The sequence below is a fragment of the Malania oleifera genome, chromosome 4, assembly GCF_029873635.1.
Source record: "Malania oleifera isolate guangnan ecotype guangnan chromosome 4, ASM2987363v1, whole genome shotgun sequence".
Taxonomy (NCBI): domain Eukaryota; kingdom Viridiplantae; phylum Streptophyta; class Magnoliopsida; order Santalales; family Ximeniaceae; genus Malania; species Malania oleifera.
The window spans coordinates 64401230-64473318 of record NC_080420.1 but is presented as its reverse complement, the minus strand read 5'-3'; the positions used below and the strand labels follow the sequence as shown (position 1 = coordinate 64473318).

Sequence of the window (72089 nt, the reverse complement as noted above, 5' to 3'; positions counted from 1 at the left end):
GCACCAAAGTCCCTCTAGAAGAACTAGGACCAACGTCTTATAGGACCTAAAATAGAGTTTGTAAGATTGGGATGAGACACTTCTCACTAAGGTGGAAGATATTACAGTAGCACGTGACTACATAAGTTTATTCCAGTTAAAAACAGTTGCATAATATTAAATACACAGTACAGTACTATCAGAGATATATAAACATAGTACAACATCATTACAAGCGAGAGTCCCAGAGGTTAGGGTAGGGTACACGCTCATACGTTGTATGGTTCCCTCCACACGGTACTCAGCCCTGTGACTTTACCCATTTCAGTTTTTAAATCATGTATATGAAAATTTAGGACAATGACAAGCTTTGAAACTTCCATAAATATGCCTAATTACCCCGTGGCACAGGTTGTGCACTGATAACTCTGATAGGGCCTTGTTCGTGCAAGCACTGTCAAGTATCATATATATAGTCTGATTGCCCCCACCTAGTCTATTATTTCACCAGTGGCCCCTTTCACTCCTGCAAGTCGACTATCTCAATACCCACACTGATTCACATGCGTGGCTGCACTGTACCTAACTAGCAACGAAACCACGGCTTTGGCTATTTAAAGCCTCTGATAAACTGAGTATCTTTCAACTCCTTCAAAGTATCTTTTAATTCCTTTGGAGTATCTGTCAACTCCTTTGGAGTATCTTTCAACTCTTTTAGTAAAAAGTTGTTGTCCCAATCAATCATATATATAATTTACAGCAAAACGTAGAAACCAATACAGTTCCAGTACTTTTCACAACTGTAGTCATGCAATCTTTCATGCATTTTTCTTTTCTATCAGACAGTGGTGTTAACCAGCACAAATGCTCTAAGTTCAATCCATTTTTACATAATAAGCTTGGTGGTTAACTGACACCTGTTTTCCACATTTCCAGATAATAGAATGGAATTCTAGTTTTCATGGTCCATTCACAAATATAACAGTTATGTATGTTCCAGTTCATATCACATGTCACGTTCATTTCATCAAAAACCGCTTTAATCAGTGTATAATTTGAAAAATAACATTTGGACCGCAAATACGGGTATCAAGCAATTCCTACCTTAGTTTTATAGCAGTTGAAGTAGTTTTAGAAAATTTGGAGTTCATATACCAAAACCCTTATTTTTGCCAAAAACTGTAAAACCGTAAAATCATAAGAAACAACATTTATACCCAGTAAAATTTTGCACATAAGCAGTCAAAATGTGCAGTAAGACATAATCTAGCCTTCTAGTGGTTTAGTTTTCTAAAAATACTGATGTAAACAAATCCACTTGCCTTAATCCCGAAAATCGAAACACGAACGGATCAATCCAAAACAATGACTCGGGATCCCCAAAACCTAAAAACCGAAGAACATTACTTCACTATAATCACGACTACTACATATATATCGAATCAGAAAAAGAATCAGATGCTTACCTTGATTTTAGGAAAAATTCGAAAAATCCTCATATTGAAAATCTGATCCGCTATAACTGTAGAGATTCTCCACTTAATCTATGTAGCAATGTCGGATTGTTCATTCCAGCAACAGATGGCACAAAATCCTAGAGAAAGAGAGAGTTGGTTTGAGTTCTAGAGAGAGAGAAAGAGAGAGAAAATAGGATAACTTAGTAAATAAGAAAAGGATATTCTCTTTATAACTAAGTTGACTCGGCCAACCTCGTCAACGAGTCGGAGTTTTCGTCGATGAGCCAAAGAAGGTTGCTCATGGCCGTGAAGGTGACCTTGTTGACAAGCCTAGGATTTCAAAATCCCTGAAAATCCCTCGGTATCTCCTCATCGACAAGCCTCGGAGTCTCACCACTGAGCCACAGTAGAGACTTCATCGAAGAGAAATGGAGTCTCATCGACGATCTCTATTATTTTATCCTTTTTAATTTCCCTTCTCTTTTCTTTATTTATTTTTCGGATTTTGGTCCCTACAATCTCCCCTCCTTATAAGAATTTCGTCCCCGAAATTCACCAACCAATGCCAAACTCACTCTACCTTATGCCAGAGATATATAGAAGAGTCGGCAATTACCCATAAACCAGCTCTGGCCTGAATTTATTACCTCCCATCACTTATGGAGGAAGAATACCATGGTTACAACATAAAGCTTCAGAAGCTTACAATATACATACAAAACTCTCCTAAAGGTCATATCTACTTACCAAACACACTAACATACATACATTCACTTACCTGACTAACTTATCCATCTCTGAACAATTGAGGATACTTCAACGTATCTCAGTTTCTAACTCCCATGAAGCTTCTTCCATTGCATGGTTCCGCCACAATGCCATCACTAGCAGTATTCCCTTAGTTTATAACTATTGAACCTTTCGATCTAACACTTGCACCAGTACCTCCTCATATGATAAAGCATCACTAATCTCTAGAGGTTTCTAACCCAGCACGTGTGATGGAAATGACACGTACTTCCTCAGCACTGATACATGGAACACGTCATGGACTCTGCATAGTGCTGGGGGTAAGGCCACCTAACAAGCTACCGAACCTATCCTTTCAAGGATCTCGAAAGGCCCGATATACCGAGGACTTAACTTCCCTTTCTTTCTGAACCTCATCACCCATTTCATCGAAGCGATTTTTAGAAACACCATATCTCCTACCTCAAATTCTAGCTCTCGTCGACGAGTATCAGCATAACTCTTCTGCTGACTCTGAGCTGCCTTGATTCTCTCTCCTATCAGCTCGACCTTTGTAGAGGTTTGCTGAATCAATTTAGGACCCAATATCTACCGCTCACCTACCTAATCCTAGTACAACAGAGATCGACACCTACAACCATACAAATCCTCGTAAGGAGTCATCTCTATGCTGGCCTGGTAACTATCGTACAATCTCCTACACATATAGCTTTGCTAGCTTATTGAAGGAATAGTTGACTCTGATAGGAATGAAATGTGCAGTCTTCATCAACTAATCAACTACAACCTATATAGCATTCTGCCCGTGCACCGTCATAAAACCCATCAAGATGTGCTCCCACTTCCACTTGGGGATGTCAAGTGGCTGAGGTGGTTCTATTAGCTTCTCATGTTTTTCCTTGACCTGTTGACATGTTAGACACTCCTGTACGAAATGGGCGATCTCTCTTTTCATGTTGGACCACTAGAAAGATTCTTTCACATTTCAATACATCTTCGTACTACCAGGATGTACGGTGTAGAGTGAACGGTGTGCCTCCTCAAGAATGACTCATTTAATTCTGACGTCATTCAGTACACATACTCTATTATGGAATCTCAAAATCTCATTGCCAGAGATACTGAAATCTGATTTTAACCCACTCTGGACTCCTTTCACAACCTCAACAAGCTCTGGATCCTCCTTCTGTACTGCTCGGATCCTTTCTTGTAAGGTTGGTTGTACCACCAAGTTAGCAAGAATAGCCTGATGATTTCCTTCCACTACCTCTAAGCACAACCTTTCCAGGTCCATGTAGATCTGATGCTGAACTCCCACTGCTGAGACTGATGCATCAACTGACTTCCAACTTAGAGCATCAGCTACCATATTTGCCTTCCTTGGGTGATAACTAATAGTACAGTTGTAGTCCTTTATCAAATCAAGCCATCTACAATGTTTCATGTTCAACTCTTTCTAGGTAAAAATGTACTTAAGACTTTTATGATCAGTAAAGATCTCGTACCTTTCACCATACAGGTATTGCCTCTAGATTTTCAATGCAGACACTACCGCTGCTAAATCCATATCATGTGTCAGGTAGTTTTTCTTGTACTCTTTGAGTTGACGAGAAGCGTAAGCAACCACCCTTCCCTGCTACATTAGAACATAGTCAGGACCCTTCTTAGAGGTGTCACTGCAGATAACAAATCCATCATCCCCAAATGGAATAGTCAGAACTGGAGCAGTAACCAGTCGCCATTTCAGCTCCTAGAAACTCAGCTCGCACTCATCAGTCCAATCATATCTCATGTTCTTCCTCGTGAGTCGTGTCAATGGACCTGCTAAACAAGAGAAGCCCTCTATGAATCGTCTGTAGTAACCTGTAATATCCAAAAAACTTATGATCTCCTGAACATTCTTCGGTCTTGCCCAGTCGACTACTACCTTTATCTTACTTGGATCCGCTGATACTCCTTCTTTAGACACTACGTGCCCTAGAAATGCAACCTGTTCCTGCCAGAACTCACACTTCTTCGATTTAGAAAATAACTTCTTCTCCCTAAGCATTTGTAGTACCAGTTTCAGATGAACTTCATGCTCTGCAGCACTCCTAGAATATATGAGGATGCCATCAATAAATACCACGACGATTCGGTCTAAGTATTTGTGAAAGACCCTCTTCATCAGATCCATAAATATTGCAGGTGCGTTCGTCAGCCGAATGGCATAACCCTAAATTTGTAATGGTTGTACCGAGTTTGGAAAGCTGTTTTTGGAACATCCTCAGTCTTCACCTTAAATTAATGATACCCAGATCATAGATCAATCTTAGAGAAAATCTGTGTGCCTTGTAATTGGTCAAACAGATCATCGATCCTAGGTAACGGGTATTTGTTCTTTATCATTACCTTTTTTAGTTCTCTGTAGTCAATGCATATTCTCATCAACCCATCCTTCTTCTTCACAAATAGCATAGGTTCTCCCAAAGAAGAAACACTCGGTCAAATGTACCCCTTATTTAGCAACTCCTGAAACTATTCTTTTAACTTTCTCAATTCAGTTGGAGTCATACGATACAGAGCTTTCTATATCAGCACCGTACCTAGAGCTAACTCTATAATGAATTCAACTTTATGATCTAGAGGTAATCCTCGTAAGTCCTTTAGAAACAAGTCAGGGAACTCGCGCACAACATTAATCGTCTCCAGTTTACATTCCTCTGTCGGTGTGTCTTTCACAAACGCCAAATACCCTTGGCATCCCTCCCAGAGCAATCTACCAGCCTGAAAAGCTAAAAGGATCCACGGTGCAAAATGCACACACGACCCTATAAACTTGAATTCTTGCTCCTCTGGAGGTCTAAACATCACTTCTTTCCTGTGGCAGTCGATACTGGCATAACTGGAAAACAACCAGTCCATCCCTAAGATGATATCGAAGCCATACACGTCAAATATTATAAGGTCAATTGGTAATATCCTTCCCTAGATCACTATTGGGAAGTCACGAACTACTTTGCTACTTACAATTTCTAATCCCGATGGCGTAGCCACAACCAATTCATAATCCAACTGTCGCATCTCTAGTCCACATAATTTAACAAATCGCCGAGAGATAAAGGAATGCATTGCTCCCAAGTCAAATAATATAACAGCTTTATGGGAAAGCATGTAAATATTACTTGTTACCGCATCTCCAGCGTTTTCTACATCACCTGGAGTCAAAGAGTACACCACCTCTGTAAGGCTGTCGTGGAGCTCCACCATACCTCGGCAGATTATAGTCCCTCACTTGATGTCCATCTTACCACATCATTAACAAGCCCCTATAGCCTTCCAACACAACCTTGCGTGAAGTTTCCCACACGTAAAACAAATAGAAGCAGATGTGGTACTCTTAGAAACACCACTACAATTCTTCTTGTTCCAGTTGCCCTGCTTTGCCCCTCTATAAGAACTGAAAGGTGTAGGTCTCTTCTGCGAGATTTGAACCCCAACATCCTCCTGCAGACTCTCCTCTACTACTGTGGCTTTATCAACTAGAGTGACAAAGTCCTGCATCAGACAGATCACAATCTACTTACGAAGAATTCTTCCTCATACCCCTCTGATATTTCCAGGCCTTCATTGCCTTTTCCAGAACCATGAATGGAGCAAAACAGGATAGCACCTAAAATCTAGCAGCGTACTACTAAACTGTTAGCTGCCCCCGCTCCAGACTCATAAATTCCTCCATCTTGGCATTCCTGACCGTGGCTAAAAAATATCATTCAAAGAATAATTCCTTGAACCTAGCCCAAGTCACTACTATAGGGATGGGTTGATGCTCCTTAAGCATCTTTACATATTTCCACCATCTCTCCACTTCGCCCAATAACTTGAACATTGCAAAAGCTACTCTCTGCTTATTAGTGCAATTCAAGATGTCCAGAATCTTCTCAATCTCCCCGATCCAATTCTTAGCTCAAATCGAGTCTGCACTTCCCATAAGAACATGAGGCTTTAGTCGCATGAACTGATTAATTGAACAACCCAATTCAGTCACAGGATGATCCTGCCCTCTATTTGTATAAACCACCTCAGCCATCAAATACTGAGTGAAGTCCTGTAGAACATTCGTGTAATCACTGCTAACCTCAGGGCCAGCTTCCTCACTGTTACTGCCTCCAACATTAGCAGTATTATCCCTGGATTCCATCTTGAAAAGTAATTGAGGAAACCAATTAAGCAATTGAGGAAACCAATTAGAAGCTTAACCAACTAACACTACGATACTATAAACTTACTTCCCATAATAACAGTTCTAGTACTGACGTACCCTAATGACTCACATGCTCATTCTGACTCGATTTTATGCCCTTCCACTTAGAAACAAAAGCACTAATAGATTGATGTGATTTTCTGAACCTTTCGAATGATCCATAAAAGCACAGAAGTCTATCAATGGATTTTTTTCTCTAGGTATACTCGCTATTCTTATTCACATCCTAAACTTTAGTATATTCTAAACTACAAAACCTAGTAACCTAAGCTCTGAGTACACCCCTAACCAGACAGTATGAGTCGCATCAAACTTCCAACTGGTTAAAGGCTCTGATATCATGCTGTAACGCCCCAACCTGGGTCTGCCAGGAAGCATTACGTCTCTCCTCCTCCACCTAGACAAGACAATAGGGGGTGGGCCTTATCGGACTAATGACTAGCCCCACAGAGCAACACATGTCCTTTTTAGTTTGTTTTGTCCTCACTCACACACTTCTTAATAAAACTTACCAGAAGGTCATCCATCCCAAGATTACTCCAAGCCAAGCGCGCTTAACCATGGAGTACTTAGGGAAAGGCTCCCAAAAAGAAAGGTGCACCTTGTTGATATGAGTAGTAACATCAAATCTTTTTTAAGCCTTTCTTCCATGGGGTATCATAATATTCATTTTGATTGGGCTTTTATTTTATCAAAGTGCATTTGCTCTCACCTAAACTCATATTTTTAGAAAATCATTTTGAGGGAAAATCTTTGAGTTTCTCCTGTTTATTTGGTTGATAAATACTTTTGGAGAAAATGTTTTTATAGAATTTAAATCTTTTTGTGTTTATCATATACATCTTATTCATAGATTGAAAATATTATTTTGAGTAAAACACCCTTACTCCTTGAGCATTATTTCATATCATATGAGTGTGTATTTTTTGTGAGCTTAAATGTGTACATTTCTTCTTGTATTTAGAAGCACTATATTATGTACAAAAATGGTTTTTATTGTACTGGTTGGGTTCAACTCATTAACTGAAATAAGGAGTCTCAGCCCCGTAAGTGAGACCGGTTCAGTGCAGCCCGAAAATTGAATTAGGGAGTCTCAGCACTGTAAGTGATATTAGTTCGACTCAACCTAGTAATTGAGTTGGGATTTTCCTTGCCTTGTAAGGAGAGGATGTAAACGGCTTCTAGTCCTCCTGGTTAAGTGAGCAGGTTTAGTGGAATCCTAAGGGGGTTTGCCTAGGGCGAGACGTAAGCTGGTTTGGCCGAACCTCGATAACAAATCTTATGTCTCTCTCTCCCTAACTCATTTAATTACTACACTTTAAATTCAGTATGTGTATGCATATTTATTTACTGTTATATTTAATTGCTTGCCCATGTTTACTTTCAATGAGATACGCATGTATGCATGAACCAAATAGCTTAATATTTTTACATACACATGTTTAATAATGAATGGGATATGATATGTGGTGAATTGGTGAAACATTTAAATTAGCTAAAAAGTTTTTAAATCTCCAATTCACCCCCCTCCCCTCTTGGGATCACACCATTTCCAGCAAGACCTCAAGCACAACTGCAAAAAGCATTCAAGTGACTGCTGTTGGTACCCGAATTCTTTTGGGTCCATAGGGGTTAGTGCCTGATTCTTTTTTTACTCTCCAAACTTTCTTAATTTTTACATCTCTATTTTTAAATGGATAGTCAAAAATTTATATGGCCTTTTATTTTACATTTGAAACACGTTGTATGCCTATGGGAGTCTTTAGATTGGAGATACAATTTTAATTCTCGTACGAATATCCCATATAAAGATTTTTCTGTCTCCTATTTTCTTTTCCATTAAATCCAATGCCTTCTTTGTCTAGAGCATTTCTTTGGGCCCCAAGGAGTCTTTCAAAGTTATTTTGGCCCTTAGTGAATTTAAAAATGATTTTGGAGTTATCCTCCAATTTTCTCTCAAGACTAATAATTTTCAAATCTTTTTCTTTCATTAAAAAGGAACAAGATTTCTTTTCTTTTTCAAATGCATTTGAAAAATCTTTACATTTGATTATCAAATCATCATTTTTCTTAGACATTTTTTTAAGTAATTTTTGAACATGAATATACTCAAGCTGCAGTTCTTTATATGTAGGCATGCTATCAACATCAGAATCACCACTAGAATAATAAGATGATAGAGAGCAAGATGAATATACCTCATGATCACCATGTGCCATCAAACACAAGTTTGAGACTTTAGTGTCACTGGTCTCGGTGTCTAAACCACTGATACTATGTCTAGCCCAATATGTGTTGGCTTTCATTGCCAATTTCTTCTTTTTCGAATCCTTTTTCAAAAACAGGCATTTTGGTCTAATATGGCCAACTTTGTTACAGTTGAAGCAAATGGGAGGATCTAATTCTTCCTTTTTCCTGCTTGACTCTCCCTTCTCAGATTTTGAGCTCCGAAATTTTTTGGATGATCTCCCATTCTTTTTAAAGAACCTGGTGAATTTCTTAGTCAACAGTGTCATGTCCTCCTCTGACTCCTCATCACTACCTTCATTGGAGCTGCTGGTGGAAACTCTTAGAGCTGTCACTTTCTTTGCCCTGTTGTGCTCGCTTAACCTCTCAATTACTGTCATTTCATATGTGATCAGTGATCTAATAAGCTCATCCAGTGTCATTGCCTTTAGGTTTCTCCCCTCAGTTATGGTAGTGGCTTTTGCCTCCCACATTGGCAGTGGACCCCTAAGTATTTTCCTAATCATTTCATATGTTAGGTAAGTCTTACCAAGTGCATGCAAAGGGTTGGTGATATGTGTGAATCGAGTGTACAAGCTTTGTATGGATTCATTAGCGTTCATCATAAATGCCTCATATTCACTAGTTAACATGTCAATGCGACTATCCTTAACATCTCTAGTGCCTTCTTATGTAACCTCTAGTTTATCCCATATTTCTTTAGTAAATGTACATGTCATAACCCTATTAAATTCATTAACATCTAGAGCATAGTATAGGGCATTCATTGCAGTAGCATTTACTTGAATCATTCTTATGTCATAATCAGTGAGTTCATCTTCAGTCTTAGGTAATTTCACTTCTTCTAAAGTTTTCATAGGGACAAAATCTCCCTTGGAGACAACCCTCCACTCCTTCTAATCAAGATTTTGAAGAAAAATGCACGTTCTTTGTTTCTAGAAGGTGTAATTAACACCAACGAAAATCGAAGGACATGTGGACGATTGTCCCTCACCGAAAGGAATTACACCAACATGAGCTATTGCAATCTTTTACAAAAACAGTTAAGTCCAATGCAATAAGGCTTTGATACCAAATGTGATTTTTGGTGTAATCCTAAGAGGGGGGCTAAATTGGATATTTTAAAAACCCTAGGCCAAATCACACTAACAATCTGTATTTCACAACCTAGGGTCTTTTCTAATCAAATAGAGATTTAGCAGATAAATGAATGTCCAAATAATTTAAACATTTATCTTAATTCCAGTATTTTCCAAACACTCACAAATCAGTATTTAAAACAAATGCAATAATTCTCAATAGATAAAGATAAGCAGGCCTACGTCTCTGCCTCAAGCCAACCCACTTGAGGATTCACTAAATGCTCACTTAACTGAATGGAGCGACGCCGTTTACAATACTCCTCACGAGGCAGAGTCTCCTCAGCTCACTTACGAGCGAAGCCAAACCTACACCTTACAAGATGGTGCTTCCTAACTTAATTACCCATGCTGAGCCAAATTGGTACACCTTATAGGATGGTGACCTCCTCTTTCGACGAAACCACACACTGGGAATACAACAATATGAGAGTTTTTGGGTACAAGTACTTCCATGATAAGCAAATTTGTACAAAATGAAGCTCAATACACTCCTATATGATAGGAGATTAAGCTCAATAGAGTTTATATGATATTTCTCTAAAATGTATATGCGTATGGAATAATGTGAAAGATGATGCTTAAAATGATCTTCGATTCAAATATAATATTTTCACTAAGTGTATTTTCAAAGATCTCAAGAACCCAATTAATATCTCCAAAGGGTATTTTTCAAATATGAAGTATTGGAGATTAGCTTATAAAAATATTTTTGCAATAATCACCAAATAAGCTTTTGAATCTTGCAACGAAGATGCAAAGATTCATAAGTTGTGAAGATCTCCCAACAAAAAATTATGGATCAAATAATATGGGAAGAACTCAAGCTTATTCTCTAAAAATAATATTCAAATATGAGCGAACAAATGAGAGTGTACGCTTTTGAAATAAATGTATAATGCTCTCAAGAATTAATACTCAACCTCTCTTTAAGTTGCAATCAGTATGCAAATGAAGAATATGAGTTTAATGCTCTCTTTTAAAAAAGATTTTGCAAACAAATATGGGAAATTGAGTGAAATTGTTGGAATCGGTGTATTCCCAAGAGGGGGGTGAATTGGGTATTTAAAATTTTATCTCCTAGGTCCAACTAAACTAGAAGCAGTATAACCACAACCTGGGGTCTGTCTAAATGATCATAAACCCAATCAACACATGTAAAGCATATAATGAATCAAACATACAACATACATGTGCTGAAAATGAAAGTGCAAAAAATAAATTGCAAAAATATAAAATACACGCATAATATGTTATCAGGGTTCGACTAATACTGCCTATATCCCCGCCTCAAGCTCACAAGTAAGAGGATTCCTTTAAGGCCTTACTTCAAGGGTGGAGCGGCACCGATTTCAGTCAAGTCAATTAATGGGGCTGACCTTAACCTACAACCGCACCTTACCAGGATGGCACACCTAGCTTTCCTAACTGGATCTAAGCCAATCCGAGACTATTGAATAGGGCTAGTCTCCCTCTTCAGGCACACGCCTAGAATACAAATGATTCACAATAAACTGTGTACAAACTATATGCTTCTCAATCAAGCAGATTTACACCAATATAATCAACACACTACCAAATGATAAGATATGATAAGCTCAGTGTAGTCTTAATATCTACTCTCAAAGATTAATGCAAATATGGCAATCAGTACATGAGAGTGTGTATATGAGGATCTTTGTATCAAGATAATAGTATTAATCACAATGCAGCAACAAAGATCTCAAACACACTTCAAATATCTTCAACAAATATTTTTTTTCAAAATGAACCATGGGAGATATTTGAAAATTGGTTTGTAAAAATATTATTTCACAAACAAAACCCAATATAAGCTATTGAGTATTGCAATGATTATGCAAAACCCACAAGCTTGAAGAAGTTTTCCTACGGAATACTTATTTATGAAGTCTCCTAGAAAAACTTAAAGCGTACTCTCAAAAGAAAAATATCTCAATCAACAAGAACAAATGAGAGAAAATAACAAGAGCACTAGATGATTTTAGCAATAAGAATAAGTAAGAATGAGTGTAGGGAGCTTGAATATAAGAAATGAAGCTTTTGGAGTTTTAGAGAAAAAAACCACTAATTGTTTTTGCTAATCTCTCTCTAATCTTTGCAAATGAGGGGGTATATATAGACACCCTTGAATTTTTTACCGTTTGGGACCTCATAGTCATTTCTGCAAAATTTTAAATAAGGTTAATAAAAAATAATAGTGTTTTAACCTTGGTAAAACTAGAGCAACCCGAGAGGGTTGGTTGACCATTTTCATGGTTCTGTCGACCAAGTTGCCAAGTTCAGTTAGCCAGGTGATTTTTGAACTATAGGTTCCGTCGACCGTCCAAAGGCGATTCTGAACCCTCCAAATTTTGGTAGACCAGACATAGTTCGGTTGACCGAACTTCATCTACTTCGATCGACGAAGTCATTTTGAACTTGGAGGTTCGGTTAACTAGGGCGTTGGGGTTTCCCACGTGTTGTTTCGGTTGACCAGAGCGTTGCAGCTCATTTTGAGGTCAGTCGATTGAAAGGTCAAACTATTGACCCGGTGGAGGTTCGGTTGACCGAAAGTCCTTGAGTATTAGGGTTCAGTCAACCGAACATGCCAACTTTGGGCATTTTGGTCCTATTCCTCTTATACAATGTCCTATTCATATGATGATTAATTTTAAGTCAATAAGGGATAATTTCATACAAAAATAAGGGTCCTAAGGTCAGTCTAAGTCCTTTTGAGCTTATCTATCCTACCATGCAGGTAAGACATTGATTATTACAGACCATTGAACTTAAATTATTACAGACCCAAAATCTAAAATGCTATTATAATGAAAAATAGAAAAGTCTTCAATCTTCATGCTCTTCACTGAACGAGATATGCCAGGTAAATGTACATATTCCATCTTGGCCTCTGTGCTCTCTTTCTCTTATGTGTGATCTCAATCATAGACCTATGCATATTCTAAATACACACATAAGTTCCCGATATTTCGTCAGCATCAAAACAGAGATCGAACTCACAGAGTCAATAGAAATGAATGCTTGTATATGAGAGTATAACAAGAATAGCACAAAATATTTTGAGAGGATTTTTTAGCTAATCAAGGTGCTAATCAAGCTTTGTGATGGGCTATATATAGAATTCCCAAAAAATAATGATCGTTAGGAACATGGTGGGAATTTTAGAAAACTTTAATTACAAAAATAGTGGTGTTTAGCACTGAAATATCGGGCAACCCGAGAGGGTCGATTGATTGATGAAGAAGTCGGTCGGCTGACCATAGCAAAAATTTAGCTTCCCGAGTAGGCCGGTCGACTGAGCAACCCACCAGTCAGTTGACCTAACTTTATTTTTCAAAATTTCTACAAAACTAGGTCAACTGGGTAACGAGTCAATCAGCTAAGCAAAAGGCGATTTCCAAACCTTTGTAGGTTCGGTTGACTGAGCAAATAGTCGGTCAACTGAGCAAAAAGGTGATTTCCGAGCCTTACTAGGTTCAGTCAACTGGGGGATTTTAGGAGAAAAATTAGCTAGCCAGCCGAGCTTGATAAAAATTATAATTTTGCCCTCAAGGCATGGTCAGTCAACTGAGCTAGTTTGAACTAGTAATGGTCGGTTGACCAACCTAATTTTTTGCCCTAAAAATGACTTTTAACATTTTCAACCCTATGTGTATGAGTATGACTTTTTTATTTAGAGGGTTTTTCATGAAAAGTTTTGGGACCTAAGGTCAGTCTATGGTCTTTGTTGAGCTTTAAATTCGATCATGCATGAAATGCATTATTATAGACCAATACTTAAATGCAATATAATACAACATAAAATATCTTCATTCTTTTTACTCTTTTGATTGCCATCATGTAGTGAGCTTTGAGATCCTTATGGCTTTGATCATACCTTGACTCTACGTGCCTTCTAAGAGAAATATATGTTCAAGCACAAGATGAACAAGTAAGATACTTTGGATTTGTCATAATCAAATTGGTATAGGACTCATAAAGTCAACACAATAGCCTTAACCCATTTTGAAACATAATCCACAGCCAATAAAATAAAAGTGCTCCCAAAGGAGACTGGGTATGGCCTCATGAAGTTAATTCCTCAACAGTCAAAAATTTCTAAGGTAGGAATGGGGGAAAGAGGCATCATGTCTCTCTTACTAATGGGTCCTACTTTTGACACAACTCACACGCCTTAAAAAAATTGCAAGCGTCTTTGAACATGGAAGGCTAGTACAACCCATTTTGAAAAATTTTGGCTACTTTTTGTTTGAGCTGAAAAATGACCACCACATGCACCCATACGACAAAATCTTAAAATAGAAGAAAACTCATCATTAGGAATGCACCTTTGAATCAAATGATCTTAACAATATTTAAAAAGATATGGATCATAAAAATAGAAATGTCATACCTCAGAGAGAAATCGATGCCTATCTTGGGTGGACCAGTAAGAAAACATTTGTTCAGTCACCAGGTAGTTGACTATGTTAGCAAACCATGGAGCTTTTTGAACCAAAAATTGTTGTTTATCCGGGAAACTCTTATCAAGAGGAGGGCTGATGTCTGCAGAAGAAGGTGGTGGCAATCTAGAGAGGTGGTCAGCCACCACATTCTCAACTCTTTTTTTGTCCTTGATGTTGATGTTAAACTCTTTTGAAGTAACAAGATCTAGCGGATTAAGTGCTTTTCTGCATCTTTGTTAGCCAACAAATACTTCAAAGTAGAATGGTTAGTGAAAATAACAATAAGAGAACCGATCATGTAAGCCTGAAATTTATCAAATGCAAAATCCACAGCAAGAAATTCTTTTTTAGTAGTGGTGTAATTTTTCTAGGCATCATTTAAGGTCATACTGGCATAGTAAATCATAGACGGCATGTTATTCACACGTTGGCCCAAAATAGCCCCTTAAAGCATGGTCACTTGCATCAGTCATAATTTCAAAAAGAAGATCCCACTGCAGGGGTTGCAAAATAGGAGCGGTGGCAAGCGATTCTTTAAGGGTATCAAAAGCTCTTTGGCACTCATTGGTCCAAAAAAAATTCAACATTATTTTGCAAAAGAGTGCTCAAAGGTTTTGCAATCGAACTAAACCCCTTAACAAATCACATATAAAAACCAATATGGCCAAGAAAAGAACGAATATCTTTAACTGTCCTAGGGATATGGAGTTTAGATATTAGTTCAATTTTTGCCTTGTCAACTTTTATACCTTCAGAAGAAACTATGTGGCCTACAACAGTGTCATGAGTGACTATAAACTGGAATTTCTCCCAATTAAGCAAAATATTTTTCTCCTCATATCTTTTCATAAAATGAGCCAGATTACGTAAATAGTTTTCCAAAGTTTTTTCCACAAACAGAGAAATCATGCATGAATATTTCACAAATATCCTCAATCATATTAGAAAAAATACTCATCATACATCTCTAAAAAGTAGTTAGAGCATTACATAAACCAAAAGGCATTCTAGTGAAAGTAAAGGTACCAAAAAGCCAGGTGAAGGTAGTCTTCTGTTGGTCCTCAAATGCTACAACAATTTGGTAATATCCAAAAAAACCATCCAAGAAACAATAAAATGCATTACCAAACAAACATTCTAAAATCTGGTCCAAAAATAGCAAAGGAAAATGGTCTTTCCTATTGGCTGAATTAAGTTTTCTGTAATCAATACACATCCTCCAGTCAGTTACCATCCTAGCTAGAATCAATTCATTTTCCTCATTTTTAACAATAGTCAAACTATATTTTTTTTTTTTGTACTACCTGAGTTGGGCTTATCCACTTCTGTTTGAGATGGGGTAGATAATACCCATCGCGAGCAGCTTGGGCACTTCCTTTTTGATAACTTCTTTCATGGTAGGGTTGAGCCTACATTGAGCATTTCGAACTGGTCTAGCATTATCCTCAAGATGGATTTGTGTGTACAAATGGCAGCATCAATACCTTTGATGTCAGCTTTTGTCCACCCAAATGCATCTTGGTGCTTTCTTAGGACTTCCATTAACTGGGCTTCATCTTTCTGATTTAGCTTTAAGGATATCACAATAGGAAAGGTGCCTTCTTTAGGACCAAGAAAAGCATACTTTAAATCTATGGGGAGTGGTTTCAGTTCCAGTTGGGAACTTCCTCCTCTGAAGATTTAAGTATGTCCAATGGTGGTAGAAATCTCAAACTGGGGCTGCCATCTAACACTAGCAACCTATACATCAAGTGGTCAAGGAAAATCTACCAAACAATCCAAAGCTTCAAAGAGATTTTCATTAGTATTGTTAGTTTCCTTGTTAGCCTTAGTGGCTACACCATCATTGTTTAATGTGTTTTCATGATATTAACCTATATGTTGTTCCAAGTGTTTTCCTATCTTTGCAAATCATGTTTAATACAGGTACTCATACATGAATTATTGGATTGAAGGCAAAGATCAGATCGAGTAGACGTCAATAAGGAAAGATCAAATGGACACGTACTCGGAAGGACCCAACACAACCAAAGGAAGATTAATTGTAGAATTATTTGTAATAAGGGTTCTGTGAGGTAGTATGTTTTGTAACTCTTGCGAGTGTGTTTCTTACATGATTTCTGAGCAAGAGTTGAGCAAGAGCATGCATACTAGGACACATGAGTATATAGGATTGCACTAAAGTCACAAACTCAATATTCATAGTTTTCTAAGTTAAAACAAGAGTTTGTCAAATGAATCCTAAAACTCAAATATGTTTTCAAAGGGACAAGTTTTTAACATCCTAGTTTTAAGAACATTTTTATACTTAGTCCCAATTGAGTTAAAAAAAGTTTTATATCCTAAAAGTTCAAAGAAAGTCAAGTATATTTATAAAAGGACATACTAAGCATATAAGATATCAAAATGGGTTTTCAAACGTGTTTTATTAACAAAGATGTCTTATATTCAAAAGGAAACTCATTTGGACAAGTTTTAATATTCATTAGAGTTAATATATTTCATATACATTTGTCCAAGAATGTTTTGAGTCATTAAAACGCTTTTTGACAAAGAAAAACAAAGCAATCATCACTACCATAGTGCAACCTTGAGTTCTAAACACTTTTTGATATTTGGAGCATAACTTTTGCTAGAAAAGTCTAAAAATGAAAATCTTGGTGTCTCTGGAAAGCAAAGACAAAATTCCACAACTTTTATGTTGATTACTCTTTCTAATTCAGGGTACTCATTAATGAACACAGGGGATTCGTCAATGAGTGGCGGTGTGTGACTAGTTGACGAGAGCAGGGGACTCGTTGATGAGTCCAATGGGTAGAATGGCACTAACGGGCAGAAAACGGCTAGTTTACCAAATAAAATATATTTTCTTACCCCCAATGGCTAGCTAATGGCTCATTTGGCTCTTGGGTTATAAATACAAGCTATTAGACTTGTATTAATATGATTTTGAAGGCTTTTGATCATTCTTAGTGAAAAACATATTTTTATACCAGAACTTAAGCACTTAACACTTTGCATTGTCATTCTTCATTCACAACTACTCATTCTCTCTTGCTCTTTAATATTGTTTGATTCATTCCTTGAGAGATAGTGTAAGGTTTGCTTTGTATTTAATATTTTCCCATTTAAGGAGCATCATATTATATTTCCATTATCTTCTTGTAAAGATTCTTTGTGAACCATTTGGTGAAGGTTCTTTATGAACCGAAGAGGCTCTTTGTGTTTGGGTAGCGATTTGTTCCTGAGTGAAGGCTCTTTGTGAGTGTGGTAAGGATTTGTTCCTGAGTTGTAAGGCTTCTCCGCTAGTGAAGGAGTTCCTTAGTGGATTATGGAATCCTTGGGTTGGTCCCAAGGCGTGGACGTAGGCTTGGTGCCGAACCACGTAAAAATATCGGTATTCTCTACCCTTCTCGTATTGGGGTATTTGTTAAAAGGGAAGAAACTTAACTTATCTAGTTTAATTCTAAAATGGAATTGGTCTAAATTGGAAGCCTGTCGAGTCACTCTTACGTATGGTGATATCCTGAATCTACTATTTGCTCACCCTAGTGTCACCACTCCTACCAAGCTGTTCATAAAGAGAACTTGATGTGATTTTTTCAACTCTACGACCCTGAAACAAATGGGATATGAAAAACATAAGCAAGGTTGGTTTCTAAAAGGGAGAAGACCACTGAGACAAACAGCTCCATCTCCACCTCCAAATCAGCAACAAGAATCTGAGCCTGACACTCCATCTTGGTTTGTACCCTTCCATCATCAGTTCACTACATTTAGTCATGACATGTGTTTGGGATTAAAGTCACTTCATGAGAACGTGGCCTCACTACATACTACCTGCTCCTCACTTAACTAGTGCCTTAGTCGCATAGAGCAGCATAAGGCTAGTTCCTCTCAGAGTGTTGATCCCATGGACACCAGCTCCGCACTTCCTAGTGATGATGCTTCTGATGAGGAGACTGAAGAAGGAAGTGATGAAAGTACTGAAAAAGATGATGCGACTGATGATGATAATGCAGCTGATGATGCTTGATATATATTTATGGCTTTTTTGTGTTGTATCTCAGTTATCTATGTGTCTTGGCTTTGAATCTCTATTTTAATTTTATTTGAATGTATCTCCTGATATAAGTGACACTTTGTACACCCTGCTGCACTAAATGAATATGCATATCGTTGTGTACTATTTTGTGTATCTTTGTGACTACGCTATTTTTCTCTTTTTGATTGATGTCAAAAGGCGGAGAGAAATTTGAGAGAAAAAATGAGAACATATTGGAATAATAAATAGAAAGGGGGAGAAAGCCAAAATGAGGAAATATAAGCAAATTGAGAAGTTTGAGCTAAAATGCAAAATACATGAGATGATGCTACTAATGATGATATGATGTGAGATATGATGACTTGAGACATGATCTGCTATTACTAATGCTAATATGCTGATATGAACTATGATACACTGATACTTGATCTTGAAAATTGTTAAGGGTGAAAATTGAACATATGAATGATTATACTTCTCCAAACATTGTTAAAAGTATGCTTATTGTAAAGGGGAGCCTTATTAAGGTTCTCCTATCTTTGCTCCTTGTTTATCATCATCAAAAAGGGGGAGATTGCTAGCCTAACATGGCTTTCGAATCTTATTTAGATGATAACAAATCAAAGTAATTTAACATGTTATGGTTTAAGTAATGATGTTTCAAAAAACCAAACATAAGAAGGTCAAAAAGTTCAAGTATAAGAGTCCAAGATCAGAAGTGTTATGAAAAATTGCATTCCAAAGCCAAGTGATCGAAAGAAAGCTCAAGAAGGTCAAAAACAAAAAAACATTATGAAAGCTTAAAGAATATTGAAACTCAAGACAAGATGGACTCAAAGCAAGATATACGTGAAGACTTCAAGTTTAGAAAAATTTTAAGTCTTAAGGAAGTCTTGTGTAAGTACTTCAATTAAATGTCAAAATAAATTCTTTGAAGCTCATTGGGGTTAATCATGGACTTAGCAACCATATTTTGAAAATCCCAGAAAATAATTTGAAAAGTATCAAAACAAGTTTGCAAGAGTTTTTGGAAACAAGTTTTAAAACACAGGTTTTTAAGTGTCTAGGTGACTGACCTTTGACTGGTTAGGCGACTGACATTTATGCTAAATTAAAATTGGGAAGACAGTATAGGCCCAGGCGACTAACCCCTATGATTCCAAGCACTTGACCCTGTTCTGACCTTGATATTTTGCTGAATTTCAAAGTCCAGGCGACTGACCCCGATGAGTCTAGGTGCCTGAACCTCGTAACAGCTATTTTAAAACATTTAAAAGTTTCCAAATTATGTTGCTTGTGCCCCAAATTTTGTCAAAACTTGGGAAACACTCCAAGTAACTTGGGCAACACGAAAATATGAATTTTTAACTCTATAAATACATGATTTCACAAATTCAAATCATATCAAGAATTCAAAATAGCAATCAAGCTTATAATTCTCGTACTCTTCCAAAAGACTTCTTGCTCACATACTTGCTGGAGTTTTTCTGAGACTTGCTAAGTATTTTTCATCAACCTTTAAGCATTAACTTTGAGCTTGATCAATCAAAAGAAAGATCCCAGTGATATATTCCCTGAGCTTCAATTCTATTCTTCATTGATAATTAAATTGAAGTATTCTTAGATGTGCTATAACTTGTACTAATTTGCTCTTTTTGAGAGTGATTCTTGTACGTAAGAAGTTTTTCTTGTTTTCTTGTTTTTTTTACTGTTCAAGGCTGTTGAAACGTTGTACCGAGTGTGGGGCATCACTTGGAGAGGAGGGCTCTAACCTATTGAAGGAGTGTTGTAAAGATTTGCGCCGTTCGTAAAGGAGTGGTATAGTGGAATCCTTAGGTGTGTTGCCTAAGGTGAGGACGTAGGCGGGCATAGCCGATTCTCATAAAAATCTCGGTCTCACTCTCTTCCATACTCTCTTTAATTTTCTGCACATATATCAACTATGTGGATTGAATATTGAATTGATGAAAATTAATTTGCTTTTGGGAATTATGGAAACCGAAAGGGGGTACGTTGGTTGATCAATACATATTGCAGAAACCATAAGGGAGTACGTTGATTGATTAACACCCAAGACTCATTAATATTGAAAGTGGTTTATTTAATTTCTAAGTTTTGGATACTTGGTTGGAATCTTTATTTCTTTTCATATTGAAATCAAGGTTATCTTGTTGAGTAAGTTGACGTATTCAAAAGCTGAAATCTTGGAAGCACTGCTAAAATTCATACATCGTTTAATTGATTAACTTGTGGATTGTGTTGCCTTATTGATTGGGTGTTAATTTAAATTGTTGCAAGATCAAATTGATATACTTTTTCATAAATATTTAAAAGTGAATTTGATTCTCAGCTGATATCGTAATCGAAATTCAAACCATCCTTGTGTGATTGCTAAACATATAATAAGTTAGGAAAAGAATTTATAAAAAGATTTCAAAGAAACTTTTAAAACCCAATTCACCCCACACCCCTCTTGGTACTACACCTTACTTTTCATGGACACGTACTTGGAAGGACCCAAGCACAACTGAAGGAAACTTAATTGTAGAATTATTTGTAATAAGGATTATATGAGCTAGTATATTTTGTAACTCTTGTGAGTGTGTTTCTTGCATGATTTCTAAGATAGAGTTGAGCAAATGCATGCATACTACGACACATGAGTATATAGGATTGCACTAAAGTCATAAACTCAATATTCATAGTTTTCTAAGTTAAAACAAAAGTTTGTCAAATAAATCCTAAAACTCAAATATGTTTTTCAAAGGGACAAATTTTTAACATCTTAGTTTTAAGAACATTTTTATACTTGGTCCCGATTGTGTTAAAATAAGTTTTATGTCATAAAGGTTCAAAGAAAGTCAAATATATTTATAAAATGACAAACTAAGCATATAAGATATCAAAATGGATTTTCAAACGTGTTTTATTAATCAAGATATCTTATATTCAAAAGGAAACTCATTTGGACAAGTTTTAATCTTCATTAGAGTAAAAATATTTCACATAATTTTGTCCAAGAATGTTTTGAGTCATTAAAACTCTTTTTGACAAGGAAAAAACAAAGCAATCGTCACTACCGTAGTGCAGCCTTGAGTCATTCACACATTTCGGTATTTGAGGCATAACTTTTGCTAAAAAAAAGTCCAAAAAGGACAATCTTGGTGTTCTTGGAACGTTAAGACAAAATTTCACAACTTTCATGTTTATAACATTTTCTAATTTGGGTTACTCATTGACGAACACAGGGGATTTGTCGATGAGTGGCAGTGTGTGACTAGTCGACAAGAACAGGGACTCTTCAACAAGTCCAATGGGTAGAATGACGCTAATGGGTGGAAAACGGCTAGTTTACCAAATAAAATATCTTTTCTTCCCCCCAACAGCTAGTTAACAGCTCCTTTGGCTCTTGGGCTATAAATACAAGCTATTGTACTTGTATTAGTATGGTTTTGAATGATCATTCTTAGTGAAAAACATCTTTTTATACCAAAACCTAAGCACCTAACACTTTGCATTGTTGTTCTTCATTCACAACTGCTCATTCTCTCTTGCTCTTTAATTGTGTTTGATTCATTAGAGATAGTGTGAGGCTTGCTTTGTATTTAATATTTGCTCATTTGAGGAGCATCATATTGTATTTCCATCATCTTCGTGTAAAGGTTCTTTGTGAACCGTTTGGTGAAGGTTCTTTGTGAACCGAAGAGGCTCTTTATAAGCAGGTAGGGATTTCTTCCCGAGTGAAGGCTCTTTTTGAGCATGGTAGGGATTTGTTCCTGAGTTGTAAGGCTTCTCTACCGGTGAAAGAGTTACTTAGTGGATTGTGGAATCCTTGGGTTGGTCCCAAGGCGTGCACGTAGGCTTGGTGCCAAGCCACATAAAAATACTGGTTTTAATTTTCTCTACCCTTCTCTTCATTTTATTTGTCTTGTGCATGATTTACATTTACTTATATTGTGATATAATTTCTTTTATCTTACCAAGAGTTTTTATTTTAGAGAGAAATACGTATTCCATAAAAAGAATCTATTCACCCCCCTCTAGACTATATACTCCCGGGGCTGGGATGACTAACACTCCTCATTAATTAAAATTCAGAACTTCAAAAACTAAACTCATCATCAAAGGAAAGGTCTCCCAAAGATGACAAGTGCTTGATAATTTTTGAAATTTGACTGCTATATATCCAGGATTACAAAGTAAACTGGATAGTAAAATTTTTCAACTTATACAAGCACATCTTCCACAATTCTCCTTGGTCTCTTAATTGACCTATTGGCTAATTGCAACATGAGGGTAGTCTCCTTTAACTCTTCCAGTCCAAGTTGCTTACGAAGTGAGTATGGCAACAGGTTCACACTACTGCCCAAATCCAGCAAAGCTCTAGCAATTTGGGACTCACCAATCACGATGGAAATTGTAGGAGAACCCGGATCTCTGTACTTTGGAGAAGTCTCACGCTGGATGATTGCACTTACTTGTTCTATTAAGAATGCCTTTTTCTTCACATTCAACTACCTCTTCACTGTGCATAGATCTTTCATAAACTTGGCATAAGAAGGAATTTTTTGAATAGCTTCTAGCCAATAGTGGAATGTTAATTTTTTAACTATTTGAGCACCTCAAAAATCTCTTTTTGCTACTTACTCTTGGTAGCTAGAAATAATCTCTAAAGGTATGGTGCGGTAGGGGCATAATCCTTCCTCAACTCCTCAATTTTCTGATCCATAAGCTCAATCTCCTTTTCTTGGTTCCCACTTTGGTCAACATGTGCTTTAGATGACTCCAGCATATATTCCACAACTTCTAGACATTTATCATGCTTAGGATCAATTTCAGTTGATGGCTTTGGTGCAACCTGCTCAATTTGCTTACCACTCATGCGTGTCATGATAGCTTTCCCTAGATTCACTTCTTCATTCTTAACTGAATGCACCTATGACTTCTGGTACACTTGCGGGTTAGGTTGATTCTGAGCTAGAAATTTATCCTTCTCCAAAGTGTTCAAAGTAGTTGTTATTTTTCTAAGCATGCCTATGATTTCACTGATGGCTTGAGAATTCTGAGTGTTGGTTATATTTTCGCTTGCCGTAAATTGTTGAAAGATGGCAGCCATCTAAGCAATTGTATCATCCAATGATTTCTTAGGAGGTTGAAAAGGTTGCTGATGTTGAGCCACGGGGTACTACTGAAAAGTTCCTTGAGTAGGTGCAGTTGGCTGGCTTGATTGCCCTTGATCATTTCTCCATGAAAAATTAGGGTGATTTCACATACTGGAGTATAAGTATTTGAGATTGGTGGATTTGGAGGTCCACCCACCTAGCTTACATTCTGAGGCTTCTCTGCACTATTTTCCTGATACATTAGCAAAACAAGACATTCCAACGTTTCATGACTGGTGTCAGCACACAGAGCACAAATTTCCTAAGCTTTATTCACTGCTTTCACTTTTTCTATTTCCATAGCATCCAATATTCTGGTGATTGCAGCTAGATGTGCCTGAACATCAATGTCATCCTTTAGTTCATATCACCCTCCACTAGGTATTGCTCTCAATGGTTAAGTTGCAATTGGTTTTTTGTCAATCCTGGTAGTCCACTCCTAAGCATTTTTAGCTAAATAATCAAGAAAACCCAATGCATCATTAGGCTCCTTGTTGAAGAAATCCCATGTACACATTATATGGACAAACTACTTCAATTCAAGGGTTAAAGCGGTGCAGAAGTAGTTCACCAATCGCCATGACTCAAATCCATGATGGGACACATGCTAACCAGTTCTTTAAATCTTTCCCAGCTTGCATGAAATGTCTCATCAACTCTCTACATGAATTGAATGATCTGCTTATACAAAGATTGAGTTCTTTGTAAGGGAAAAAATTTATGCAGAAATTCTTTTTGCATGTCAGGCTAGCTAGCAATAGAATTTGGCCTAAGAGAATTAAACCACGTCTTAGCCTTTTCTTTCAATTAAAAAGGGAACAGACGTAATCTAATTGTCTCATTAGTAACAACCCTACTCATGAATGTTGTACATGCAAGATCAAAATCACTTGAGTGCTGATATGGATTTTTGGACTCCATCCTATGAAGCTGAAGTATCACAGATATCATTCCATGCTTGATGTTAAAATTTTGTGCATTCTTAGGCAATATGATGCAAGATGGTTATGTTGTTTGTGTGGGTTGCAGACAATCCATAAGTGTCCTAGGAACTTATTCAGTCATGTTATTAGCAGTAAAAGGATTTTCTAATTCAGTCCCAAAACTAAAGTCAAAGCTAGAATCCAATTCAACACTTTAAAAACTACCACTAGGATTGTGATGTACGCAATACAATCTATTTGTCTCGTCCCTAGCCCATGACATCAAACATGAGTGCCATAATTATCAAATGCTTCAAAACAACTAAGGCGGGACTAAATGAAAAAGAGATTAAAAATAGGAAACTAAGAACACTAATGATGCAAATAAGTAGTACAAAATCTAAACAAAGAAAACTAAAGAAAGAAATAACAAAAAAAAAAGATAATAGAAAATTTTAGAACTAACCAAACCATTCCTCGATGTCACGAGCTAAGCTTGTTTAGGGCATTATGCTGGCCTGTGACTGCTTGTATCATGTGCTTGGGATGGGTTTCCATCATGTAAATACTAGTGTAGGGTTATTTTCTTCTAGTAGTGTCTTTGTATGCCAAATAAGGCAGTATGACTCCTCGGTCACTTTAATGTTTCCTAATGTTGGAGTGGGAATGGCCTATAGAAAGCTCTTTAGGGGAGGGTGAGTGTTCATTAGTCATTGTAAAATTCACTAGCTTTTGTCAATGTGTTTAGCCTACTTGCCTCCTTTGCTAAGTACACAATGTCAACAGAGGTGTTGTTAATGAATTACGTTTGCTTCAATGTTTACTGCTTGCTTGCCATGAATTTTATGAATTGATTAGTGTTTCCATTGCCATTTGATTGAATGCTAATGAAAGTGTTTCATGGATGAATGTTGGTAAACGATAGGCTAGCTAGTTAAACAAGAGTGCTTTAGCTAGCGCCGCATGGCCCTTCACAAAGGTGTGAAAATAGTCAGACTATGACACTTGGTATCAGAGCCAAGGTTGAGTTGCTACGAGAATTTAGTTACCTTCGTTGTGGGATTTGGAAAGCTTTGGTAAGTAAACATGGCACCAAACAATGTTGAGAGAATAAGCATGTTGGAAGCACAGGTTGGGGCAACAACCAATACTGTGGCCGCGGAGGTGGCCTAGATGAGAGAACTTGTTGATGAAGTGATGGGATCACAAAAACATCAAACAGGTTTGATAGGCGACATGTCAAAGGACTTTCACCATACAGTTGAAACTTTGCAGTCACGAATGGCTGATATAGATGCAAAGGTAAACCTAATGGTTCTTGCTATAGGGAACCCCAACACTCTGAGAGTTAGCAAGACCAAGGTGCTAGAACCCAAGACGTATGGGGGTGCTTGAGATGCCAAGGAGTTAGAGAACTTCTTGTTTGATGTGGAGCAGTACTTTCGCACTATGAGGATGGCCTCAGAACAGGCAAAGGTGGATACTGCGACCATGTACTTGGTTGGTGATGCCAAACTGTGGTGGTGTACCAAGTACAAAGAAATTGAAAATGGAAGCTATGTAATCAATAGTTGTAAAGACATGAAGAGAGAGATCAAGGCCCAATTCTTTCTTGAGAATGTTAAGTATAATGCAAGGAGAAAGTTGAGAGATCTCAAGCATACGAGGTCAATAAGGGAATATGTGAAACAATTTTCTACTTTGATGTTGGATATTCGGGATATGTCGGAGAAGGAAAAGTTGTTCTATTTTCTTGAGGGGATGAAACTGTGGGCAAGGATAGAACTTCATAGGCAAAGAGTTCAAGACTTGTCAACTGCAAAAGCTACTACAGAGCACTTAACTGACTACACTGGTGATGATACTGTTTCATCCACTGTTTGGCGGAGAGGGAAATAGTGGAAAATCTTTCAAGAAAGGCAAACCCAAGAGTGGGGGAGTTGACTCTAAATCATCAACCTCAAAGGAAGTTTTTTAATCTCAAGGGTTCAACACACCCAATGGAAAGGGGAAACGTAAAATTTCATACTACTTGTGTAATGGGTCTCACAGAGTGAGTGAGTGTCAACACAAGGGATTACTCAATGCCTTATAAGCTTCCACTTTGGGAAAAGTGGTGGGAAGAGAGGAGGAAGAGGATCATGCCCCGAGGGTAGGTTCAGTGCGGCTGGTGAGCGCATTGGAAAAGCAGGCAAAAGCACCAAAAGTTACACAAGCAAAAGGGTTAATGTTTGTGGACTTGAGGATAAATGGGAAGAGTACCTGCACTATGGTGGATATGGGGGCTACTCATAATTTTGTTTCACAGTTGAAAGCATAGAGACTCAACTTATCCTTAGAGAGGATAAAGGATGCATGAAAGCAGTTAATTCTGCAGCCCAGCCTACTTTGAGAGTAGCCAAGCTAGTGGTTGTAAAGCTTGGACAGTGGGAATGTCATATGAATTTCACAACGGTGCCATTGGATGACTTTCCATTCGTTCTAGGAATGGAGTTCCTAAAGGGGATAAGGGTAGTGATGATGCCTTTAGCTAGTTCCTTGTGTCTGATGGGAGACCACTTGTGTATGGTGCAAGTCGCTGCAATGAAAGGAGATGATGGGAAGTCCCTTTTAGTCAGGGTGAGCAAACATGTTTAGCCATGGTGGTGATAGACAAAGAAGTAGGCCAAGAGCTGGAGCCTACGACCATCCAAGCGGTGTTGGATGAGTACAAGGAGGTGTTTCCGGATAAGCTACCTCACAATTTGCCTTCACAATGGACTGTGGAGCATAAGATCAAGTTGATATTAGAAGTGAAACCACCTGCTAAAGGGCCATGTCAGATAGCACCTCCAGAGATAGTAGAGTTGGGGAAACAGCTTGATAAATTGGAAGCAGGATGTGTTCGCCCATCCAAAGCACCATTGGGAGAGTCGGTGTTGTTTCAAAGGAAACATGAAGAGCATCTACAGAAGGTGTTCAACAGGCTGAGGGGAAATAGTCTGTATGTGAAGAAGGGAAGTTCTCTTTTGCTCAGTGGAGCAACAAATTCCTTGGTTATGTGGTTGAACAAGGTCGTATCCGGAGGGGTATAGAGAAGGTCAGGATTATTCAATAATGGAAGATCCCCATGACAATGAAGGAGTTGCATTCCTTTCTTGGCCTTACTAGATATTGCAGGAAGTTTGTTGAGGGGTATTCGTAGAGAATGACTCCAATGCTAGGACTACTGGGGAGGTATTGTTGGCCGCATACACGGGATGATGTGGTTGATGATACCAAAACTTGTATCACTTGCCAACAAGACAATAGGGAGTGGAAGAAGTATGATACTTTCATGGCCGCACCAAAGTACTGTTCGGCAGAGGAGACAACACAATTTTTCCTTGTGACTATTATGAGATATTGGGGTTTTCCCCAAGTTATTATTCGTGACCGAGACTTAATGTTAACTAACAACTTCTTGACAGAATTTTTCAGGATATTTAGGTCACATATTGACATCTCTTCGATTTATCACCTACAGACATACGAACATATGAAGAGATTCTGAGAGCTACTGAAAGAGTGCTTGTGCCATTTTTTCAACGACAACCAGAAGAATGACATGCAACTACTTGATGTGGTTCCATTCTGTGGCGATTCCTAAAGGAGCTCAACAACCAACAAGAGCACTTTTGAGCTTGTTATAGGCCAACTGCCGCTGTTACCTCACACAGTGGGCGAGCCATACAAGCGAAAGAGTCCCAGGGAGTACATCTTCACCAGAGAATGGAGACAGAATACAGAGTTTTCCTGAGCCTATCTGGAGAAAGCTTCTAAGCAGATGAAGAAGTGGGCAGATCAAAGGAGAAGACCGTAGTTTCATGTCAACTACCTCAAGTTGTTCAACGCCAACACCAATAACCTAAGCAGAAGTCAATCCAACATAGCAGAGTTGAAGATAGTGCAACTTGACAGACGTGAAGTTGAAGAAATCCTCCTTGCAGACAGAAAGTTCATATCCTCAAAGAAGAAGCGGCAGAAGTTTCTACTGAAGTGAAAATGCCTTGATGACATAAAAATCAGTTGGATTTCTGTAGAAGATATTCAACCGTTCGTGGACAAATTTGAAGTGTACCTACCGCCAAAAGTCTACGAGGACATCAACCGCATAAATGGAGGAGAATGTCACGAGCTAAGCTTGTTTAGGGCATTATGCTTTCCTGTGATCACTTGTCTCATGTGCTAGGGATGTATTTCCATCATGTAAATACTAGTGTAGGGTTATTTTCTACTAGTAGTGCCTTTATATGCCAAATAAGGCAGTATAGCTCCTCGGTCACTTTGATGTTTCCTAGTGCTAGAGTGGGAATGGCCTAGAAAGCTCTTTAGGGGAGGGTGAGTGACTAAAACTCACTAGCTTTTGTCAACATGTTTAGCCTACTTGCCTCCCTCGCTAAGCACACAATGTCAACGAAGGTGTTGTTAATGAATTACGTTTGCTTCAATGTTTACTGCTTGCTTGCCACAACTTTCATGAATTGATTACTATTTTCACTACCATTTGATTGAATGCTAATGAAAGTATTTCATGGATGAATGTTGGTAAACGAAAGGCTGGCTAGTTAAACAAGAGTGCTTTAGCTAGCACTGCACAGCCCTTCACAAGGGTGTGAAAATAGTCAGACCGTGAGACCCAACAACGGCACCAAAAACTTGACTTGACTCTAAAAACACCTTAGAGAATAACTCCCAAGTATAAGAGTGTCGTTAAGTAGTAATTAAGGAAGTCCCTAAGTCATCTCCATAGAGAATGATATGGTTGAATTCCAAATTTAAGTGTTATCCAAAAATGAAGGAAATTAAACTTTATGACCAACTAGCATGTTATTTACAATGGAATGGGGTTTCCGGACATAATCCAAAGATGGTTCTTTTTCATGCTTTTGTATGAGATTGGAAAATTATCTACTCAATAGACTAAATGAAATTAATTTAGAGCATGTTTATAACCCCAAGTAAGACACAAAACATAGTTACATAACAAGTTTAAAATTCACGCACCGATGTCCTTGTCACTAACACTACTGTTGTCCCTAAATTATAAAAAATTGAGGATGTTTGTTGAATGAATAATGATTATCCTTGCTTCAAGGAGTTAAACCACATTCAACAACCTCATCTAATCTACTATTTCTAACAATAAATGGTCAAATATAATGTTCATGCTCTAAAGGACATTCTATCAAACACCTTGTGTGCACCTTGTTACTTAACTAAATCTTAATTCCTTTGTGTTATAAAACATCCCATAAACACAAATCAAACTTAACAAAATATGCAAACCTATCGCAACAAAAATAACTCATTCAATGACTCATTCAAACAATAACGTAAACAATAACAAAATTAAACAAACAAAATAACCCAACGTTTAAACATTCAAACAATGAACTAAAAACAAGATCTTCATTAATCTAATAAACCATTCAACAAAAAAACAACTAAATCCAAAAATAACATAAATGAAACAAACTCAATCCAACAATAAATCAAAATATGGTATTAAAATAAATATTAAATTAAAGAAACAAAGAACAAAAGCTAGAAGAATGAAAGGAGAGGAGAAAAGAGAGAGGATTCTATGGCCAAATAAAGGGGTTTCCTCTCTAGGTTCGACTGCTCCAAAACCCTTCAATACACAACTGTCGAACCTCCTTCAATTCCCCTCAAAATAACCTCAAAAGTGAAGAACACAAGAACAAAAATCCAGAAGAAAGAGAGGAGAGGAGGAGAGAAGAGTAGAGAAGAGGAGTCCGAGTCATGTGAATACACGAGGTTGCTCCCAAACTCCCAGGTGCGCTGCCCTCTTGCTCATGGCCACCAAACCTCCTTCAACATGCGACCACACCTAGCTTAAAACCCTACTTTCCTTCACCCACAAGTTGCCCTAGTCATGTGTTTCTTTGTTGTAGGTGCATGGACCTTCTTTGCATGACCCATGTGACTTGTTTCTCTCATGCACGGTTGCTCCCTTGCAGCCCACACACATATGCATGCCCCTTGCAGCCCTTAAAGTCCAAATCCACACAAGAATACCCGTATGGGCCTTCTTTGCATGGCCTATGCTCTTGTTTCTCTCTAATCTTCATGGTCCATCAAGTGTGTCCTCCTTGTGCATGCCACTTTCATTGCTTTAAAATGCTTGGGCCTTGACCTTTTATTCCCGAGACTTGCCCTGCAATAATTAAGCACAAATGTTCATAAATTTATGAGTAAAGAAAGGACAACTATCTTAATATCATCAATTGAGCTCAATGTTAAAATACTACACATAATTAGGCATTTAAGGTAAACTGCAATGCTTAATTAACACAATTAAACACCTATTTATGTAACTTTGACGCGTAATTAGAACCTATCCGTGACTCGAAAAAAATCAACTGCATTTCATGAGAATGGTGGACAATAGAGATTTAACACTGAAAACTAAGGTGTAGTCCCAAGAGGGGGGGTTGTTGACCTTATAGGTCGCACCCGGTTTTGATAATGAAAAATATTGATATTTGATGATTAACAAGTGCCTGTGTAGGTTCAAATTAATATTCCAAGGAAGGACACTTGAGGAAACAAGAAGACTGTGAAGATTTGTAATTTGTAATTAAAATTCATATTCATATCGGTCTGTAATAATATAGGTATGTAATAGTAACTTAGGCATGTGGATGCATGCTTATCATATGCACATCATGCACACAAGATATAGTGTAAGCTTAACTAAGACCATAGCAAGACCCTAGTCTCCAACACTCACACAAATAGCATAAAATATATGAGTGTGTCTTAATTGTGCTCAGAATAGAATAGATCTAAGCAAGTTAAGAGGGCTCGGACGACTGAACCTTTGGAGTACAAAACTCCTCAAGTGCCCGAACTTAGACAAAATAAAAAAGTTGACCAGCCCTCAGGCGACTGAACCATAAATGCATGTATCTTCTTCGGGCGCCCGAACCCTTTGAAAGGGACTATTCACCAACTCAGGCAACCGAGGTTTTCAGTTCAAATCAGCCCCGAGCGATCGAACACAAGAGTTCAGGCACCCGAACGTAGGACCGAGCACCTGAAGTTACGTAGCTTTGCTACTGACTCTGGTTCGGGCTACCGAACCAAGACACGGGCGACCGAATCAGCCTAGAATACTTTTATTGTTGTGTTTGTTCGAGCGACCAAACCTCCGTTTAGCCACCCAAACTCCAGCCGGTTAAAATAAATTTACCGCAGTAAAACAAGGTTATTTCGGGCTAATTGAATTTTAATCTTTTGAGACCTTTTAATAACGCCCATTATATCCCGAACGGTAATAATTTTTTACCTGGCTATAAATATAAGTCCATTTGCTCAATTAACAAAACTTTTTAGAAAAGTGATTACAAAAATTCTCTTTCTCTCTTGAAAATCCATTTTGTGCCCTAACACTTTCAAACTTGAATCCCTTTGATAAAGTCCGAGAGTGTGAGAGTTCCATCTTTGTTTATGTGATTGTTGCTCTGTGCTAATACTCCCATTGTTGTGTGTACTTGAAATTCATTTTATTGGGAGCAAAGCTTAGGTTTATCCCACGGATTTCTCCTTTGTAAATCTCGTGTGGGATTAAACCAAGAAAGCTTGGGATATTTGCATTCCATTGCAAGTGTCCAAGAGTTTTGTTTTTGGTGTGCAAAGAATTTTTCAAACAAGCAAGCAATCTTTTCAAACTAGCTTTGTGCTTATTTCATTGAAGAAAACCATTCTGAAACTAGTTTGATTATCTACCCAGTATACTTGGAATATTGATGTTTTGTTGAAATATTCTATTTAGATTCCAAGCCACTGCTTGCGTTGATTATTCTTGAGCATCATATTGATCGTAGTGTGTTGAATACTCTTGAGATTTACATTGACTATACTATGTTGAGTATTGATAGAACAAATCTTACATCACTGAACTTACACTATATCCATGCTATTGATGCGTATTTGATTGAGTGTATTATTTGGGTACAAATCTGCTTTACATGAAAGCACTTATCTGTTGTACCATTTGATTGTAAAATCTGAGTGTTTCTAGGCATGGCTTGAGGGGGTGATAATCCAGCCTGGTAAGGATTGTATGTACTGGTTGAGGTCAGCCTTTGAGTTGACCTGGTTTGTATAGGTGCCACTCCACCCATTTAAGTGAGCAAGTTATAGTGGTAATCATTGTGCTACTTAGCCAAGGCGAAGACGTAGGCAAGTGGCCAAACCTTGATAACATCTCTGTGTGTCACTTTTACTTTGTTGCTTTTTGGTACATATGGCGTTAAATAAATTGCTTTTTCAAATTATGGTATATTTACTTTACTTGCACTAGATTGTCCTTAAGGTTGTGAACATACTAGTGTTAGAACATTCACCTGGGGATTAAATTTAAAAATTCCAATCCACCCCCCTTTTGGGATCATAGTAAAGCTGATAATTGGTATCAGAGCCAAGTGCATAGACTAGTTGTTATTTTGCAAAAAGATCACATATGACTCATAGCTCTGTGACCCCTTTCCTTGAGGGACCATCTTCCACACGACCTCCTATTTTCAGTAGTGTCAATTATACCTTCTAGAAATAGAGGATGCACATCTACCTTCAAAATACTGATTGGAAGGTGTGGAGGATTGTCTTTAAGGGAAACTATGTCCCTATGAAAACAGAGGGTGCAGCTAGGGTTCCTAAGACTGAGGATGAGTATGATGATGATAATATGAAAGTTGTTAGTCTTAATGCCACTACCATGACTATTTTACACTGTAGTCTTGATGTAAATGAATTTAATAGAATTATGGCATGTTCTACTGCAAAAGAAATATGGGATAAGTTAGAGGTCACTTATAAGGGTACTGGAGACGTGAAGGACAGTAGGATAGATATGTTGACCAATGAGTATGAGGCATTTAGGATGAATGTAGGTGAGTCCATTCAGAGCATGTACACCAGATTCACACACATCATAAACTCACTGCATGCATTAGGAAAGACCTATCCCATATATGAGATGATTAGGAAGATCCTTAGAGGCTTACCTCCTGTTTGGGAAGCCAAGGCTACGGCAATTGCAAACGGTAGAGATCTTAAGGCCATGACCCTAGATGAATTGATAGGTTCCCTGATCACATATGAATTGAGCATAAACAAGAGACTTAATGAGTATAATAGGGCTAAGAAGGTTACTTCATTGGAAGCCTCCACAAACACATCTAGTGAGTGCAGAGAATCTGACACTGATGATGAAATGGCTATGCTAACTAGAAAATTTAGCAGATTTTTCAGGAAGAACAGGAAGCCCTTTAAAAAATACAGAGAGTCTACTAATGAGAAAGGAGAGTCTAGAAAAAGAAAATAAAAATCAACTGCTCCTACGTGCTATAATTACAACAAGGTGGGGCACATTAAACCTGACTGCCCACTGCTGAAGAAGGAGGCTAAGAAAAAGAAGAAAGCCATGAAGGTCGGGACTTCATGGGAAAAACTCAGTAGCAGAGACTCAGAGGTTGCCAATTTGTGCTTGATGGCACACGAGGATTAGGTATTGTCTTCTAGTTCATTGTCTTCATACTGCTCATCCGATGATTGTGATTCTGATTGCATGCCTAAATTTAAAGAATTACAGTTTGAATATATTCATGTTTCTAAATTGTTAGGCAAAATGACTAAGGAAAATAATGATTTGAAAAAGAAATGTGAAAATTGGTCAAAGTTATTTAATATGGCAAAAACCTCTCATGCCTCCATTTTAAAAGAAAAAGATGCCACTATTGTTGAGTTTTAGAGGAAATTGGAGGATAGCTCCAAAATCATTTTTAAACTCACCAAGGGTAAAGATAATTTTTAAAAATTACTTGGTGCCCAAAGAAACTCCTTAAGTAAAGAGGGTCTTGGTTTTAATGGTATTGAAAATGTTAGACGACCTAATCTTTACTTAGGACACTTTACGCGTGAGTCAAAATCTCATATTCCTCCTAAAGAGCCTAAGTGTAGATTAAGATGTTTTAAATGTAAACAAATTGGTCACATTCAGTTTGATTATCCACTTAAGAATAAGCATACTAGAATTAGGAAAGTATAGGTAGTTAAGGGAGATCATACCACTAACCCCCGTGGACCCAACAAAATTTGGGGACCAGCATCAGTTACTTGGCTTATTTTGCAGGTATGCCTAAGATTGTCCTCCTCCAAGGACTGGTGGTACTTGGATAGTGGGTGCTCACGGCACATGATCGGTGACAAGGGAAAATTCACTTCAATTGTTCCCAAGGATGGAGGCTATATGACATTTGGCGACAATGCCAAAGAACGTATCATCGAGGTTGGTAAGGTTGGTAAGGATTCTTCTCTTACTATTGACAATGTTCTGTTGGTTGATGGGTTGAAGCATAATCTACTTAGCATAAGTCAGTTGTGTGACATAGGATATAAAGCATCTTTTGAAAATGATAAATGCATAGTAGAAGATAGATTAGATCACAAAGTGCTTTTTACTACAAAACGCCATGAAAATGTCTATACTACTTCCCTTGATAACTTAGCTTCACAAAAAATCACTTGTTTTTCTGCTGTAAATGAAGCTAGTTGGTTATGGCATAGGCGATTAGGACATGCTAGCATGGATTTGTTGTCTAAACTTGTTAAGAAAGAACTAGTTAAGGGCTTGCCTAAAATGTCTTTTGTAAAGGATAAAATTTGTGATGCATGTCAAATAGGTAAGCAAACCAAATCTAGTTTTAAGAAAAAGAAATTCATATCTACTACTAGACCTCTAGAGATGCTTCACCTATATTTGTTTGGACCCAATTCTGTGCAAAGTCTTGGTGGTAAGTCTTATACTTTTGTAATCATGGATGACTTCTCTAGATTTACATAGGTGTTGTTTCTTGCATATAAAAATGAATCATGTGAACAGTTCACTAAACTTTGTAGGAGAATCCAGAATGAAAAAGAATATAAAATAACTCACATAAGAAGTGATAGAGGCACAGAATTCAAAAATGAAGGCATAGAGAAATACTGTGACTTAGAGGGCATATCCCATAACTTTTCTGCACTTAGGACACCTCAACAAAATGGTGTAGTAGAAAAAAAAGAATAAGTCACTGCAAGAAATGGGTAGAACTATGCTAAATGTGCATAACTTACCTAAATATTTTTGAGTCGAGGCCATTAATTCTGCATGCCATGTTATGAATAGGGTGATGATTAGACCTTCGATTAATAAAACTCCTCATGAACTGTGGAACAACCGTAAGCCTAATATTTTCTACTTTCATGTGTTTGGTTGTAAATGCTTTTTGCTTATGGATAATGAACACTTAGGAAAATTTTATCCTAAATCTGACAAAGGCACTTTCCTAGGCTATGCACTCAATAGCAAAGCATATAAGGTTTTTAATAAACGAACATTGATAGTAATTGAATATATTCATGTTGTGTTTGATGAATCTATTCCATTTTCTAATAAATATGATGAAGATGATATTGATATTAGAAAATGTTTTGAAAAAATGTTTATTGAAAACAACGCAAGTGAAAATCATGAAGCAAATGAAAAATCACCTGAAGATAATGAAAATGAAAATCAGGAACTACCTAGAGATCGGAAATTCATTAGAAATCATCCTATAGATCAAATCATAGGTGAACCATCCAGTGGAGTAGCCACAAGATCCTCCTTGAGAAATATAGTAAATCACTCTACTTTCTTATCTCAAGAAAAACCTAAAAATATTAAAGAAGTCATAGAGGATGAATCTTGGGTGATGTCCATGCAAAAAGAACTTAATCAATTTGAAAAAAGCAAAGTGTGGACTCTAGTTCCTAGGCCTAATGATCAATCAATTATTGGAACAAAATGGGTATATAGAAATAAGAAAGATGAGAATGGGGTAGTAACGAGGAATAAAGCTAGACTAGTCGCCCAAGGGTATAACCAGTAGGAAGGAATTGACTTTGTTGAAACATATGATCATGTTGCTAGGTTAGAAGTCATTCGTATGCTACTTGTCTTTGCTGCTTTTAAAAACTTTAAATTGTTTCAAATGGATGTTAAAAGCACGTTTCTAAATGGCTACATTAATGAAGAGGTAAACAACCACCCGGTTTTGAAAATCATAAATATCCCGATTATGTTTACCAGTTGTCTAAAGCCTTGTATGGATTGAAACAAGCTCCTAGAGCTTGGTATGAGAGGCTTAGCGGTTTTCTACTAGAAAATGGGTTTACCCGTGGTAAGATTGACACTACACTTTTCATCAAATCCAAAAATGATGATATGCTTATTGTTCAAATTTATGTGGATAATATCATTTTTGGAGCAACTAATGATGAATTATGTAATGAGTTTGTCAAATGCATATAAAGTGAAATTGAAATGAGCATGATGGGTGAACTTAGTTTCTTCTTAGGGCTGCAAATCAAAAAAGCCAAACATGGAACTTTCAAATGCCAATATAAATATATTAGGGATTTGCTAAAGAAATTTAATATGGAAGATTGCAAAATTCTTGGTACACCTATGAACTCTTCCATTAAGCTTGATAAAGATGAGCAAGGAATTCTTGTTGACATAAAATTGTATCGTGGCATGATTGGGATTCTTCTATATCTCACTGCTAGTAGGCTTGATATTATGTTTAGTGTGTGTATGTGTGCTAGGTTTCAAGCTGCCCCTAAGGAATCTCACTTAAAAGCTGTCAAACGAATTCTTAGGTATCTAGTTGGGACTATAGAGTTAGGCTTGTGGTACCCTAAGCATACTACTTTTGAGATTGTTAGTTATACTGACGCCAACTTTGCCAGTAGTAAGGTTAATAGGAAAAGTACTTGCGGCACTTGTCATTACTTAGGACAATCTCTTATTTCTTGGTTCTCTAAGAAACAAAACTCGGTTGCCTTATCCACAGCCGAAGCAGAATATATTGCGGCTGGAAGTTGTTGTGCCCAAACTCTTTATATGAAACAACAACTTGTGGATTTTGGATTGCACTATGAAACAATACTGATTAAATGTGATAATACTAGTGCAATCAACATCTCTAAAAATCCTATCTCACATTCATGAACTAAACACATTGAGATTAGACATCATTTCCTTTGTGATCATGTGCAAAAAGGAGATTTAGCTCTTGAGTTCGTATGCACAAATGAACAATGGGTGGACATATTCACTAAACCACTTCCTAAGGATAGATTCATCCAAATTAGACGTGAGTTAGGTCTAATGCATAGTAGAGAAGCTTCTTAGATGTATCATAGCTTGCATAAATTTAGAGGGAGCTCTCAAGTGAAATGTAACAAGTCTTAGCAACCAATTTCATTGTTGATTTGTTTACTTGCCTTAGACTTTGTGAATATTGATTATTGATTGTGTGCACATATCTTATATCTATGGCAGGATCCTATTGCGTGTAATGCATATTGCTCATTACTTGTATTGCACAACTCCTTTGTCCACTTCATGATGACTTTGAATTTTATACTGGATTGTTGGACTATGCTAAATTGTTTGAGTAGTTGTGGATAAACTGTTAGAAAATATTTACACTCAAACAGGTTACAATTATACAAGATTTATTTTTGGAAAGTCTGATTTACAAATGGCACTCTGCTGAAATTTTTTTTAAATCTTTCCAAAATGTTTCATGTATAAATATAACATTTATCCATTGCCTAGAGTGTTCACTCTTACAGCCCTTTTTGCTATTGCCAAAAGGGGGAGATAGAGAGGTAAAAATAAATAATGGGTAAAATAATTTGGCTAAAATAAATTGGATGCATATTGATAGGGGGAGCCTTCTTAGGCTATACCCATATTTTTACGTGGTGTATTTGTCATCATCAAAAAGGGGGAGAATGTTGACCTTATAGGTCGAACCTGGTTTTGATAATGACAAATACTGATATTTGATGATTAACAAGTGCCTGTGCAGGTTTAAATTAATATTCCAAGGAAGGACACTTGAGGAAACAAGAAGACCGTGAAGATTTGTAATTTGTAATTGAAATTCATATTCATATCGGTCTGTATTAATATGGGTCTGTAATAGTAACTTAGGCATGTGGATGCATGCTTATCACATGCACATCATGCACTCAAGATATAGTGTAAGCTCAACTAAAACCATAGCAAGACCCTAGTCTCCAACACTCACACACATAGCATAAAATATATGAGTGTGTCTTAATTGTGCTCAGAATAGAACAAATCTAAGCAAGTTAAAAGGGCTCAGGTGACCAAACCTTTGGAGTACATAACTCCTCGGGCGCCCGAATTTAGACAAAGTCAGTTGACCATCCCTCAGACGACCGAACCATAAATGCATGTATCTTCTTCAGGTGCCCGAACCCTTTGAAAGGGACTGTTCACCAACTCGGGCAACCAAGGATTTTAGTTCAAATCAGCCCCGGGCGGCCGAACACAAGAGTTCAGGCACCCGAACCTAGGACCGGGCACCCGAAGTTACACAGCTTTGCTACTAACTTTGGCTCAGGTTGCTGAACCAAGACACAAGCGATTGAATCAGCCTAGAATACTTTTATTGTTGTGTCTGTTTGGGAGACCGAACCTCCGTTCAGCCACCCAAATTCCAGCCGGTTAAAATAAATTAACTGCAGTAAAACAAGGTTATTTCAGGCTAATTGAATTTTAATCTTTTGAGACCTTTTAATAATGCCCATTATATCCCGAACGGTAATAATTTTTTACCTAGCTATAAATATAAGTCCATTTGCTCAATTAACAAAAATTTTTAGAAAAAAGACTAGCAAAAATTCTCTCTCTCTTGAAAATCCATTTTGTGCCTTAACACTTTCAAACTTGCATCCCTTTGATAAAATCCGAGAGTGTGAGAGTTCCATCTTTGTTTATGTGATTGTTGCTCTGTGCTAATACTCCCATTGTTGTGTGTTCTTGAAATTCATTTTATTGGGAGCATAGCTTAGGTTTATCCCATGGATTTCTCCTTTGTAAATCTCGTGTGGGATTAAACCAAGAAAGCTTGGGATATTTGCATTCCATTGCAAGTGTCCAAAATTTTTGTTTTTGGTGTGTAAAGAATTTTTCAAACAAGCAAGCAATCTTTTCAAACTAGCTTTGTGCTTATTTCATTGAAGAAAACCATTCTGAAACTAGTTTGATTATCTACCCAGTATACTTGGAATATTGATGTTTTGTTGAAATATTCTGTTTAGATTCCAAGCCACTGCTTGTGTTGATTATTCTTGAGCATCATACTGATCGTATTGTGTTGAATACTCTTGAGATTTACATTGACTATACTATGTTGAGTATTGATAGAAAAAATCTTACATCACTGAGCTTACACTATATCCATGCTATTGATGCATATTTGATTGAGCATATTATTTGGGTACAAATCTGCTTTATGTGAACGCACTTATCTGTTGTACCATTTGATTGTAAAATCTGAGTGTTTCTAGGCATGGCCTGAGAGGGCGGTAATCCAGCCCGGTAAGGATTGTATGTACTGGTTAAGGTCATCCCTTGAATTGACATTATTTGTATATGTGTCGCTCCACCCGTTTAAGTGAGCAAGTTATAGTGGTAATCCTTGTACTACTTAGCCAAGGCGGGGACATAGGCAATTGGCCGAACCTCGATAACATCTCTGTGTGCTACTTTTACTTTGTTGCTTTCTAGTGCATGTGGCGTTAAATAAATTGCTTTACTAAATTCTAGTATATTTACTTGCACTATATTGTCCTTAAGGTTGTGAACATTCTGGTGTTAGAACATTCACCTGGGGATTAAATTTAAAAATACCAATTCACCACCCTCTTGGGATCACGATAAAGCTAACAGGGGTGAATTGGGTTATTAAAAAAAATTTTAAATCTTTTATGAATTCTTAACCTCTTTTAATTCATTTAATGAATTCTTGATTTCTTGTTGATTTATCCAATACACAACAAATAGTTAAGTATTTATTCAATTCTAAAAAACAATATTCAATCTACAACCATTCACCAATAAAGTAACCAACTAATCAACCAAACTTTAAACCATTCAACTACAATATATTCAATTTATCAAATATTCAATCAATAAAGTTTTATAGCAATTCTCAGCTTTTGTTAACAACCTTGTGTATATAAATTTGATTGAAGCCCTGTAGTAATGAAATTTGTTTCTTCAATGCAAACCACAACTCAAATTCCCAACAACTCAAAATTTAAATAAACTCTTAGTTAATTTGTCCTTGGGTGTTAACCAATCAACATACTTCCTTTGAGGTTTCCATAGAGTATTGATCAACCAACGTACTCCCTTTCAGTTTTCACAATCCCAAAACAAATTAAACTTAAGTTTACTTAATTTTCAAATTACGTAGTATTTATGATTAAGAAATTAAATTATCCACGCAGTTTATATGTTTGCTGGAAATTAAAGAGAATAAGGGAAAGAGAGTGACTTACTTGATCCCCAAGTTTACTTGGAGTAGTGTCCAAGTTTTAGACAAATTTGAGCCCCAAGCAATAAATTTTAAAAAACTTTACCATTATAAAAATTCTGAAATTTCCTGCTTGGCAGCAGCCAATCACCTTTTGGTCAGGCGTCTGTCACTTTAAAACTTAGTTTTAAAACAAAGGCAGAAGGGTGATAGTTGCCTGGTAGAACCCAGTCAAGCTTACCACATCAAGCGCCTGTCAAGGTCTAGTCAGTAGCTCGACGACCTTCTGTCTGTCCATCTTAAAAACACTAAATATGTCAGCCTACTAAAGGTTTTCAGTCAGGCTTCTTTCTAGTTCAAAATGTTGTTTTTAAGATTTCTTTTTCAAAAACTCTTTTTTGCTTCTCAAATCTTGAAATTTTGTTTTGTTTAAAAAATATTTTCCAAGATTAAAAAGTTTAGGTCTCTAGGTCTCTTATATCTAATAAGCTTCAATGAATTTCATATCAATGTATACTTGAAGTACTTACATAATATGTCCTATGAATTCTTTCATCTTTTCATTTCTTGAACTCCTTGAAGTCTTCATGTATGAACATGTCCTATAGCTTCTTTCAAACTTTTAATTCTTGATCAGTTGAATTTGATGTAAGCTTTTGAAAACATTCCATGTGATCTTTTTCTTTAAGCTTTATTAAATCATCCTTGAATCCATGCTTTAGGCTTCATACGATCACCCTCCTTTGAAATATAAGCTTTTATGAATCCTTTTGTATACTTGACCTTGCTTTCTCATGGTTGTGTCCTGAAATGTCATCACTTAATTAAATATGTTAAGTTACACTTGTTTGTTAGCATCAAAACAAGATGTTAAGTCTTGTAAGGCCAATAATCTCCCCCTTTTTGATGATGATAAATAAGGAGCAAAAAATTTAAGTGTGCCTTAAAAAGACTCCCCCTTACAATAAGCATCATCTCAACAAACTTAACAATATCAAGATCAATTTCAAAAACTCTTTTACTATAATGCTCATCATTCAAGTTCAAGATCATCATTCAAGTTCAAATACTTCTCTCCCCTTTGATACATATATCATGTTCAAATTTTTCAATACCATGCTCAATTTTTTCTCAAAACTTCTCCCCCTTTTGACATCAATCAAAAAGAGTAGGATATAGAAAATGATTAAGTTCAAATAAAATCATATTTTGAGCATATGAATATCAAACATGCATATCAAACATATGTACACACTCAATTCATTACTTTTCAATATGGCATGTGTAGTGTGCTTCAATAGTCAAATTGTCATGATATCAATTTAAAATTTCATTAATTCATGATGTCAGTTGAATTTTTGAATTTGTGATACCAATTAAAACATTAAAGAATAATACTAATTGGACATTTCATTAATTCATGATATCAATTGAAAAATTAAGGAGAAACAAAACACAAGCAATGAGTCATAATATTCCCCCTGAATTTAATACATTCAAATTTGATACCAATTATACTTTCTAAATTTATCATCCATGTTTCAAACATTTGATTCATATCATGTATATACTCATGGATACTAATATCAAATACCAAAATCATGTCAATGTCATAATATGCTCATGGATATAATTATACTTGTCATGCTCAAATATTAATTGATATATTCATAAATACCAATATATTTCATAGATACTAATGCTAATGTCATATTATGCACTGCTCATGGATACTAAATTATTTAGATGCAAAATTTTCAATTTATCCATGTGATCCATCATTAGCATGCATGGTCAAGAATTAATCAAATCATATTCATATATCAATATCATATCAAAATTTATGCTTCTAAATCATGCTTAATAACTCCATGCTCCGATTTTCAATATATAGTGAGCTACAAATCATCAATCATATTCATGTCTTTGGAGATTTGAAGATATACACATGTAGCATATAGCATATTAGCATAACATTTAAGGATGGAGCATATCATTTTCATGTGCATTGTACTACAATATTGCTCAATTTGTTCTCATTCTCAAGTGTCTTTTCTTAATTAAAAAAAACTCAAGCAATAGGCTAAGATTTTCTTTGATTTCATATGAGTTCCCAAGCTTCATATATCTTAATACTTTTTAATTTAATCTTTGTATGATTCATTCATTAATCAAGGCCAACAATTTTCATTGGTTTCAATAAGATAAGCATTAATAAGTTTGAAAGATTTTATCCTTATTCTCTATTTCAATTTTGTTCAATATCCTTGTATAATTTTCCATAGATTTGATATCAATTTTTTTTTTCTTTCCATACTTGTTTAGTTTTCACACCCTTTTTTTTTTAATGGACATTCAAACTTTACATGTCCCTTTTTCTTACAAAGAAAACATGTGGTGTGTGTGTAGGCATTTGAGAAGGTGCTAGCGTAATCTTTAGAGACTTCTGTAAAGTATCCCATGTAGAGATTCGTTTTCTTTGTATTCTCAACCCCATTAAATCCTATGCCTTCTTTATTTAAGGACATTCATTGTGATCAATCATTTTGTCAAAATTTTCTTTTCCTTTTGTGAAGTTGTAAATGATTTTGGCTTGATCCTCAATTTCTTTCTTAAGATCATGAATTTCTGAATTTTGTATATTTTTGCTCTTTTCTTGATTTTGAGATATTTTTCTAATTTTCTTCTCTAATTCAGAAATATATAGATCTTTCTCATTTTCCATAGAGGATTGGGATCTTAAGTCTACTATTTCCTTTATAAACTTTTCATTTTTGCTTTCTAATTTCTTGATTTTCAAATCTTTTTCCTTTTCAGTAAGATTTTTAGCTTCTAACTCTTTTATCATAACTTCATTCTTACTTTCTAAATTCTTGATTTTCAAATCTTTTTCTTTTTCAACAAGTTTAAGGGATTCTAACTCTTTCATAACTTCTTCATTCTTATTTTTCAATGATGTGTATCATTTAGTCACATAAACTAACATCTTATGCACCTTGAATAAATCATTTTGAAGTTCTTCATAAGATGTCATGCACTCATCATTGGATTCTTCTGCTGAATCATCATAAGAACTATTTAAGGATTTGGATGAGGAGCTTTCCTCATCATCCCAAGTCATATAGCATGCAACCTCTTGGTCACTTCATTCATTATCAGAACTACTTGTACTCATATTGTCCTAAGTAGTGGCTTTCATTGCCTTTTTCTTTTTCGTTTTAGAATCTTTCTTAAGTTTTGGACACTTTGGTTTTAGGTGTCCAACTTTCTTGCAATTATAGCATGTAAGTAGTTCTTTCTTTATTTCTTTCTTCTTAGTTTCTTCCTCATTTGAACTTGAGTTTTGAATTTTTCTTTTGAATTTTTTTTCCTTCTAAGAATTCTTGTTAGCTTCTTGGATATGTAGGCTAATTCATTTTCATCCATCTCATCTTTATCTTCATCACTATAGCTTTTGTTTGAAGTTTTAAAAGAAATAGATTCTTGGGCTTTAGATTTTCCACTTCTTTCATCCATTGTTATTTCATATGTGAGGAGAGAACCTATGAGTTCATCTAAGGAGGTGTTTTTCAAATTTCTTCCTTCAGTTCTTGCAGTGGCTTTTGGTTCCCATATAGGTGGCAACCCTTTAAGAATTTTTCGGATAATCTCATAGGTGGCGTAAGTTTTTCCTAATGCATTTAAGGAGTTTATTATGTGCGTGAACCTAGTGTATATACTAGTGATGGATTCATCTAGGTTCATTCCAAAAGCTTCATACTCGCTAGTGAGCATATTGATTCGATTGTCCCTTACATCAATAGTACCTTTCATAGGTTACTTATAATTTTTCCCAAATTTCTTTTGCTAAATTACATGTCATGACTCTATTGAATTCATTCATATCAAGGGCACGATACAATGCATTCATAACACTTGAATTTACTTGTAACATCCTATGGTAATTGTCGGTCCATTCTTTTTCTTCTTTGGGTACTTCTTTGCCATCTACGGTTTTAGTAGGAATTAAATCACCATGTGTGACAACCTTCTAAGCTTTCTAATACATTGTTTGAAGGTAAATTCTCATCTTTTGTTTCCAAAATGTATAATTAAAACCACAAAATATGGGAGGCCTAGTTAAGGATTGACCCTCTCCAAAGGGAGCTACTCCTAAGTGTGCCATCTAGATCTTTATGTAGCTACTAGTTAGGATTTGCTATAACCCTGCTTTGATATCAATTGAAAACTAAGGTGTAATCCCAAGAAGGGCGCCGGGGGGGGGGGGGGGGGAGGGAAATTGGGTTAGTAAAAATTTATTTTAAATCTTTTATGCATTCTTAACCTCTTTTAATACGTTTAATGAATTCTTGATTTCTTGTTAATTTATCCAATACACAACAAATACTTAAGTCTTTATTCAATTCTCAAAAATAATATTCGATCCACAACCATTCACCAATAACCAACTGATCAACCAAACTTTAAACCATTCAACTACAATATATTCAATCAATTAAATATTCAATAAAAAAAACTTTATAGCAATTATCAACTTTTGTTAACAGTCCTTATGTATATAAATTTGATTTAAGCCCCGTAGTAATAAAATTTGTTTCTTCAATGCAAATCACAACTCCAATTCTCAATAACTCAGAATTTAAATAAACTCTCAGTTTTTGTCTTTGGGTGTTAACCAATCAACGTACTCCCTTTGAGGTTTGCGCAAATTATTGATCAACCAACGTACTCTCTTTTAATTTCCACAATTTCAAAACCAAATTAAACTTAAGTTTACTCCAATTCCAAATTACGTAGTATTTATGATTAAGAAATTAAATCATTCACGCAATTTATATGTTTGCTAGAAATTAAAGAGAGTAAGGGAAAGAGAGTGACTTACTTGATCCCCAAGTTTACTTGGAGTAGTGTCCAAGTTTTAGACAAATTTGAGCCCCAAGCAATCAATTTTAAAAAACTTTACCGTTATAAAAATTTTGAAATTTCCTGCGTGGCAGTGACCTGTCACCTTTTGGTTAGGCATCTATTACTTTAAAACTTAGTTTAAAAACAAAGGCAGAAGGGTGACAGTTGCCTAGCAGAACCCAATCAGACTTCTCAATTTATCATGTCAGGCGCCTATCAAGGTTTGGTTAGTAGCCTGACGACCTTCTATCTGTCTATCTTAAAAACACTAAATATGTTAGCCTACTGAGGGTTTTCATTCAAGCTTCTGTCTAGTTCAAAATGCTTTTTTAAGATTTCTTTTTCAAAAACTCTTTTTGCTTCTTAAATCTTGAAATTTTGTTTTGTTTAAAAAATATTTTCCAAGATTAAAAAGTTTAGGTCTCTTATATCTAATGAGCTTCAACGAATTTCATATCAATGTATACTTGAAGTACTTACATAATATGTCCTATGAACTCTTTCATCTTTTCATTTCTTGAACTCCTTGAAGTTTTCATGTATGAACATGTCCTATAGCTTCTTTCAAACTTTCAATTTTTGATCGCTTGAATTTGATGTAAGCTTTTAAAAAATTCCATGTGATCATTTTATTCAAGTTTTATTAAATTATCCTTGAATCAATGCTTTTAGGCTTCATATGATCATCTTCCTTTGAAATATAAGTTTTAATGAATCATTTTGTATACTTGACCTCACTTTCTCATGGTTGTATCTTGAAATGTCATCACTTAACTAAATATGCTAAGTTACACTTATTTGTTTGTATCAAAATAAGATGTTAAGCCTTATAAGATCAACAAGCACAACCTTTTTCATGTTTCGATCTTCTTAAAGATAGATTATAAACCTTGCCTTTTCTACCCTCTCCTTTTTTTTTTTTTTGGGTACGTCCGGGTATCCACCTACCGTCAACGACGTCCGTTTTACGGTCCGTCGCACCGGCCAGTGACTAATCCCACGCCCCGGATCCGGCCCCACATCACCACGAGGAGGGTAAACCAGGAGCCCAGGGGCGGAATCGAACCCGGGAGGCTCATTGCTGACCTCGTGAGAGACACACCCGTAGTCCGCTCAACCACCTGAGCTACGCCCTGGGGCCCTTTTCTACCCTCTCCTTCTTCCTAAAGTGGGTTGTTTAAGTTTTCAAAGTAAGTTTAGTTTGGTAAGTGCAAGCATGGGGCATGCAAAAAAATACTAATTTATCCAGTGTATTTTTAGTTAAAATCGCCATTTTTTGTAGCGTCATTTAATGATCACCTATCACCCGTGTGTTTTGACCTAGATTAAAAATTACTTGATAATCTATTTTTTGTTTAAAAAATATTAGATGATTCCGCGTTTTTTGTTTAAAAAACATACCAACATTTTTTACTCCAAAATAAATTTCATCCTAACTATTTGTAAATAATTTTTATTGAAATAATATTAAATTCGAAAAAAACTCTGTATATTTGTCAAAAAATTTGCTTCTAAAAAAGCAACTAGATTTTTCTTTTGCTTGAAAGAGAGATGCAAGTGAGAATGAGAGCACAAAATCTCTAGGGAAGAGTAAGAATGCAGGAGGTGGTGGTGCTTTTGGTTGTCTTGAGGTGCGTCTGATGAACATGCTGACGTTTTGGTTGCTATATGAATTTGGGGTTGGGGATGGGTATGGATATGCTGCAAAGGCGAACAGCTGGCGCCTCTGTCTTCTGCATATTCTGTAAAACCCGAGAAAGGCAGAAAAGTGCGGGGGAGGAGAGAGAGGGTGAGATGGCGAGATTTTCAAACAAACCGGCGGTGTTCGTAAAGCAGGAAAGCAAAGAAAAGCTTCAAGGGCACAGCCAGAGATAGGGTCCCAGTAAAGAAAGCAAAAGGTTAGCTATTCTCAAAAAAGAGATCCAGCTCGGGGAATCTTTCCTCCGCTTTCACTGTACAGCCGATCCCACTGCGCCACAATTCTCCCCACGCATCCCTCCCTTCATTCTCTCTCTCTCTCTCTCTCTCTCTCTCTCTCTCTCTCTGAGACTCAGAATGACATTGCCTCTGTTTCTGGCATAATCTTATGATCTCTTTATGGGTTTTTCATATGGGGACGATTTGGTGACTCTCTCTCTCTCTCTCTCTCTCTCTCTCTCTACATATGGGTTTTAATTTGGGTACTTTTTTTTTTTCTCGATTGAGTGTCAATGTGATGACCTTTTGGATTTTGAGTGTAATCAGTTGCTTATGCTTGCTTGTGTGGTTTTCTGGATTAGGGCAAGAAGGAAAGCGAAGTTGCAGTGATCTATGAAACCGGAAATTCGCGTGAGGAGAGGGGGATGGATGTGCGCCACGGGGTCGAAAGCAACGCCGAGTTCTGGCCGATAGAACACCCCATGGAGCCGCCAGATGAAGATCGACCAGTTAAATGTCCAATGCCAGGCTCCTCTGCTTTGAATGTAAGGTTTTTCAACGTTCCTTCTCCTTACTATCCTTGAATGCATTATAAGTTTTTGATTCTTGTTAAATTTTTTATAAAAAAGAAATCTGTTTTGCGTGTGAGATGTTTGAACTTACCAGCATTGTCGAATGTTTTCCAATTTAAAAGATTATACTAGAAGGTGACCGGTATTATAATGGCTATTTCATTCTTGGATGAGTATTAGTATCAGAGTTTTTTTCCCCATTTATCTTTTTTTTTTTAAATATTAAATAATACCTTTTTGACAAATAATTTTCAGAATAACTCTAATGTAATCTCGTTACTTGGTCCAATGAGATTTAAACAAATCTTGCTAGAGCAAGTAGCGAGATTTGCTGTGCATGTGGAATTTTTTGTGTTCTCCTTTTTTATTTATTTATTATACTAATGATTAATTAAATAATTAGAGGAAGAATCATTTATTAATTTAAATTTTCACATAGAATAAATTATAATTTATAATTTAGTTAAAAATATTATTTTTATCATAAATTAATATAACAATCATACATTACAATTATACACTAATAGTAAGATTATATTTAATTAAATAGGGAAATCTTTTATTATTTTATTGAGTAGAAAATATTTAAATATTAATTAAAAATAATAATTATTGAAATTGTTAACTAATAATCTTAATAATTGGATGAAATATGAAAAATTAATCGACGGAGAAATTAAGGCTCATAGGTTTTTCGTAGAAGTGAAACAAGGAGGGGCTGAGATAGTCCTTGCGCTTGCTGAGGATTTCAGCAGCGGAGGGGCCGGTGTAGGGAGGAGGAGAGTAGTTGAAGGGGCAGGAAGAGGCCAATGCGGACAGCTTATATAGCAACGAAGGAAAATTGCACAATTCATGCTTGCTGTGGTGTACTGCTTCCCAAAATCTTTCTTTTTGTGGTCGCATTTTCCCTCACTCACCATTTTGCTTTGCCCATTTCCTAGTTTTCCTATCTTAGTTCACCCTCAAAATTCCCCTTCCTCTCTTAATTTTGCTGTATTTCAATGAACACAATCCCTTAGTTTGATAAATCCATCAACCTTCCCCTAAATAACAAAATTTATTAATGCTTTCTTTTAAAATTTTTCTCGATTTTATCAAACTTTCCCTTATTAATAAATCCATCAGCATTCCTTTAAATAACAAAATTTATTAATATATTTTTTTTAAATTTATAATTAATTATCGATTTTGTCAAACTTTTCCTTATTGATAAATCCATCAACCTTCCCTTCAAAATTGAAGTCTGCTCTGCAAAGCCCCTCTTCTCTTTGCTGCTGGTTCGTCCGCAAGCAAAGGAAGGAAGAAAGTCAATGTGCAAGCAAATCTCATTGGATGAACGAGCGAGATTTGTCATGCGTCCAAAGACGGATGAATGAGCGAATCCTAATTCCAAAGCAAATCTTGCTAGATAAACCAGTGAGATTTGCCACGCGTCCAAGGCCACACCATTTTCCCAAGCAAATCTCGCTACTTGGTCCAACGAGATTTGTTGGTGCGGCCTTGGACAACCAAGTAGCGAAATTACATCAGAGTCAACAAATTTCACTAGACCAAGTAGCAAGATTACGTTAGAGTCATTTTAGGAATTATTTTCCCAAAAAATGTATTATTTAATATATATATATTTTAAAAAAAAGATCGGGAAAAAGAGACTTGGATGCTTACGTGTAGCAGTTGAGTATTTTTGTGAGATGAATTACTTTGTCTTCATAGAGTAAAGGTAGAAAACTTTTTCAAGCAGTCATCAAGCGTGAATCCATGAACCTTGCTCTGCATCTCGCACCTAGGCCAACACAAATAAGCTAGAACTTCTCTAGATTTCATCATCAAAGTATCTATGAAATACAATTCTAATCTAAACTGCGAAAGCAAGTAAACCGCTTGCTTAAGTAGCTTGTACAAGCCAAACTACCACGAACACTTGAGGAGTAAGAAAAGAGTGCAGTTGCAGATCTTCCAAATATGAAGCCATGGCAGGTCATGACAACAACCACTAAATTACAATCATCAAGATTGTGTTTGGGAGCACAGATTTTGGATTTGGATTTGGATTTGTATGGATTTGGATGAAACTCAATACAAGTTTGTATTGTGTTTTGTCAAATCTGCACAAATCCAAATCCAAGACCTGAAATTTAAGCTTCCAAATGTATGGTTACTAAAATGGAAGTAATCTGAAATAATGCATTCAATTTTGTCAAACTCAAGTCTTGTGCATTAAACTCATGTTAAATGCATGCAGCTAGTAACTGCTATATCAATAAATATAATTTACGTTTACTAAGCAAAGACTAATAATGACCTTGTGCATAGCCCTAGAAAGGTATCAGGGGTGTAAAATTTTATTATAGGAATTAAAAATACATGTGGATTCTAAATTTGAAACAATAGAGTTAAAACTGAAGAAGCTTCTTGAGTGGTCATTTAGTATCACTGTCAAAAATTATAAAAATAAATAAATACTGAGAAAGAAAAGTACGAGTCACATACAAAAGCTTAAAAAACAAAAAACAACTTATTTGGTTATATTTCAAAACTGAAACAAATTGAACACTTGGTTGCACACATTTTCTTTTTTGTCATTGGATCAAATAACAATCAATTATCATACTATCCTTCCTAGTACTGACCAATTTAATGTTATCACTATATTAATATATTTAAAGCTTAAATCAATTACCATATGATTAGAATAACGGAAAATGTAAAAGAATACAAATTAGAATATATTATAATAAAAAATATGACTTAATAATTGCACTAATATATTGAAGTAATTGCCATAGCAAATATGCATCAATACAAGATACTACTGAATGGAGATGATTAGTGTTTTGTAGATTTCAAAAACCTCTTGAAAAGTTGACTATCTAGTTGAGCCAGAGATGAGAATACTGTCTGGATGCTGCTGTTAATTTGGTTAACAATCATGATTGACATAATGGTTTAGTCTGAGTTTGGTCATAACTTTTTGGCTCATTGATATCCAACTGGAAATTGATAATCATGACTCATGACTGTATCTCCTCCACCAAAAAATATGAATTCAAGTTCTGAGACTCCATCGTCCATACCTAAGCTGCAAGACAATATATTAGGCACTTGTAACACAGCAGAGGGACTACACTTTTGGGCTTTCCTTACAGAATTCAAGCACTCAAATTTTGTTGTGCACAGCAGACAACATAAAAAAGGCAATATCTTGTTTGCGCACATGGATAGTGCCTTTAATTAGTCACTTAGAGCAACAGGGGAAGGTGTACTTGTGCTGTGTGTCAAACATTTTGACTATTAATCTTGTCCCCAAGTTACTACCTGTAGAAAAGACTATTTCCTGCCACAAAGCTTTTATCATTTTGCAGACATAAATTTCTTGGAAATTCAAAATGTATTGTAAACAGATACAAAATTCTGGATACATTATGCAATAAATAAAAGTCATGGTTTTAGCAGAATTCCATTCAGTCCCGGTTAATAATTCGTACAAGTAGCATAGCTCTCTAGTGCAATTTTACTCCTTTAGTACTTATCTTTCCTACTGCTGGCTCTTGGTGGCTCCGTACTGCTACTGAAAGGTGCCTGGTAGCCTGGATATCCCTTGATTGTTGTTGAGACTTTTGTGTTGTTGTAGAATGTATTAGTAGTCATCTTCAACCCCAAAAAGTAGCAAGCTTTTTGCTGCTCAGGATCCCAAATCTTGTTTTACTAGGCATGAATAGTGATGGAACTGAATTATTTAGGCGGCAGTTGTACATTCAAAAATTGCTTGTTTCTTTTAATGTTTGCGAGTATCACACTGAATGATCCAATTATGTGGGATGTTAAGAGGCATGAACTTCCTTGTATTTTTATGAATACGCACCTCTGCAGCTGAAAAGTCTAGACTTGGGCATGTGATGTATTTAGTATGTTATAGACTTACAACAATATAATGACTTTCATTAAAAAAACAAAAAACAAAACCAAACTCTGTAATGATTATTTTCTTCATCTTTAATCAATTCTGATGTTTATAAATTCTTAAAAATCATAAAGAATGGAGGTATGCATGAGAAGCAGTTTGCTGAGAGCTTGGGGAGAAGGGCAGAACTATCAGCTGTGGTGAATGAAGAAGGAATGGTAGTGGTGGCTGCAGAGCCTCCAGTTCGTGTCGTGCGCAAGAGGCATCACACTCTTACGGGCAGGGACCATACAATAGTCCCTCTGATCAGAATGCCACTTCTGCCCCCTCTTCCGGTGCATAATATCACAATATTTGAAATGCTTCAACAGCTTGACAAGTTTGAGTCATGATAGATAAGCTGGAAAGCTCAAACTCCACTCCTTGTCTGCGTTCATCAACTCCTTCCCACAATGCACCAATTAGCAGCAAGCAGAATTTATGTTATGTAGTATGATAAAGCTAGTATAGAGCAAGACATTCCTGGATGTAGCATGGACTTTGTAGCTATATTTTTGCATTTTCAAGTCCATACCCTGTATATTATTTTGTCTTTGTCAAAGTTCTCTCTCAATGCGTTTTTATCCAAGGTCTTGCATTCAACAATCCTGCATATCTGAGTATCGTGAGAGTCCCATCTCAAGCTCCTGAACCTGTTCAAATTTGTTTTGTTTTTTGTTTGTTTTTTTTGTTTTTTGTTTTTTTTTTTTTTTAAAGTATAGTTTCTATAGAAAATAAGATATGGGAGGAATAATTCATATGGTTTGAACACCTACAATATAAGTCAAATAGTGCGACGGTGAGGAAGAGTGAGTTTCTACGAGGGATGGGAGAAGAGTAGAAGTAAACCTAAAATGACTTGAAATGAGATAATAATGTTTCAGTAGTACTGAATTTGTCCAATTAAATTGTCTATAATTGCAAAAATCAGTGAAAAAGGATTCGTATAATCAACTTGACTTAGTGGAATTTAAGGCTTGGTTTGTTATTGTTGTTTTTCTTGTTCTTATTCTTGTTTTTTATATAAGTTGTTCACATAAGATTCAGACACAATGATTTGAATGACGTGATAAAACAATTATAAAAAAAAAGAAGAAGAAAAAATCGGTAGAAAAAAAAACATTGGCCTCTCTTGCGTTTTGCAAAAGGATCTGAACTTTCCTTGAAGTTTAAAAAATTCCCAAGCTCGTGAGGTTTTAACTATTCCACAAACATCTCTTGAAGCATGTCAAAAAGACAAGCTTTTTATTTTTATTTTTATATTTTAAAAAAAAGATAAACTTTTCTTAGGGATATAAGTGCCCCAAGAATCAATATTAAGGGAGATCTCTAGAATTTTTTAAACTTCAAGGAAGTTTAATGAGATTTATAAAATTTCAACGAAGGTTTGTGTCTTTTTGTCAAATCTTAGAAGGTTAGTATCTATTACAACATGACATAAAAAGGATGCATTAGTTAAGACAATTTGTCTTTATTTATTTATTTATTTATTTATTGTATATCAATATAAAATATTTAGGTAAAATGAATTATAGGCATTATTTTTTTTTATATTCTACGCAAAATTATTCGATTACATTCATATTTCATGTTACATGAATAATAACAAAGAACAATCAAAATTAGAATATTTGTGCATATAAATACATACGTAAATAAATATACATAAGCAAAAGACACTAACCTCCTTTGAGGTTTCAAAAATGCCATAAACCACTTAATGATAAAATATACTCAAGAAGCAATCAAACAATAATAAAAAGAATAAAAAACACAACTAGAACGCACAAGATTACATGGTTTGACAATAGTCTACGTCCACGGGAGCAGCAACCTCATTTTCACTATGATCAATGTCAAAGATACAATCTTTGGGTTACAATACTATTTAAGTATGAACCCAATGTGTATAAAAGTGTTTTAGTATATCTAAATTATATCTGTATCAATCTCTCAAAGGAAAATCCTCTAGATAAGCCCAATCGACAAGCCTTCAATTTGAAAATACATAATCAGTGCCGACGAAAACTGTTGACGATTTGACCAAATTATCGACGGTTTAGAGCAGAAGAAAACTCTTTGCAGCTATTGCCCGAAACCGTCGATGATTTGCCCTCCTTAATTGTACTTTGCTTTTATCCCTTTGTCTCTTGCATCATGTAGCTTTCTTTAGTGCATGTGATCCACTCTGAATATGAGCCACATCCCCAACAATCTCCACCTTGGCGAATATTCACCACCTCGGAAATCTGAAAGCATAATTGCTACTCCACCTGAGCCTGTAGATCAAGACCCGCCTCCCCTCTAATACTTAGAACGTAAACCAAGTCGAAGCCATGCTTGAACTTTACCGTGGTAACAAGAACTTCACCTAGCTGAACACCTAGCTCCTTGAACGATCCTTTGAACCACAATGCTACCTTTGTAGCCTCAACCTCTGCCAAGAACTTTGATCTAGTTATAACTAGCGCAACCTGAAATTGTAGCCCGGACTTCCAACAATTAAGCCTTCCCACAACGTATCTCGTTGCAGGCCTCCTGTCATCTAAGCCCCCTATGTAGTCTCCATCTACGAACCTCACAATTGACAGAACCTTCTGTTGCCCACCAATGGACCCAACTGTACTGGCATAGGAAATTTTGACACAACCCAAACATCACCGTTCGTCCTCGAGTGCTATGCAGTAGACCATATACCGATGACCATTTTAACACTAACCATGCTAAACTTCACAAACACCTGATCCCCAAAACTGCCCTGAGATAACCACAATCTCCATGTAGTTTTGTCCATACACCTGCCCTGAAATAACTCCAATATCCCCGTAGCTACAAAATCACCCTGAAATAATCCCAATCTCCTTGTTACTTTAACTATGTGAATCTGCAATCCAAGAACACTCTTGGTGTAGAGACCCGGAAAATAATAATAATTAAATAATAAAGAAAAAGGAGAATTTGGTTTGGTGTAGGACCAAACCGTTGGCGGTTTGAGGTAGCCTGAGGAAAACCGTCGACGGTTTTATCAAGCTCAGGAAAATCGTTGATGATTTCGATTTACCAAGGATCGTTAAGGGTGAAAATGCGGTAAAAGGTTTGATTAAATGCCAAACCGTCGACGGTTTCAGTAAAATCGTTGATGGTTTTGTCTTGGGCCAGCAACTTATAAATAGGCTTTAAGTCATTTTTTAGGGAAAAATCACTCTCTCCTCTCTCTCTCTCAAATTTCTCTCCCAAGTTCAGTTGAATCGATCAATAAACACCATTGCAAGATCCCAGCTTCGATTCTTAGCAGATTTACCTGAGTAGATTTGTGGTTTGGGGATCCTAGGCACCACTCTAAAGTTAGGGTAAGGAAGATGAATTATATCAGTTGTTTTTAAAATTTAACCAGTTATTGTGGAGTGTTAATATGGTTATCATTCTACGGTTGAGCTAATTAAACTAAGGTATATGAATGTTGGGTTTTGAACGAGCGCTGTAGGTACTATTTTAGGATCCCTGCAAGCATTTCTCTAGAAATTAGGTAAAGAGAATAAATTATGTCAGCTATTTTACAAATTCACTTGGTTAAATCATGGAATGTGATTACTGGAATATTGTATATGGTTTTCTGAGTAATTTTATGGGTATGAAAATTATGGTTTATTTAAAAATGTGTATTTGGGAAAAACTTGGTATTATAAGTTTGAGAGAACCCTAAAACAGGTTATATATATTATTTTTTAGCAAAACTTATATTTTTCCCAGGTAATTATTATATTAAAAATTATTACTCAAATTGTGTGGCATAAGAAATGACTATATGATTACAATTAGAATATTTTATGACCATATAATGTAGATTATGATTTTATATTAAGTACAGGAAATGTTATGTACATTATTCTATATTTTATGAATATGATGAAAATATGATATGACAGCTTTATGCAGTAATATGACATGACATATTTATGCTAAGTTAGGGAATGATGACTTTAAGCTGAGTATGACATGTTATGCCGATTTTATACTGAGACAGATATGATATGACAGTGAAAACATGACTTATACAGATTTATGAAATGATGATTATGAAATGAGATCATGTTTATGGATATATTATATAAACTGTACTATATGATATTAGAACCCTAATGGACGAGGTATGTTCAGAGCACGGTACCGTAACTAGCTAGCAAGATCAAACAGTGTAATTCCCCTGTGTGCCGACCCGAGAAGTGTTGAAAAGAGTAGGATGGGTGGACCAGGTTGGGTGTATAGCCAGCAGTACTGCCTCACTATTCAGAAAGTGTCGGTGTCGGAGCCGATTAGCCCCAAAGTGTTGAGAAGCATAGGATACCCACTGTGTGCCGACCCGAGAAGTGTTGAGAAGCATAGGATGGGCGGACTAGGTTGGGTGGGCAATCATGTGTAGTTATGTTATGTTATATTTGACTTAGCCTGGTAGGCCAACCATGGTTAAGTCCAGCCCTTAGGTCGCACAACTCGATCATGTGGGGTTAATTCATGTTGTTATGATAGAACCATCAAGGAAAAAAGAAAAGAAAAAAAGGAAGTATCTTATGTATATATGTAGTTTTATGAAAATAGAATTATCTATTACGTTAAATTATGTTTGAGTAGAAAATTTATACCTTGAAATGTATAGGTGTGAGTTATGATTGTTATACAGATGCTTTCAATTACAGTTTAATTAATAGCTATGTTTAAATATATCAAACTCATCTACCACACACTGACAATAATTTATTCCGTCTTACTAAGAGGTGTCTCACCCCAATAAATATTTCAACATTTCAGGACCACGAAGGGACCGAGCCTAGAGCTACAAGAAAGGACATAAATAGTACTATTTAAAGTAAGTGCTAGTGAGATCGGTTATGTATATAGTGATATTTTTGATACATATAGGGGTCGTATTGTAGCATTATTTTTGGAGAGTAACTTAGGTAATTATGATGACAATAGTGCTCTGGTATTGTATTTGGGATATTATGTGTATGATTCTATTGCATGGTAGAAATATGTGATGAACAGGTTAGCGCACTCAAAACCTTCATTTCAACTTCCATTCTTAACAGAGTCCCTGACTGATTTATCTCAATTGGAACCTTTCTAGCAATCGACATGTCATTCACATAAAACCACAAAATAACTGCCTACTTTCAACCTATCTCCCTCTCCCTCTCTAGGAGATCCACCACCCCCCTGTCTGATTTTTGTCCAATACCTCCATCTCCTCCACTATGGCACCTGTCCACCTACCCTTCATTTGGCCGTGCATTGCCTCTTGAAAGGTAGTAGGATCCTTCCTTGTAGTAATGGTTGGATAAGACATTAGTTCACACCTGGGCAGTGGCCTGATAGTGTCTCTGATCACAGGTGGAGTTTCACACATGGGCGGTGGCCTGATAGCTCGAACTCCATGCATTATGATCAACATCATCTCTGCCCTAAGTTTGAAACTCCACCTGCATCACAATCTCCTTTCTATTCCAGTTTATCCTATGATACCACAAGTCTCCTGAGTTAGAACTCCTTACACTCCTACCCCGAGTCTCCAAGTCCACTTATTCTACATGCTCATTACTGCTATTGCAGCTTTCTGGCACCCATTTCTTTTCATCTACCTGAATATGCTGTCCCATGGTTTTAACACCTAAAATCATGTCTCCACCAATCACCACCCTATTTTCCATTGCATCACCCAACTTGAACCCATCTTTCTTATATACTAGAAAGATACACTGTCCGAACATAACACCAAGCCAAAATCCCACCTCACTAGAAACGTGCATAGGTGGACCTCCAAAACCTACCGCATAACCAGTCCAAGCCTTTCCTATAACTCTTCCATCTAGTGATTCATTTGACGATCGATTAACCGAGAAACACGCCATACTTGCTGAATTTACCAAGAAGTCCCTTGCAAGCCCTGCATAGACCATGTTTCGCTCACAAAACTCCTTGAACATCAGCGTACTTAGCAACAATATATAACCTGAAGAACTCTCTCCCTATTTGGTACTCCCCTCAGCCACTAGTTACACCTGGAAAACAACTCCAACTTGTGCTGCATGAGATACCCCCAAATCATTCGTGATAACCTTACGAAATACCCATGTCCAACCTGTGATGTTGCCCTCACCGGTCCCTAAACATCCATACCAACGTAGTTAAGAATACCCATCGTTTTGTGTGTGGTTACTTTACACAAAATAATATTTCTTGACTCATAACTCTTAGCTGTAGCTCCACTTACAACTATGTTACCCTGCTATGCATAGAGATTCCTTACTATCCTTTGTCCCTTCATCACCAATATGCCATCACACACCATCATCGTCCCACCTTTGGACTTATAACTATACCCATCACAATCCAAAACATCCAATGATATCATGTTCTTCCATAAATCGGGTACATGCCTTACCCCACACAATGTCCTCACTATACCATCATACATCTCGATCTTAATATCCTTCATTCCGATAACTTTGTAAACCGCACCGTTTCCCATTAGAATAGAACCAGGACTCACCAATCTGTAAGTGGTGAATCAAGTTTTGTTGGGCATCATGTGAAAAGAACATCCTGAGTCTAAGATCCAAGAACTCATGAGACGTTATGAACTTGATGAAATAGTAAGCATCTCACCATCACTGCTTCCTGAATCCCCTTCTTTAATTACATTCAAGAATTTTGATAAACCCTCTTGAGCTTTGCCTTTTCCTTCTCCGACTTCGGACATTTTGGCTTTATGTGCCATAGTTTCCCGCACTTAAAACAGCGAACATCCTTCTTCCTCCTGGACTGAGTTTTATTATCACTTAGTCCACTTTGGGATTTGTCTCTTCTACGATCCTGATTATCCTTCATCACGAGCCCTTCACCATGTGAACTTTCATCGCTGGTCTTCTTCCTTTGATGGAACCCCAGCAATGCACTCGTGATGTCCTCCAACTTCAGAGTTTCTTTCCCCCAAGTTAGCATTGTTACCAGATTCTCTTGTATAGGTGACGTAGGTAAGGAATTCAGAAGCATCAATGCTTTGTCCTCCTCGAACTTCACATCAACTCGCGCAGATCACTAATGATCTGATTAAATGTGTTGATGTGCTGAGCCAAGTCCGAACCCTTCGTCATCTTAAGAAAATAAAGCTTTTGCTTAAGATATAACTTGTTTGAAATCAACTTGGACATGTATTGGCGCTCTAGTTTCAGCCAAACCGCCACCAGGGAGTCCTTATCCATGATGTGATACAACACGTCATCATCCATACATAACCTAATCGTGGAAACCGCCTTTGCTTCAAACTCCTTCCAACTTGCGTCGTTCATGTCATCCGAATTCTTTCCATATAATGCCTTCACTGCCCTTGCTGCACTAGCAAGTCTTTCACTCTTCGTTGCCAAAGCTTAAAATTACCGGTTCCATCAAACTTGCTCACATCAAACTTAATCAAAGATACCCCAACCATTGTAGAACCAATAGCTCAGATACCACTTATTGATGTTCACTTAATCAAAACACGCGCAACAGAAGCACACAATCAAACACGAAACAATCAAAAAATACTAATGCAATCACTCAATGATGAAATATACTCAAGAAGCAATCATACAATAGAATCAAAAACCCAACTAGAATACACTATATTTACATGGTTCGGCAATAGCCTACGTCCACAGGAGTAGCAACCTCGATTTCACTATGATCAATGCCAAAACTACAAGCTTTGGGTTACAATATTGTTTAAGTATGAATCCAATGCATACAGAAATGTTCTAGTATATCTAAACTACATCTGTATCGATCTCCCAAAGGAAAATCCTCCAGATAAGCCCAATCTACAAGTCTCCAATTTGAAAATACGTAATCTGCACCAATGGAAACCGTCGGCAGTTTGGAGCAGAAGAAAACTCTTTGCAGCTATTTCCTAAAACTGTAGATGGTTAGGCCCCATACCGTCGACAATTTGCCCTCTTTAGCTGCACCTTGCTTTTGTCCCTTTGTCTCTTGCGTCATGTAGCTTTCTCCGATACATGTGATCCGCTCTGAATATGAGCAACATCCCCAACATTCTTGGAATTATTGAAATCTCAAAGGAGGTCGGTGTCTATTTCCTAATAAAATGATATAACTCTTAAAATACATTTAAGATTTATTCAGTATACAAGAATGAAATAACATGAAATTTAATTGGTATTTTATATATATATTTTTTATATAAATTTTGATTCCCAAACCATTTTATTGTTGCATACTACACATTAGGCTACCAAGATAGTTTCCTTTTAGAAAGTGAATAGTCATCTCCAAAGAGATAACTATCATAGTCACCCGAAAAAATTAAAACTATTAAAATAATTAGGAAAGATTTTTAAAGGGAGGAATCGCAGGTCTCGTAGACGAATGTTCTGTCTTCGTCGACGAGTGTTCCTCTAGAGATCATCGACGAAGTCCAGTCCCTCATTGAAGAAGAAATTCAGAGGTAGTAATTGCACTTTGAATTTCGTCGACAAACGCATCCTCTCATCGACGAAGACCCTTCAGTGGTTTATTGATGAACCCTGCCTTCTCGTCGATGAATCAACATGGCAATAGCGTGTATAAAAAGGGATGAGGAAGCTTCATTGCAAAGAAATTAGTTTTTCTTCATTTCCCTCTTTAAAAATCGTTCTCTCTCCCTTCTCTCTAAGAATTTGGCCTGGATTCTACCCGAATCGCTAAATGGATGTCGCTACGGTGTTCTAGCGAAGATTTTCTACACATCTAGCAAATCAGTTTCTTAAACTAGGCTTTTTAGGAAACGCTCCAAAGTTGAGGTAAGAGTCTAGGTTCTTAGTTTTGGGTTTTTATAAGTTATTTAAGGTTTATAAGTTGAGAAAATGTAGAAATAGTAGTTTGTTTGGGATTTATTTAACTAAATCAGGGTTTTTGAACAAGGGTCCGGGTGAGCATCACAGGTGTCAGTTTGGAACACCTGTTGGTGTAGTTTAAAGGTTCAGGTAAGGGGGAAATTATATATATTAAATCAAGTTTTTTTTTATGAATTAAGTAAAAGTGGACTTTGTTATATATGTATATATGTTTTCATGTGGGTATAAAATGTCAACTATGTAAATTATATTTTCTGAGCTTAGGGTTGCCTAATTAGCTACGTATTTGTGAAAATGAATTGATGAAAGTGGAAAGTATTTCAGGATAACTATGTAAGTAATGAAAGTATATTTTCACTAAATGAACGTTAAATGTTGGTTGACTTATTTTACAGGCAATGTATGAACTTTTTTGTTAAAATGTGTGGCATGAGTGGATAGTAATGTTGTTTGAATGTATTTTATATATATGAGATACATGCTATGTAAGAAATGCACTCTTAATGAATTGTTATAAGGACCATGTTGTTTGTGTTTGATAATGCAACCATGTATGCAATGACAGCTAAAAGGAGTTGTAAACTAGTTGATGACAACTAAAAGGTGTTGTGTTAGCATATTTTAGCGCATATCTATGTGGACTAACTAATGTACAGCTAAAAGGAGTTGTAGTACAAATGAATGAACTGAAAATGAATGAAATGGAAATATGAATGAAATGGATATGAAACATGAAATGTGAACGATGTAAAATGTTAAAGGTTTCGTAAAGTGAAATGTTAAGAAATGTTATAGTTATGAACATGAAAAGTTATGGATGGTTGAATAACATACAGAATAACGTATTATGGTATTATCAAGTGTTTATGTTAGTAGAACATGTTACTTTAGGGCATAGCAAACTTTTCTCCTGAGAGCTTGCTGAGAAAGGTGAGTGCACTAGTAGTATCAGATGTAGTAGTAGGCTGCATAATGCACTAGGGTAGAAGGAAACTACTTGGATGGGCGGTTAGATTTTCCTATTTTTGGGGGTCTTTGCTGGTAAACTTTGTATAAATTGTGGTATTACGAGATTAATCTGTTACTTGAGAGCTTGCTGAGTAAGGTGAGTGCCCTTGTATGCGTCAGTTGTGACCTTTGGATTGCCTAATGTATCAAGGCAGATGGGTGCTACTTGTATGGGTGAGTAATCACCCCTATCCATGGGTAGTCTCATGGGTGAATATTTTGCATGTGTTTGAATAGGATCAAGATATGATTTTAAGAATTTATGTAATGGTTTGTAAATGATATTAAAATGTTGATTATAATCTCATGTTTACCACACGCTGTTTTAATATAATATATATATATATATATATATATATTATTTCTTTCCCTTATGAGATGTGTCTCACCCGATTACGAATTTATCTTTTCAGGGCCACCTCGTAAACGAGCTTAGAAAAGCTCGAGGTTGATAGCATTTTTGGGGTTATATAATGAGAAAAGGGTAATAACATTTTGATGATAATTATGGGATGTATATGAGTTATGTTTTATGTTTTAAGGTATGAATGGTTGTGAAACATATTGGTGTTGTGAATACTAAAATGTTTTGGAGATATGTGTATATATGGAAATACAGGTGATGGATGGTTATTATGGATTATGGATAGAATTAGGAAACTCTAGTATTATTTGTATGATCAAGGATCATAGTTATGTTTTATGTTGCATATGTATGATTTAATTATCGATTATCAAGATTTAATCAAGTATAACGCACCGGACCGAGTTTACGTGTTTGGGGCGTTACATTTTGGTATTAGAGCAAAGGTTTTGAGATTTTGAGAACTTAGGAAATGATTTATAACAGAGTATAAGAATGAGTTAGGATAAAAAATAGGAGATGGGTAGGTTATGTGTTGATAAGTATAGGATTTTGTCTTATAACTTGGAGGCAGCAATCCCTTGGCGGACTTCCGTGATTTTCTTATTTAGTCAACGGTTTTAGAAAATCATGGTAAATCCATCAATAGTGATGTTTCTTAGCCGTGAGTTTGGTCTTTATATGGATATTTTGGATTTTTATTGGATTTAATTTAATGATTATGTTGTTTGGAGTTATGATATGAAATTCTTATCTTTTTTCTGTCATATTTGCAGGATGGATTCTGGAGATGAGAATATAGAGGCTGAAGGAAGGGAAGGTTAAGATACTTCCAGTGAAGAGGACATTGATACCTCCAAGGTGCTACGAGGTATAGTCCGCCAGGTTAGGGTAGAGATGAAGAAAGATCCCAAGGAATAGAATTGTCTACCTACAGATCAGGGCTGCAACATGAAGAAATTTATGAGGATGAACCCTCTGATCTTTATAGGAAGATTTGATCCTATGGCTGTAGAGAATTGGGTACAAGCAATAGAAGAGATCATGACTGTACTCGATTGCACAAATGAGTAGAAGGTCTGTTATGCTGCTTTCAAGATGACTGGAGAGGCGAAACACTGGTGGCTTTCTATAAAGCTACTAGAGGTCCAGAGGCTGAAAAATATAGCTCTTACCTGGAAGAGATTCAAGGAGCTGTTCTTTGACAGGTATTTTCCTTCATCTGTCAGAGAGGAAAAGATTGAAGAGTTCACTAATTTGACCCAGGGGAATATGACCATAGTGGAATACACAACAAAATTTGTGGAGCTATCATGCTTTGCACCATTTCTGATCTTGAATGAGGCAAGAAATACCATGAAATTTGAAAAAGGCCTTAGATGCAGAATATATGAGCTGGGGGTGGGGTTTCAGGTTCAAACTTTATCGGAATTTGTTGATAAGGTTTCGGTGCTAGAGAAGAGTATCCAGAGCAGCACAGAACCTTTAGAGCAGAAGAAGAGGCTTGCACCATCTAGTTTCCAGTCTGAGGTCAATCAGGGATCAGGGAAGAAAGGAAAAGAGGCAATGGACTTCGTATGCCAGAAATGTAATAAAAGGCGTAGGGGCAAATGTTGGTTTGATACTCCGAATTGCTTCAGGTGCGGTAAGTTAGGGCATATCAAGAAAAATTGTCAAGAACCATTGCCTATGGCATCTGTTCAGAACCAGGATCGGGGGAAACAACAGGTACCACTCGGAAGAGGTGTTCCACCTCGACTGTATGCACTTCAGGTTGAGGAGGATGCCATCCGAGAAGCAGGTATGAGTTTATGATTAAGGAAATTATGAATTAAATTCAATCATGGATGATTGAGCAGTATACACGATGATCTAAATGTTTATGATGATGTGATTAAATGTAAATAATGTAGGGATTTGGGTGATATACATATTGAATTGTATGACTTAATGAATTCTAATGATATGAAAGGATGGTTAGTAGGTAGAATTTCGAGGACGAAATTCTTTAAGTAGGGGAGAATGTAGTGACCTGAAAAAATTAAAACTATTAAAATAATTAGGAAAGATTTTTAAAGGGAGGAATCGAAGGTCTTGTCGACGAATGTTCTGTCTTCGTCGATAAGTGTTCCCCTAGAGATCGTCGATGAAGTCCAGTCCCTCGCCGATGAAGAAATCCGGAGGCAGTAATTGCACTCTGAATTTCGTCAACGAACGCATCCTCTCGTTGACGAAGACCCTTCAGTGGTTCGTCGGCGAACCCTGCCTTATCATCGACGAATCCACGTGGCAATATCATGTATAAAAAGGGAAGAGAAAGCTTCATTGCATAGAAATAAGTTTTTCTTCGTTTTTATCTCTAAAAATTGTTCTCTTTCCCTTCTCTCTAAGAATCCGGCCCGAATTCAGTTTGAATCGCTAAACGGAAGTTGCTACGGTGTTCTAGGGAAGATTCTTTACACATCTAGCGAGTCAGTTTCTTAAACTAGACTTTCTGGTAAACGTTCTAAAGTTGATGTAAGGGTCTGAGTTCTTAGTTTTGGGTTTTTATAAGTTATTTAAGGTTTATAAGTTGAGAAAATGTAGAAATAGTAGTTTATTTGGGATTTATTTAACTAAACTAGGGTTTTTGAACCAAGGTCCAGGTGAGCATCATAGGTGTTTGCTTGGGACACCTGTTGGTGTAGTTTGAGGGTTCAGGTAAGGGGGAAATTATATATATTAAATCAGGTTTTTTTATGAATTAAGTAAAAAAAGATTTTGTTATACATGTATATATGTTTTCATGTGGGTATAAAATGTCAACCATGTAAATTATATTTTTTCATGTGAAAATGAATTGATGAGAGTGGAAAGTATTTTAGGATAACTATGTAAGTAATGAAAGTATATTTTTAGTAAATGAACGTTAAATGTTGGTTAGCTTATTTTACAGGCAATGTATGAACTTTTCTGCTAAAATGTATGGCATGAGTGGATAGTAATGTTTTTTGAACGTATGTTATATATATGAGACGCAGGCTACGTAAGAAATGCACTGTTAATGAAATGTTATAAGGACCATGTTGCTTGTGTTTGATAATGCAACCACGTATGCAATGACAACTAAAAGGAGTTGTAGTCTAATTGATGACAACTAAAAAGAGTTGTGTTAGTAGATTTTAGCACATATCTATGTGGACTAACTGATGTACAAGTAAAAGAGTTGTGTTAGCAGATTTTAGCACATATCTATGTGGACTAACTGATGTACAACTAAAAGGAACTATAGTACGAATGAATGAAATAAAAATGTGAATGAAATGGATATGAAACGTGAAATGTGAAGAATGTAAAATGTTAAAGGTTACGTAAAGTGAAATGTCAAGGAATGCTATAGTTATGAACATAAATAGTTATGGATGGTTGAATAACAATAGACAGAATAATGTATTATGGTATGATCAAGTATTTATGTTAGTAGAATATGTTACTTTAGGGCGAGACAAACTCTTCGCCTGAGGGCTTGCTGAGAACGGTGAGTGCACTAGTAGTATTAGATGTAGCAGTAGGCTGCATAACGCATTAGGATAAAGAGAAACTACTTATATGGGTGGATAGATTTCCCTATTCTTAGGGGCCTTCACTGGTAAACTTTGTATGAATTATGTGAGTACGAGATTAATTTGTTACTTGAGGGCTTACTGGGTAAGGTGAGTGCCCTGGTATGCATCACTTGTGACCTTTGGGTTACCTAATGCACTAGGGCAGAGGGGTGTTACTTGTATGAGTTGGTAATCACCTCTATCCTTGGATAGTCTCATGGGTAAATATTCTGCATGTGTTGTAATAGGATCAGGAAATGATTTTAAGAATTTATGTAATGGTTTGCAAATGATATTAAAATGTTGATTATAATCTCATGTTGACCACACACTGTTTTTATGTATATATTGTTTCTTTCCCTTATTGAAATGTGTCTCACCCGATTACGAATTTATCTTTTTAGGGCCACCTCGTAAACAAGCTTAGAGAAGCTTGAGGTTGATAGCATTTTTGGGGTTATAGAAAGAGAAAAGGGTAATAACATTTTGATGATAATTATGGGATGTATATAAGTTATGTTTTATGTTTTATGTTTTAAGGTATGAATGGTTGTGAAACATACTGGTGTTATGAATACTGGAAATGCAGGTGATGGATGGTTATTATGGATTATGGATAAAATTAGGAAACTCTGGTATTATTTGTATGATAGAGGGTCAAAGTTATGTTTTCCGTTGCGTATGTATGATTTAATTATAGATTATTAGGATTTAATCAGGTATAACGCACCGGACCGAGTTTATAGGTTTGGGGCATTACAACTATTAGAAGACAATTTTAAAGAGTAAGAATAAAGTTGTAAGATTAAAATAGGGATAATTTTTGAAAATTAGAATAAGAATAGAGAGAGAGAGAGAGAGAGAGAGAGAGAGAGAGAGAGAGAGAGAGAGAGAGAGAGAGAGAGAGAGAGAGAAGATAACTCTTAAAAAGTATAGGTATTTTTAGAGCATGAATAGACATCTCTTATAAAAAAAGGATAATTTTTAGAGAGAGGAGAGAGAGAGAGAGATAATGGTATTGTTGTGTTCTTATCAACACTATCTCCTTACATGGAGACTCCATTTCATGAAAGAAAACATATTTTAGAAGTCATATTTTAAATAGGGTATCTCTTGTAAAAGAAGTTAACTATTAAAAAGGATAAGCATCTTTAGAGCATGAATAGACATCTATAATGAAAAAGGATAATTTTTAAAGTGCTAATCAGAATACATACATACATACAAACATACATACATATATATCTTATTAAAAGGGATAACTCTTAAAATATCACCAATTGGAATAGGTACGTTTAGATAGTGATGATACAATTGTTAGCTTAAAATAAGGATAATTTTGAGAGATTTTAGAACTTCTCTAAAATAAAAGAAGAAAAGAAAAAGTAGACAGCAATATTATTGTGTTATTCTATATTAGGTGTCTAAACACTATCTAATTATAAACAGAATAACCTTTCATGCAAGGAGATCACTTGGAAGACATCTATCTTAAATAAGATATTTTGAAGGATTACTCCTAAAAGCATATTGCCTTTTAATGAGTCAATAGATATAAGGATATAACTTTCTAAAATAAACCTATTGAAATAGGCATTTTTAGATAGTAAGGACAAAATTGTAAAATTAAATTAGGGATGATTTATAGAACTTCTCTAAATAAATGAAGAAAGAGGAGAGAGGTCAAAGATGATATTATTGTTGTTTTCTTTTATGATAAATATATAAAACACTAGTTCCTTATGTAAAGCTACAAACCCCCTTTCATGATAGGATACATCTTTTAGAAGAAATTATTATAATTACTATATCAATTATGAATGGAGATCACTCTTAAAAGAAACTTATTGGAATAAATACCTTCTAGGGAACTAACATCTCTTTTGAGAGGAGATAATTCTTAAAAGACACATATCGGAATAGGTACTACTTAGAGAGTAAAGGATAAAATTATAAGGTTAAAACAGAGTAATTTTGGGAAGTTTTGGAACTTATCTAAAACTTCTCTAAAATAAAGGAAGAAAAAGGAAAAGAGGATATGAGGTTACTGTTGTGCACTTCTATGTTGAGTGTGTAAATATTATCTTCTTATATAAAGATAAATACACCCTTTTATGAGAATATACACGTCTAAGAAATTAAATATATTATAAATAGGGAATTACTTATGGAAGGGGATGATTCGAAAAAGATACCTATTAGAATAGATATCTTATCTTTCAGGAAGTGAATAGGTGTTGTTGCAGGATAAAAATGGCAATGACCTGCAAGACTGCTCTTCGATTTTTGATGACCTGAAAAGGATGAAAACAAAGCAGGCTTGGAGGACCTGGGGTGTACTCTGGGGGGTTACTCTAATGCCTAAGTAAGAGAATTCTTCGAAGAGGTCAAATGTAACAGTAAGATTGGGTTAAGAGTGAGTTACCTTGGCTTGTTTACATCACCCTTCTTTATAATAGCGAGGTTTGACCTTTGGGGTGATCCGTCATTATGATGCGGGGGCGTGGATTGCTCCGGAGGTTTAAAGCGCCAACATGGATCTCTCTAGGTTTTTAAGGTGCTAGTGTGGATCTCTCCCTTCATTATTGGATTAAAGCTAATTGCTCCTACCAAAGGATTTGACTTGGGTAGTGATTGTTGGGTTTTGACTTCCTTTTATAAGCTGATATATTTAGGGCATATCAGTTGTCCCCCCTTTAGTTTAAAGTTTTGAACCATGTTCCCAAAGTTTGAAAGTTGTTCATATTGGGCTTTTGTGGAGCCTAGTTGTGTTTGATTTGGGTGATGACTTGATCCAAAGTAATGATGCGTGGTTTCTTAACGGGAGATTTCTTACTCAGGTCATCGTCATTTTTATCCCGCAATAGTTGGTGCCGTCTATGGGAATCTCTTCTGAGAGGTGCTCATTTTTCTTTTGACCTCTAACACTCAAATAATGACAACCACTCACGGCTCAAGCTCCGGACCTGCCGCTGGAAAAGAATCACCCCAGCCCATTCACTCCACACCCGTAGAATGGACTAGGGTGATTCTTTTCTAGCGGTAGGGTTGGAGCTGGAGCCGTGAGTGGTTGTCTTTATTTGAGTGTTGGAGGTCAAGAGCATAATGAGCACCTCTCGAAAGCGATTCTCATAGATGACGCCAACTGTTGTAGGATAAAAATGGTGAAGACCTGAGTAAGAAATCTCCCATTAAGAAACCACGCATCATTACTTTGGATCGTACTCAAATGTTCTATGGGTGTGGAGTGAATGGACTAGGGTGATTCTTTTCTAGCGGCTGGGCCGGACCTTGAGCTGTGAGTGGTTGTCATTATTTGAGTGTCGGAGGTCGGGAGTAGAATGAGCACCTCTCAGAAGAGGTTCCCAGTGACGGCACCAACTGTTGCAAGATAAAAATGGCGATGACCTGAGTAAGAAATCTCTCGTTAAGAAACCGCACATCATTACTTTGGATTGGGTCATCACCTAGATAAAATACAACTAAGATCCACAAAGGCCCAACTGAACAACTTTTGAACTTTGGGAACATGGTTCAAAACTTCGAAACTAAGGGGGGGGGGGGGGGACAACTGATATGCCATAAATATATTAGCTTATAAAAGGAAGCCAAAACCCAGCAATCACTTCCCAAGTCAAATCCTCTGGCAGGAGCAATTAGCTTTAATCCAATAATGAAGGGAGAGATCCACACTGGCACCTTAAACTCATAAAGTGATCCACGCTGGTGCTTTAAATCTCCGGAACAATCCACGCCCCCACGTCATAATGATAGATCACCCAAAGGGTCAAACCTCGCCACTATAAAGAAGGGTGACGCAAACAAGCTAAGGTAACTCAAGCTTAACCCAATCTTGTTGTTGCATTCGACCTCTTGGAAGCATTCCCTTACTTAGGCAATGGAGTGACCCCCCGGAGTACACCCTGAGTCCTCCAAGCCTGCTTTGTTTTCATCCTTTTTAGGTCATCGAAATTAGGAGAGTAGTCTTGCAGGTCATCGCCATTTTTATCCTGCAATAGGTGCCTTTTATGAAAAGTGACACATCATTTTGTTGTTTAATTTTTTAATTTTATCTATTAAAAATAAATATTTAAAAAATAAAAATACATCCTTTCAAAGACAAGTTTGAAAAGACACATCAATTGTTATCTCTTCTGTTAAAGAGATAACTTATAAAAGATACCTATCGGAATAGTTACCTTTTATAGAGCAAATGGGCATCCCATATGAAAGGTGATACATCATTTGTTGTTTAATTTTTTAAAAATAAATATTCAAAAAGCCCCCCTAATGTGAAAACACACCCATTTTTCTTATCTTTTATAGGTATTGTATAATTGTGTGTATGCGCACAAGTGTGTGTCTTCATCACCCAAGTCTTGATGCAAAATTTTAGAGTGGAAATTTTTACTTTTCACATGGTAAATAAAAGTGAATGCTTGGCACCCATATTAAAGTTATATTTTTATTCTTTCGAGAATTGTCAAGTGGTGGTCATATATATTCACTTGGCCTAGGTAGGTTTGAAGTAAGTTTAGGTTGGGCATGTTGGCAGGTTTTGATCAAACTCCATATGATTTTTAAGTTAGGTTTGGGGTGTGTTTGGGTTGGGCAGGTAGGTTTGGATCACTGAGGATTTTTTATTTTTTTTAATCAAAATTTACTTGTCTTTCGACTTAAATTAGCCTAGCTTTTAGGGACTTAAATTAGCCTAGCTTGTAGCACATGCACTTTTGTGATTGGATATGAAAACTAACCTAGCTTATAGCACGGGCATTTATGTAAAAAAGTTATAGTTGGACATGGAAACTTGGAAACGACTTGGAAGCTGATGTATTTAGCATGACAACCATTTACATTTCATTTGATAAGAAGGAAAAAAAATAAAAATAAAAATAAAACATAACTAAAACATATTTTTTTTCTCCTTCATTTATTGGGTGGAAGGGTATGATAAAAATCGATTTTCCTAGGATGAAATGGTGAACAAATTACGAATACAGTTGGATGGAAATTTTTTTTCCTCTTTTAAACCTCCAAAATTTAAAAAATATGAGATTTTTGCTTTTTGCTTTCTCCTTTATCCTTCTTCATACAAATTCTTTCCCTTAGTTTTTATTTCCTAATTACTAACCCTTTCGAATGATTTTAACAATTAATAATTTTTTATTGCAATTAAATTTAAGAATTTTGAATGAGCTAGATAATTAGCATCCATTCAATATATTGTGTGTATAAATAATGTGATAAAGTCCTTGCATAATTTTTAGGATAAAAATATTATTTTTAAGTTTGTAACACTATTTACCTAAGTTTCATGCCAAGCTTGTTTATCTACCCAAATCTAATACAAAACTCATTCTTTTACAAAGATTTCATTTAAGCTTGCTTGAATAGCATGAGCAAATTAGGCTAAGTTCACTTGACATTGTAAAGTATTATACCATTCTCATGACTACATACACTTATTATACCCATCCCTTCACACCCATAATTATTATTCTCCAATTATATATTTACATGAATATATAAATTTAATTATTTTAAGGCTAATGCGATTTTTTTCTCCCCATTTATCCTCTCCTTTTTATTTTTTCTAACAATGAACTTATATAAAAATCATCACCCGTAAGTGTATGCAATATATTGCCTTACAAACACAACATAAATGGCTAGTTGATGCATGAATATCACTGATTCTTATTTTTTGATTAAAGGACTTGTGTACGTACCCAAAAGCGTGCCAATTTTTACTTAAGACACCCTTAAGCCCCCACTATTTTGGGAAGACTCCTTATTCTCTCTTCAACAATGCATAATCTTAACTAGAGATAATTTTATTAAAGAATGAAGAAATTTACTTGAGTAGGTTGAGATATTCTTCAAATTGTTTTGAATTTGATAGATTCTTGCATTTTAAATAATCTTCACTTAAGATTTTGCATAGAGAATTTTCCTTGGCTTAAAGTTTTCAAGTTGGTAAATATTTAATTATTTGATAAAATATTTTGAGAATATTTAGGGAAGGAACATATTTGAACTCTTAAAATTGTAGGCATGTATAGAT

General features: G+C 36.2%; 1 protein-coding gene across 1 annotated transcript; it reads left to right on the top strand.

The window, feature by feature from the left end:
• The first annotated feature begins 47375 nt into the window (after positions 1 to 47375).
• LOC131154239 (uncharacterized) lies at positions 47376 to 52784 on the top strand. Its single transcript, XM_058106879.1, has 3 exons — positions 47376 to 47873; positions 48029 to 48211; positions 52274 to 52784. Exons 1-3 carry the CDS (start codon positions 47847 to 47849, stop codon positions 52529 to 52531), a joined length of 468 nt encoding a protein of 155 aa, XP_057962862.1. The 5' UTR covers positions 47376 to 47846; the 3' UTR covers positions 52532 to 52784.
• The last annotated feature ends 19305 nt before the right edge of the window (positions 52785 to 72089 follow it).

Bases quoted from the DNA above. Each gene is read 5' to 3' on its own strand.
- LOC131154239 (XM_058106879.1), top strand. From the start codon at position 47,847: ATGGGTTTTTCATATGGGGACGATTTG. The intron at 47,874-48,028 runs GTGACTCTCTCT...TTTCTGGATTAG, and splicing joins TTTCATATGGGGACGATTTG to GGCAAGAAGGAAAGCGAAGT. The intron at 48,212-52,273 runs GTAAGGTTTTTC...AAAATCATAAAG, and splicing joins CAGGCTCCTCTGCTTTGAAT to AATGGAGGTATGCATGAGAA.